General features: G+C 39.8%; 2 protein-coding genes and 1 long non-coding RNA gene across 4 annotated transcripts; all 3 read right to left on the minus strand.

Moving 5' to 3' along the window:
* Positions 1-11,479: 11,479 nt before the first annotated feature.
* On the minus strand, positions 11,480-13,119 carry LOC144708001 (uncharacterized). Its single transcript, XR_013582614.1, has 2 exons — positions 12,102-13,119; positions 11,480-11,965 (listed from the first exon to the last, which is right to left on the minus strand). It is a non-coding gene; the product is annotated as an uncharacterized LOC144708001 (long non-coding RNA).
* Positions 13,120-43,560: 30,441 nt separating this feature from the next.
* On the minus strand, positions 43,561-50,818 carry ELO1 (Paxneb protein-like protein). 2 transcript variants are annotated; one of them, XM_078581112.1, is made up of 8 exons: positions 50,649-50,818; positions 50,040-50,135; positions 49,632-49,757; positions 48,415-48,568; positions 44,445-44,520; positions 44,144-44,303; positions 43,964-44,055; positions 43,561-43,778 (listed from the first exon to the last, which is right to left on the minus strand). In XM_078581112.1, exons 1-8 carry the CDS (start codon positions 50,785-50,787, stop codon positions 43,611-43,613), a joined length of 1,011 nt encoding a protein of 336 aa, XP_078437238.1. In that variant the 5' UTR covers positions 50,788-50,818; the 3' UTR covers positions 43,561-43,610. The 2 variants fall into 2 exon arrangements, with proteins under 2 accessions (XP_078437238.1, XP_078437237.1); XM_078581111.1 differs by having other exon boundaries at positions 49,632-49,707; positions 49,912-50,135.
* Positions 50,819-64,434: 13,616 nt separating this feature from the next.
* Positions 64,435-69,550, minus strand: LOC144707990 (protein IN2-1 homolog B-like). The gene is made up of 10 exons (XM_078581280.1): positions 69,319-69,550; positions 69,142-69,216; positions 68,694-68,754; positions 68,530-68,616; positions 66,151-66,249; positions 65,945-66,053; positions 65,581-65,657; positions 64,922-65,029; positions 64,724-64,804; positions 64,435-64,654 (listed from the first exon to the last, which is right to left on the minus strand). Exons 1-10 carry the CDS (start codon positions 69,501-69,503, stop codon positions 64,646-64,648), a joined length of 891 nt encoding a protein of 296 aa, XP_078437406.1. The 5' UTR covers positions 69,504-69,550; the 3' UTR covers positions 64,435-64,645.
* Positions 69,551-72,089: the final 2,539 nt, after the last annotated feature.

Raw genomic sequence — 72,089 nt, forward strand, 5'->3', positions numbered from 1 at the left:
GGCATATTCTTCCTTCCTTCTCCTCTTCTCTCCTATATGAACCAGCAAGTTTGTATCAGAGATGAATGGTGGACAATTTTGGTCATGTCAGTATCCTGACTGTACATAATTTTCACCTTTAATGGTAGCAAGTTGGCCACCATTTAAGGGTGATCTTCCTTATTCTCTCAAAAAAACTCTCTAATCAATGGGTAAAAGTGATGACTAAAAGGCTTAAATATCAAACTTAAAATTTGATGGCAAGTCAAATAAATTAGAAATATACAAAATATTCTGAATTGAAATTTTTTACATGAGTAAATGACGGTAGAAAAAATACCTTTTCACTTGCGTCAAGAAAACTAAATTAGTGCAAATAAAGTTACATTTATATTGGAAATAATAAATAAATAATCAAAATATTTAAAACCCCTTTTGGAGAAGGTTCTTTTGGGGAGGCGATAGTTAGGAGGAATATAGGGGGGTGCCCCTAGTAGCATGGGAAGTAATATGTAGACCTGTGAAGTAAGGAGGACTGGGGATTCTTCATTTGGAATCCATGAACTTGGCCTTGTTGACCAAATGGGTGGAAAGGATTGTGTCATCAATAGTGGGACTAGTATTCAAGGTCCTGAGGGACAGGTATGGCTTCACAATAGATTGAGAGAGGCGATGGGCTAGAGTTAAAGGGGAGTCCCCCATCTGGAGCAGCCTACATCAAGCTATACCCCGCATCCACGAGTTTTTTTACCGTAGATTGAGGGACAGGGGCTGATTTGCATTTGTTGATCGATAACTGGTCCAATCAATGGACTATAAAGCTGAAATTTCCAAGACTCTTTGTCCTAGCAATGAACCCAAATCCCACGATTGATGACTAATGGAATGGGGCATGAGTCCCTAACCTGATAGGGGCATTATCAGATCTATGGTACGAGGAGCTATTGGGGATGAAAGAGATCCTTCTACCCCTCACCCGTTGACTCACTCACGGGGTGGTTGGGTGTGAAAGGGTCAGCTGTTCTCGGTGAAAGATGCATATTTGAATACTCGAGGCAAAATGGGGGGCAACTTGACAATTAACAAGGCATGCCACACGCTGATGAAGCTAAAAGTTCCCCTCAAAGTGTGGATCTTCAGCTGGATGTTGAGGCAAAGAAGGTCGGCCACAAGGGTTTTTCATAGGAGGTGGGCCCCAACAGACTCCATCAAATGTCCTATGTGTACAAGCAGCAACGGTGAAGACTGCTCCCACTTGTTTTTCATGTGTCAGTTTGCTTAGAGAGTATGGGCATCACAACAGGTCCCTGCGGTGGTTATATCCTCTAACTAGACATTTTAGGTCTTAGCCATGGTCAGGAGACCTAGGAGCTGGCTAGCATGGGGGAGGCTGCTAGAGATATTATGGGTGCTATGGCTGCACCAAAACGATGTGGTGTTCAAAGGGAGGACAGCATCGGCGGAGAATCTCATCCATGAGATTTAGGCATTGGTGTCCTTGTGGGTTGGAGGGGGCTGAAAGGCAAACTCGTTTAAGGACTCCACTACGTATTGACTGTACAAAAATTTCATTTTTATGGTATCAGGTAGACCATCGGCTTCAGGTGATCTTTCCTACTTTTTTTCAAAAAAAGTATATTAAAAACCCCTTGAACTTAATGTTGTTTCATTTTTTCCCTTTTTACTTCATCAAAATAGGCCAAAATTAAAGATTAAATATTTTCACACTCAAGCAAGACATTTAAAATAAATTATTAACTTTTAGTCAAGACCACAATCAAGTGCCTTAAAGGAGGACCTTTCTAATACAAGCATCAGTGCAGTTACTTTGTAAAATGCTGAAAATCCTTAAAACGAAGGGACCAGAAACTAAATTAAGATATTTTACATATCCAGAACAGGAAGCACATGTGAAATGAAAAATAAATAACATTACAAATATAAAGATAAAATAGAATTCAAAGAACAACTGACTACAAAACAGAAAATGTGATGAGGCAAAATGCAACTTTAAAAGAATCAAAAAAATAACTTTGACCATATTGATGATAAAAACCTCAATTCGGCGCAAAAAATAAAATGTTAACTACATGTTGTACAGAAAAAAATTCTGTCTTTACTCCTGTAAAATGACTAAATAAAATATTAAATATCTCATGATCAAGCAGAATACTCGAGATACTTTATTCCTATGAGTATAAAATTAACATAATACTTACTAATCAAAATGTGCTCCATTAGTAAAAACACCAATGCCTCACACAACCACCTTTCTAATATTGACACTCTTTCAGCTACATAATCAGAAACAATGAATTGTATAAAAAAATTGGTCCAGAAGAAGCTTTTAACATCTCTCATAAACAGAAATGAAACTACAAAAACAAGAACAAACAAATCATGCCCAAATTTAAAAGTAGAATGGAACATTAACATACAACTGAATTCATAAGAGGAAAATTAATAATATATACTCAGACTAAAATATTCAGAAAGAGAGTTTTAAATATATTCTGGAGGAAGGCTAAATTTGGCACGAGTAAAATAGAATTTTTTATAACATATTGCTTTTTAAATATTAAATAACGCCTGAAATGGATGATTCATATCTTAAAAATAAAGCAGAAGATTTAAAAAATTCATTCGGTTGAATTAAACTTTAACATAAGACTGATGAATAGGAATGTGCTGCATGGCTAAGACACGAGTGCCTTAAACAAAAATATTTCTATTACAAATATTAGTGCATTTACTTTACCAAACACTGTAAATTATTTAGACAAAATTAATCAGAAATAAAATTGAGACATTTTCCTTATACAGAACTGAACCCACATGGAGAACAACATATAACTAATATTACACATAAAAGATAAAATATTATTAAAAGAAGAATGCAATACCTAAGAGGATTAAAAGTTTATTAGACAAACTACCACTCTAAAAGAATCGCAAAAATTGCTTGATACCATATTAATGATCAAATCGCAATTTGGCACGAATGAATAAAAACGTAAACTACATCCTGTATAGAAACAATGTGTCTTTAAACCTGTTAAATTAATAAAATTAAATATTAAATATCTTTAAAAGATAAATTAAAATTTAGAGTAAAAAGGGAAACTTCTAAGATACACTAAAACTCCAAGAAAAAAAAGAATTCTTTTTGGGGATCAAAGAGTTAACTTGGCACAGCAAAAAAATGAGAACCATAGGAGAGCAAATACTGAATCTCTTGAGCAGAAACAAAGAAATGTTTATGTATTAAAAAACTAGCGAAATATTAATATTCAAAAAATATTTCACAGAACAGAACAACAGAATTTTGAAATACATTATTTAGACGAATGAGAATATAAAGTAAATTTCATATTTGAAGAGTATTTCACAACATCAACACCAGTACATAAACAAACAATTTACGTAGACAAACTGAAACTATGAAAACTAAATATTTTTAATATTAAATTAAATAAATAATCTGAAGTCTAAAGATTAATCCGTAAGACGAAAAGTTAGAAGATAAACTTAGACTCTTATAAAATAAGAGTAAAAGATTTGGATACAATTTTTTGAGCAAAATAATTAATTAGTCATCATTTTTTTATGGCCAAACATAACATTTGAATTTCTTTGAATTATGCTAAAAAAAGTTTCATTTAATGATGATTTTGGGATAGTTATTCAAGATATATTTATTTTAAAAATAAACACATAAGAGAGCACATAGTTCCTAGAAGAGGGATGACATTTATACTGTACAGAAACAAAAAAATTACATATTATAAAAATAATTAGACTACCACAATATTAAATGGTCTGAGATAAACTATTATTGAGAAGAAATAAGAAAAATAATTATTATAAATATACTACACATCTCATATATCAGCTAATGAGTTTAAAATATTTTCTAATAGTACTACTGTTTGAAAAACTATTATTTTACAAGTTAAAATAATTATGATAAGAGGAAAAAATATTATCACAACAATGTTTAGTAGATAATGTTTTGATTTATTGGACCTAGAAAGAGCTAAATATTTTTTAATTTAAAAAGCCTTCAAGACAAAGTAATTAGATATATTAAATTTCATAATTTATAAAAGTTACTATTAGGTCACATGCTGGAAATTTATAAAATAGATATTTCTAAAATGAAACCTTATGGAACTTCATGGTCCATACAATAGAAATAGGTGCAAGAGTAGAACTGGTTCCGATGTCAACAGGCTTCCCTTTCTCCACTTTATCTCAACCTTATTTTCAACGCCACCCGTGGTTTTTTTACTACCATGCGAGGACTATGGCAAGGTGATCCAATCTCACCCACTTTTTCCTATTCATGGAGGAGGTCTTTAGCGGATCACTCACATGAGTGATCGCCCGTGACCTCATTCAACCCTATTCTATGAAAAGAGGGTGCCCTATCTCGCATTCTCTATTTGTAGATAATGTCATCCTTTTCCTCAATCAATCTAAAAAATCTATTAAGGAGCTTATCAGTGTACTCACTGCGCAGGAGTGGTCTTCTGGTCAGCTCATCAATGCCTGGAAGAGTAGCTTTATGGTTGGTCCGTCTATCACTGTAAAGTGCTCTGAGATTATCCAACACTATACCTGATACTCACGAGGCTGCCTCCCTTTTGATTACCTCGGATGCCCTATCTTTCTCAGACCCACTCCACATCATTATTTTGATGCCTTTCTGGCCAAGCTAAGAAAAGAAACTAGATATATGGAAACTTCAGTTTCTATCCCCTTGTGGACGCATCTCGCTTATTGGACATGTCCTCATGAGCATCCGGCTGCATACCCTAGCGGTCCACTCACTATCGCTCACAATCTGCCGCTCTATGGAGCGATTATGTGCATGTTTCTTACGATCGAGTCACATGTAGGGAGAGAGAGAGTCGCTACCACTAGGTTTCTTGGGAGAAGGCTTGTCGGTCGAGGGACAAGGGGGGGGTCTAGGGATCAGACACCCTCAGGAAGTCCAATACATGCTTTAGAAGAAGCTCGTGTGGCGTATATGTACAACACACACTCACTATTAGGGAGTTTCATCTCGACAAAGTACGTCAAGTGGGTTCGTCGAGAGCTAGAGTAGATGGCAGACTTGGGAACAATACTGGCTGGAGATAGCCAATGTCACCTGTTGGCATGTCGACCATGGCGCGACAAGTGCTTGGTATGATCATCCCCACTTCACCCCTCATCGATTGCAATTGATCATGGCATAGTTCCTCACGAGCAATACGCGCCAGCTTTGGGAGCAGCATGGCCTCCCACTAGACGTTTTACCACATGCTTTGAGTACTACCATAAATACCTCACATGACCGACCTATTTGGATGCTCACCCTCGATCGGTCCTTCTCTTGTCGTTCCTCTTGATAGTAATTTTGAGAAAGATCCCCCTCAGCCATGGGATCACTGCATCTGGCATCCGGCGATCCTCACCTGCGTCTCCTTCTTCCTCTAGAGACTTATGCATTATGGACTCCCGATTGATGAGCTGGTGATCCGTATAGCACACTCTCTCAGTTCGTGTTGCCATTGCTGCCCAGCTTCCCCCCCCCCCTCCAGGCTGAGACTATGGAACACCTTTTCTTCCATAATAAGACTGCCCTAGACTGCTGGTGCCAAATCACACACCATTGGTGCCCACTACTATGTACCCCTTCTACTATGTACCATTGGCACAATTTTTCTCTCGCCAGCACGCTCTAAGCGGAGCCCATTCCTTTATGTCACCATAGTTTACTCAATATGGGAGATTTGGAAAGGGAAATTTTTTTCTCATTTTGCAAGGACCCCCATGCAAGCACTCGGTACCCTATGTCATGTCAAGCAATTGATAAAGTGTACCCACCATCTCATATTGCCCCTCGCCCGCAGCTTAGCCCTCACATGCGACCTCCTTCACACTTGGGGCACTTCCGTAACCCTCGCCTCCATCACCATTAAGCTACAAATTTTCTATTGGAATCCACCGCTAATCGGCATCCTCAAGCTGAATGTGGATGGTGCGGCCAAAGGGAACCCGAGGCCAGCCAAAGGGGGCAATATTCTATATGACCATACAAGGAGCATTATTTTTGCTTTTTTTGTCTTTTTATGTCATTCAAACTAATACAGTAGTTGAGGCGACGACGATACGTGATGGTTTATTCCTTTGCGAGGAACAAAACATTCACAATAGCAGAGCATAATCGGACTCACATGTGTTAATTGACATGCTTCATGCAGGTTTATGCTCTTAGTGATAGTTGTGTGGCGTATGGCATGACATCATGTGGTTCTGCCCTCGCCTATCTATTGTTTGTCACCAGCTACTCGAGGGGAACCAGACAGTGGATGCCCTTGCCAACCACGCGGTTTGCACACAAACTCCTTCCTCTCTTGGCAGGAACTCCCTTAGGCAGCTCGTGGGTGTTATCGTGTTGAGCACCTCCACTTGTCGTCTCTTCGTACGCATCGCATAGTGTTGATGGAGGCCCCCGCCAGACTGGCGTATTGCATGCAGCGTTGGAGGCGGTAGAGCTCACCCCTCGCCTAATAGGCCTACCTGCCGTGCACCACAAAGTTGACATCTGGGGGACTATGCATACTCCATGCATTATGACACTACGGGCTCCAGCACACTAATGATGACAAGAAACCTTCTCTTGGCTACTTATAGGTACCACTCATTTTTTTTCCTTTTCTGCACCAAGGGTGTGGACGAGTAGGGTCTGTGTGTAATTCGGACATGTACGCTCTATCCACGACTATATACGTTGTTAAACACTACATTTAATAAATAAAATATACCTGGGTGGCGTCCAGGGCATGGTTGGATCAGTCTATGGGCACAACCCTAGGCGTTGGTCATACCCGGCACCGTGTTTTTTGCCAATTTAAAAAAAAGTTACCCGTGGTCCCCACCTACAGAGGCATATCACACTTGAAGTTTCAAAAAAAATTCAGACACTCAAAAGAATGAGGCAAGTACAACCTCAAAATGTGGAGCACTTTCATTATAAACTTGAAAGAGACAACAATACATGGTAGATAGAATTGTTATGGTTCATCCTCCCTGTCGATCGAGAAAGATCATTTAAACTTGAAACATAAAAATAGAGAAAGCCTAAACTTAGGACGCATCATGGAGGGCACACCAGAACATTGCCCAAGAGTGAAACCCATCTTTGTGCTGAGAAGCTGCCCTTGGGCCTTCTCCCACATTCTTTTCCCATCATTCTCTCCCTCCTCTCCCCCTTGCTCTCTCCTTCCCTTCTTTACCTCCACTTCCCCCATTTTTTATTCCCCCCCTCGACCCTTCCACTCTTACTCTATTTTTTCACTCTATCATTCTCCACATCATTTACAATGACATACAGCATTTCAAAAGAAAATATTTTGGAAAGTAAGAGCTTTTGATATTGAATGATACCTCTCAATAGCTTCCATTTCTTCTCATTTTGCCCAATATCTGAGATTTTACTAGCTGAACTGCTGATGATGTCAGGTAACTTTATTCAGAAGAATATAAATACATGATATGCAAATAAATAGATAAAAAATAGAGGCAAATCATTTTTCAATGATATTCTATCATTAAAAGTTTCCTGACAGTGATAGGCTGCGGCTGAAAGATGATTTTGAGCTTCATGTTCGTTATTCAATATAAAAAAATCATGAGATAAATGTAATATTTAGTGTCTTTTTGGACCCCTCAGCTTAATCATTGCTATTCCCTTGCCAATGCCCTTGAATTTTCCTTGGATTGTCCACTTACCTTAGGAACCTAAATGCATGTCTATAAAGTATTAAACATTTACCAACTGCACCTCCAAGTATGAATATCCCCATGAGACACTAGAACACCCATGATCAACTCCCTTGAGGTTTTAGAAAGAGCTGTTGGTCATGAGGAGTGAAGCCTACTTCTCATAGGGTATGATATTGTAATCCAGGAGGTGATCAAACATTTCTCTCTCTCTAGGTCACTCTCTCACACATGGTGGCTAATTAGTGCATGGGGTTCCCAACTAACTGTCCCCATACCTGAAAGTAAATGATGGCCTTTTTTCTCCACTTTTTCAAGCACAAAATATCAAATGTGTATCAACAAAATAAGGTGGTGAGGATACCATAGTAGGTCCCCATGGTTAATGAGGGAAGATAAAGGTGGAATGGCACAAGAGAGGGGTAATAGGTGGATAACAAGAAATGACAGAAGAACAAAGGGCACATATTACTTAAGATATCCTACACCCAAGATAAAAGAACGAAAAGAAGAGGTGAAGGACGAGCTGAAGATGATATTGCATTATCAATGATGCAGAAATATTTTCAAAGTAAGCAATGAAGATGTGTGCAAGATCAGACAATGAAAGATGTTGATGGAAAAATCATGTTGATGTCGTTGCAGCAATAATTAAAACAAGCCCCCATGAACTTTTTCTTATGCTTCTCGGATTTTTCTTGCTGTTGAGGACTCCATATTTTATTTTTTTGGTTTTTTCTTATTACTATTTTTTTGCTTACCAGCTTGCTTGCTTTTTTTTCTTTTTTCCTTTTTTGCTTGCTTTTTCCTGCTTGCTTGCTTTTTTTGCGTTGTTGCCTTTTGCAATTTTTTTATTTTATAAAAAAGGGGTCAAATAAAAATTAAAAAACAATCCATCATCCTAAAACAACGTAAGCATCACACGAATAATATCCGTAACATGAAGGACATGTCTCACAAAATAACAAGGGATGATACATAACTGAAAAGTGATAGCAGCTCATCCCAAGTCAAAGTGATCATATCTGTTGATAAGTTGAGAAAAAAATGAATGATGAAGAATAATAGAAGAAAGAGGAAAAGAAGGAAAATAGACGGAGGAAAGAAAGATTTGGGAGTGTGGCATATCTCTTAGATAATAGGGAAATAGGTTCAAGATGGGTTCCTCTAAAATATATGATGGTACATGTGGGTAATCAGGGGTGATATGGAGATGCTAAGGATGTGTCTCAAATTTTAGAATTAGGTTGCTCAAGGACACGTGATTCTATGCTTAAGACTTGAAGAAATGACTTCCCTTACTCAAGTAAGATTCTACTTAATGGATATCCAAAACAACCAAGTAGGTTTGCTAACAGAAGGTGGTACGATGAGGTTTTTAACTCAACATTCAACCTAGGAAAATAGTACTTCAACCCTTTGATTTTCATGTCTGTTCCTCACCCTACCAGATATCTTCACCACTTTGAAGCTTAACATGTGAGCCTAGACCCATGGCTCATACCTTCCAAAAGTGCATATGATCCGCTGCAAGAGCTTAACTTCTATACACATGCTTCTAAGACGTAAAATAAATGAACTCTCCAAGGTGGGATTTGATTAAATTCATGAAGGAATTTAAAAAAAACAAAATACTGAAACAATTTTAAAAAAACAACTCATTCTGTGTTTCTATCTACATCTTAATATCTGTGACATATTCTTTCTATTTCTTTCTTAATCTATTTTACATGTCTCTCTATATTTATTTCTTTATTATGACTGATTTTTACTCCAAAATGATGGCAGCTGAAGGCATAGAAGGATAAATATTCATGCTAGTAAGAAAAAGCCATTTATTTGCTACTAATGAAAATCTCTTGGAATTTCAGTCAAGAATGTTTGTAGCTGAAAATTTGGATCAGTACGCAATTATGCAATAAACACTCATGGAATCTAGGCCTATAATGGGCCTGTACTACGCCTTGATTGGGGAATTATTTATTTATTTATATAGTTAATATTGGACCTTTTAGGCATTTATCTGACCTTTATTGGACCAAAGCGGGTCTGTAATTAGCAGATGCTAGGACTTAAAGTTCATTATTGTCGCGCTGCTAGTGGGTAAATACTGGACCTTTATTTAGTCGATACAACGGAAGATCTGACCAAAAAGGACTGCCGCTATCTGGTTGATACAATGTCTTTATTGTTTGATACTAGGCCTAAATTGGGTGGATATCCCCGGATACGTGGCTTTGACTGGTTGGTAAATTGGACTTGAGTGGTTTGTAAACTAGAGAGAGAACGAGAGACCGAGAGAGAGAGACATAGAGAGGAAGAAAGAGAACAATAGGGATAGAAAATGAAACAGAGACCAGGACAGTCAAAAGAACGATAGATAGAGAGAGAGAGGAAAAAATAGAATAAGAAGAATACAACTATGAAGAAAAACAATATGACAAATATGTAGAATAAAATGGTATAAAAAAAATAGAAGAATAAGAGTCTAAATATAAAGACCTTCAGATAAATCTACATGAATAAAAAGCACCACAGCCACATGATGAAAAAACAGGTCGGCCACATGACGACAAGGTTAATATGATCTTGTTTTTTTAACTCACATCTTCGTCCTTTTTTCCTGGTTTGTCATTGCTGATAATGTAGATTTTCACCATAACCCATGTCACTCTAACCTTGTCCTTTAATATGCATATGTGTCTCCATTTCTGTCGCCACCGGACACAATAAAGTTGTCATTATTGCCCCAACCCCTCCGCGGCTCAATATCGCATTCCCACCATCATCTCTGTCGTAGATACTGGTGATATTTCTTTTATTTGCTCCACTCCACTCACATCCACTGCCGAATCCCCAAGAATTCATCAAAATTCTCATCAAAATTTATTTAGAAATCTCATAATTCTCATCAAAATTCTCATCTATTTATTTAGAATTCATTTGTATTTCCAATTATAACTTCCCATCAAAATTCTCAATTTTATTTATAAAATATTAATTAATTATACTAAATATGAATGGTATTTTCTGACCTTCCTGACTTATTTTAAATTATGCTTCAACTAATAAATACAAGATCCAAAATAAAGTAAAATTTCATTTAAAACTTCACTTATTCAATACTTGCTCTCTATGGATTTGATCCTTGCTTTATGCTCGTAATGAAAAGTATAGATATTAATGTATAAACTAGAAGCCTTAAACAATATATTTAACCCCAGTTTCTGGTTTCTAAATGAGCTATTATTGGAACTGTATTAGATATGGAGAGAGCGAATGAGATAGAAAAAGATAAGCACAGCACAAAGCACCAAATTTATTTGCATTAAATGTAATGGAAATATGGATTTTATCAACAAAATAAAATATAGTCATTAATTTAAATTCAATCCAATATTGAAGGCAGAGAAAGTGCAAGCACCTTGTATAACAAGAGCAATCCAACAGAAAGGAACATACATTATAAAACAATTATAGGATGCGAATTGACATTCATATCACTATCATTGAACACAATATTTGGTAAATTTCAGGGAGCCTACTTGTGCATCAATGATGAGAGAGAAAGAACTCAGCATATTAGAATGATCCTACTTCAAAACACAATATCTGATGATACATACAAACTTTAAGACTGAAAATGTAAGGGTAGCCTCATCTCTATCATTTATCAATTCCTTTATGTACTCTATAAATGGACGCCTCTATCCATGTAAAACCAATGTCCAAATTTCTCATACATTGGTATAACAAGTGAAATAAAGTGATTAGGTATCAACAGATTTGCTTGTCGTTACCCATTCCTCAAAGTCATAATCCAAAAGAGAAGAAGACATCTATCTCTACAGCTGATACAAATAACCTTTAGTCTGGAAGAATATACGGATATTTAGTGAGTTCCTTCAACTTGCATTGTCATCTTCTTCTGAACACCAATCCATCGATATTGGTGTAAAACGGTAACACCAATCCAGGGAGAAAGGCAGTAAGAGAAAGGCACGTGTTACGTCACAGTAATCCTTCTGAACACCAGGATCGACGGCTCGTGTTACGTCACAGTAAGAGAAAGGCAGACCAACAACAAGCGATCCGGCTAGACTCCAAATGAACCCCGGAACCAGACCAACAAGCGAGTCGAGAGGGGCATATGATGGCCCAAGGGAGTTCGCCCTCGACGCACCAATCGAATCGTCAATCGCAAGGAAGTTCCCTAACACTCAACAGTAGGGGTGGGTAGCCTATTCAGACGTTTAAAATTAAGCGGTAGCGGAATACGATAGGGAGAGACAGTACCGGAGGAAATAATGATACTGTGAAGAGTAGGAAGAGGGGGACAGAGTAAGAACCTGGCAATAGTACTTCCTAGCAGTGGTAGTCCTGACGAGCGGTCGAAGAAATCCCGAGAGTAATGGGGCAGGCAGCAGCGACCCTGACAGCAGCGGCGCCCGGGGATAATACTCCGGCAGCAATACACCCGTTGATCAGTCGAGAGAGGTCCAGAGCTGGGGTGATTCAGCAGCAGCAGTCCTACCGGCCGCAAGCCTGGCGTGCAGTCGCAGGCAGCCTCAATTCAGAAAGAAGTAGCGACAAGAATCCTGGTAACAATAGCCTCCTGGGGAGTAAAGTCCACCAGCAACGAACGCACGGCAGAGTTGCAGGAGTATTGTCGGACACCCAAGAAGAGGGCTACCATCAATACCCCGGCCACGAGGGCCTACACACTGGAGGGGTCAGCGGTATTGAAGACAGGCGTCGCCAACCCAGTCAACGAGGCCAAGAGAAAGAGGCCGACGGAAGAACAGTCTGCAATTCTATGCGGAAGGGGGCTCGGTAGTGATTCTGACTGAGCTCCCGCGGCAGGGAAACTGCGGAGAAGATTTGCGCGGCGGCCGTCAGGGAAAAACGGTGAGTATCGCCCGCGACGAAACAGCGGCAGATAGGAATGGCTCGCGACGGTGAGAAGACAGCAGAGAATAGTCGGGGCGGTGCTCTGGAGATGCGGCAGCGGAGGAAACCGCGCCTGGGGGAGAAGACAACGGCCGAGGCGAGTTTTTCAAATCACTGGTGGCTGGGCATTCTCGCAAAACAAGGGGGAAACGGCCACGTAAGAACAAAGGAGCCCGGGTGGTCGGCCGGCGATCGCAACATAGCAGATCGGGAAGAGGCCGATGACGGGGAGCCCTGGTGTAGCTGAACGGGGTCGGCGGGGTCGTCCTTCAGCAAGCGATCGCAGCAATCTGCCGAACAATCTCCACCAGAAGACGAACGGGCGTGCTGGAGGAAGAAGACGACTACTTGCCGTATTTTGACTAAAAGAAAATTAAGGAAGCAGTGCAAAACAACAATTTGATTTCTTCTCAAAAGACTGGTCCTTGGCCCTTGGGCATGCCTTCCCCTTACATAGGGGGGGGGAAGGGTGCCAAGAGGCCCTCCGAGAGAGGAGGGGTCCGTCGCATGACGTGGCCCTCCTCTTTACACATAACGAGAGAGAATGAGACGTAAACTGAGCGGACGAGGCCTAACGCACGGCCGGATCCGAGTTTGTCACGAATAAGTAAATAAGAAAATAACAAAAGACTTACGAAGAGTACTTAAAGTCGGGGTCGTGTGCGTCGGCACTAGCGGCTCGGAGCGGTCGGGCGGGCCCCGTGGCGACGTCGTTGCGATGGTCCCCCATCAGATATCTTTCATCCTCATACATACACCCATCAATATCAATCTGTAGCATCTAATTCATATCACATGTCATTGTCATCCACCATCATCTCTTATTGAATGTCTTCTTCATTGGTATCAACAAATATTTATATACATGAATTATTAAATTTATCTATCTTTACTACCTTCTCATCATTAAATATTGCTTATCTCATTGAGTGTCACTTTTCATACCCTAATAAACATTTTAAACAGGAAATGATTCCATATTCATCATTTCATATAGAGACAACCCTTAGTCATCAACATCTAATCTTTTTTCTGAGACAAGGTATAAATTTTATTGACTAAATCAAAAATTGACTTCAAAAATTGACATCAAAAATTGACTTCGTCGGATACATTAAATGGGAATATGAGTTTAAGTAGAACAGCTCGAAAGTTCTCAACCCTTGAATCTGATTTTAAGGAACATTGGACTGAGATGTCTTATCAGCCTTTGGCCATGTTTTCATTTAGATTCCAAGTTTAACTATCAAATATCTTTACTGAACTTTCACCCTTTAATTTGATCTTAAAATTGGGTTTAATTTGAACCTTAGCCCTTTTGCCATGAGTTTTTGGCATTGTCTTTTGGTCTAGGTCATGAACTTTAGCCCCTTTTGGCATTGCATACACAATTTATATGTTCTTTCAATACACCCCAGATTTCAATAAAAATCCAATAAAATATGAGAGCTTATCAACTTGGCTCAAATGAGTCAAGTCGATTTCATCACAAAAATCAATAAAGCAGGAGTTGGTCTAAAGTAATGAATTCATAATATTTGAATTTTAGATATACTTATTGGGTAATGAATATGTGCAATTATCATTATTTATTAACTATGCAATTTAGAATGAGTTAGTATATGATCAAGTGTCAAATTCAAATTGGCCATCCTAACTAGTACTGATGCATTTTATAAAATATCAAAAAAACTATTGTTCTAAGTTTTCTACTTCCTCACCCAAGGATTTATCACAATGTCTTCCTTGAGCTTGTCTACTCTTATACCAAAGACAAATTTTATTAAACACAATCACATTCATGGACTTGTTTCTATATCCTAGATATTTTTATTAGAAATATCATGATTAGTAACTCGTAGATCATAACTAAAACACAACCAACCATTTACAATATGTAACTAGTGTCACATTTTTAAGGACCACTTACACAACTATAAATCAATCAATATGGTTGATATTTAGGTATAAAATAATTTAGGATTCATACATATCAATTCTGTGAATTTATTCTCCAAAGATCTCCAAGTATCTATCTGTAGGATCTCAACAAAAAGGGTTATGTCATTACCTTTCATCATCAAAGGACGAGTGAGAGATAGTCTTTATCCATTTGGATTTTTTGATGTCCTTATCTAGTATCTGTACATTATGTGTTTCTAAAGACAAGTAATTTCCTTAGTATGATGTCATCATAATGCAATTTTTATTGTACATATCATTGGAGTTTATAATGAGCACCACATGTAAAGAATAATAATGAATATAATTTGAACTCCTATATAGTTGGAGTCATTGGAGCAATGTCACTCTCCCCTTTTTGCTAGTAGTGTCGCTGGTAGGGTCCAATGCCACTGCCTATTTTTTGGATTAAAAGATGACATTTCAGCCCTCAACTTCTCCCTTTAAGAAGTCAAGAGAGGTCCTCTCGAACCCCTAAGGGAACAAGCTTGATCCAATTGCTCTCTCAGGTCCATTTGGATCATCCTGTGGTCCACTCGTCGGTGGTCTCCGCTGTGTGGTGGCCAGGGGTAAAGAAGGATGGAACCGCTCCCCAGCCATCCAATCCACCGTTTGAATGGTTTCAGCAGCTGCGATCAAATCGTATTCGTGGACCTATTCTTATAGTGTACCCCAGTCCTCGTCCCACCAGCACTTCGTCAGCTGCCCCATCAGCACTTTTCTCCTTCGTGGTTGGTTTATCGATGGGCTCTGCCATCTTTCTCAGCCATCATGGGTAATCAAAAGCCTGGAAAATAAATAGAAAAAAATTATTAGCTATTATGAGCAGATCTCACCATCCAATCTTCCCTGAGAAGATCAGACACAGATTTTAAACATATAATGGTTAATTGAATCCCATATTGGAAAACTATATGAAAGGTGATCTTATAAAAATTTTGCATGATATTATAGATTAAAATAAAAGATTTCCCCTCTAGTGTGCATGCTGATCTCTCTATGGGTCATCTGTGGGCCTTCTAATGGGCCTCTATGTGGACCTTATATGTGAGCCTCTATGCCTTCCTTTCTATGCTAGTGGTATGGCTCCTTGTGTAGTGGTGCTCACTGGTTGCATGCTAGCTTCAGCGCTCTACCCGTGCTAGCTGATGGCTGGCTTGAGTGCCATTGGTTCCTCCTTCAGCTGGCCACTTAACAAACCCCCCTTTTTTGTTGATCTTCTTTTATTCTCTCTTTTTTTTTATTTAAACCATTTAAATATTAATGCCAAAATAATTTCAAAATATTTTCTAAATGAGATAAAAAACCGCCTTCAAGCACTAGATAGAATTTTAGTGAGAAGAAATGGTCATGTTAAAGATTTTCAAGAAAATGCATGGAAGGGGAATTGGAAATAAAATAAAGATAAATTAATAGTATGATGATGCACAATATGATTCTAAGATGTGTATATTTTAATGCTAAAAATACCTTTATCACTAATATCACTCTCTAGATTGCCCTCCAAAAGATCCATACCTGGGTTACTTAAATATCAAGCAAGAACACAAACAACATGAGAAATATCTAGGCAGGAATATAGAGAAGCATTAACTTGTGCAGTGGAAGTCACCTTAGAATGCTTAAGATTGCTTGGGGGTACATTCCACGCATGTGCAGCCTCTGTGTTCTGCATGTGGCCTACCCTGATATGCAGCACATGCATGTTGGTGAGCATAAGCAACATATGGGCATTCACTTTTAAATATCAAGGACACGCATCACCACTCGAGATGCATGTAGTGTCCAAGTGACAAAATCAGCTTCCTATTCTGAGTCCAAGTATGTGGGCACACCCACGTAGCATGCATGCCTTTGTTGAGGAATGTCGACTACTTTTGGGCCTTACACGCCCCACCACCTGAAATTGTCGATGCCCTTGTTCACGCCTGCTGAGCTTTGTAGGCTCACAACAAGAGCTAGAAATGCCACAAGTCAGAGTCGCATTTCCATGTTATGCCCAATGTTGAATCACTATTCCTCTTCATTAGGCACTAGATCTTTTGGTTGCACCCATGACATCCTCCATGATCAATCTCCCTTATGTCCCAAACACCCTTCACGTGCTGAGTAGCATGATCTAGCACTTTGCGCACTTCCCCAATGCAGGCATGATGATCATGCACCAGTTAAAAGGCATAGGGAAATGAACATTCCCCTTTCTTTTCCCCACTTTCAAAAGGGTAAACTGATGCCTTCCTATTGCAATCTCAAACAATATATGTTTAGGGATGCAATTATTTCTCAACCATTTCATTTACACGCTCCATATGGTTACCTGTCTAGAGATGGAAGCTTGTCAATAACTTGATATTTAAATACATCTATTGAAAAACACCTCCCATAAACAACTGATGAATCTTATATCATGGATACTGATTAAGTCCAGTGGCATCCCCAGTGCTTTACCATGTGTGACATGAAGAATCAAACAACACTGTTAGCATGCACATGTGTGGTGCTGTGGATCAAAGTTCACACTTGGAGAAGCCTTCCACGTCTACCAAGATAGCTTCATATCCATCCAAATATGGGAGGCAAGTGATGAAGTCCATAGACATGGATTCACAAGGTCAGCTCGCCCTCAGGAGAGGTTCTAGCATCACAGCTTCCTTAGCCTTCTTGCTTATCTTTCCTACATACCAAGCATGAGCGAACATTAGCCTGCCCATCATGCTCCATTCCTGGATAGTGGTAACTACTCGACAAAAATGGTAATCTACGCAATTGTCCTAGGTGTGCAGCATGGGCACATCGTGTTCCTCGTAGAGGAGATTATCGTGCAACTCGACCACATGCAGCACATACAAACGGTTCCTGTGTTCTTAGATAATGTCCCATCAATCCATAACCACTTCGTCTTACCCCTAACGATGTGCGTCATCCAATCCATAACCAGCCGGTACTACTTCTGAAAATACTGCCATAAAGACATCCAGCTCTTTGCAACTGAGCATGTTGGCCACTTTGTTGGCTCAACCAAGCTTGTACTTGGAGGGGAAAAACAAACTCAACCAAGAAGCATTGTCATCATGCTTGCTTTGGGGTCAGCTTTTTGGTAGGATGTAGAGCAGTGCTTGTTCAACTTTCAGCTTCCGTACATCAATGAAAGCCCTTCTTACATTAAAATACATCTGAGAGTGAAGTCATCAGTGTGCACTGCATGCAGCTTGTTAAACTTGGACAGTCAGTTTCACTAGTGACTCCTCTCTCCAGACTATCAAAGAGTCGCGGGCACCACTCTATCCAGTGTCGTTTTGAATATTTTTCAGTAGATCTGTCATTGTTGAAGCTAACAAGGAGATGCACTAGACAAGCTTTTGATAGTAATCGGCTAATTCAAGGATAACACAATTGTGATACCCTTTTTGGCACTGCCCAGTCACGGATAACACACACATTAGAGGGATTCATGCGCACACGAACCCACACAACTAGGTGCATGAGGAATTCTATCTCCTCTAGAGAAAATTTACACTTCTGTAGGTTGAGATATAGCTTATTCTCCTTCAACTTGGCCAAAATTTTCCGCAAGTGCCTCACAAGTGACCAATCCTTTTTCTTTTTAAACATCACTATTGCACCGAATGGTGGCTTGGATGGACGGATCAGGGCCGACACAAATAGTTGCTCGAGTTGACAACTCTTCCAGGAAAGCTGGGGGTATCTTATACGGGTATACACAAGCGGATGGGTACCAGATAGTAATTCAATTGCATGGCATCAAGTATGCAAGGAGTTCCGCCTGCATCACCAGAACAAACTGTCGTAGTACGCCTGCAACTGCCCTAATGTCACTTGAGTTAGTGTTGTCTTCATGACCCCAACTGAGAGTCTCTAAATGGCCGGTGCACATCCCTATCGTACACTCTATCTCCCAGGCACCAGCCCTCCTATATAACAATGAAATTGTCTTCCCCATTTTAGTATATCGTTTTAGGTGTCTTATCAAGCTTAAAACTATTAAATCTATAGTGTACTTATATTGTGATTTTTCTGGATTTGTTTAGTATTTTAATGGATTTTTCAGACATCATACTTTTACAAAAAAAATGAGTAGGAATATATTTGTATAACTTTTTGGACATTATGTTCAGGAAGATATTACTTTTTTAAGTTGGAATTCATATGTTATATTATGTTAAGGTATCACATTGGGATGTTTTGACAGCCGATGATTGGGTGACACACCGTTTTTTTCAAATCCACAATATATCATTGACCAATGCCTTTTTTCTTAAATTTCAATAAATGTGTTCATGGAGACCAATACCATAATCATTATCTGGAATTTAAAAAGTCAAAAAACACAGCATGGTTATATGCTGTCTTATGAAGCAAAAAATAAAGAAACAGCATTAATGTGGAACCGTAATCCATGTCACCGTGTCATATTAAAATCATTGCACATTTTTTCTTCTAGGACACGATATGCGTCCCATGTCACAATAAATAACAAATATACTTTTGCATTTATATTCCATGTAGGACGGGCAGTGCTCTGAGCTGACGATCACGAAAGATACAGAGATCATGAAAAGCATTCAAGAGAATATATAGGTATTCTTGTATAAGAAATGAAATAAAAATAAGGGACAAGCCGCTCATGAGGATAGAGAAAAATGGACGCCTGTGATTTATCCAACTTCAGGGACAGGGCTACACCAATACAATTCCATGCCTTGTTGTCTACTTTAAATTGGACATAATCCAAGAGTATTCCTCAAAACTCCTCATCTAAGATAACTTTAGCATTGTTTCCTTGATTTCCTAGAGACCCTCGAGATGATGGACGAGATTATTCATTCTAATCTCTAGCGCTCCTTCGCCCATCCACATGTACTTTAAAGAAAAAAGGGTTTTTCATCCAACACAATTTCCCCTTCTATGCACCCATTATTTTGAATTGCCAAAGAAAGATTCATAAGATTACATTTCCTTCATCCTATAAAACTTTTAAGGAAGAGACTCTTCACCTTCTATGGATCAGAAAAGTCTTCCACAATTTTGTCAGATATCTGCCCCTTATCAAAGATGATTCCTCATCTCAAGTGCCTCATATTTAATGTTATCCCCAATTATTTTCCTTATACCCGTATTATCGGTGGCTCAATAAACATCAAAAGCAAATTCAATGAAAAGGTAATTACTTGAAGCACAATACAGCAAAGGTAGTCATCGGGATGATGGTACTGGATCAGTTCCTATTCAGCTGCCCTTGGAGATAGGCTTGGGCATTCCTATTGTCAATCTTTGTGCCATCTTCTCTTAACCCTCTTTATTGCTTAATTCTGCCCTCCATACTCTCAAATCTCCCTAAACCCTCATTGCTCGAGACATGTTTGCATCTTCAAGCTACAGCTCCATCTTCCTTTGCCTCACCTAAAGCCTTTTGCTAACGAGTTTCAATAGTTGGATGAACAAACTAAAACTAATTATACCTCCACATTTCATCTCCATTCTTCTTCTCTGTTTGATTCACAGGTCCAGAATCCAAATCACTTGACTTCCAAACTTGGATTTGATTTTTTTTGTAGACTCAGGTTTATTTTTTTTGTTTTCAAGAAAAATTCAGGTATATATAAAGCAATAAAGACATGTTTGAGAGTATGGAGGGCAGAATTAAGCAATAAAGAGGGTTAAGAGAAGATGGGATTGAATTTTATCTTACGGTTTGTATTAAAAACATGTTTAAGAATGTCAGTTTTTTTAGGGGTGCTTGGGGCAAGACTGGTGGATAATATCACAGTCACAAAGGAAACAAGTTTTTAAGGAGCTGAAATAATCTTTGGCATAATCCAATTGCCAAAAAGCTTGCTAGACTGGGATTGAATTTTATAAACATTGAGGGATATACAAAAAAAATTTCAAAAGACAAGGGATTATGCCAAAGATTATTTCAGCTCCTTAAAGACGTGGTTCCTTTGAGACTGTGATATTATCCACCAGTCTTGCCCCAAGCACCCCTCAGAAAAATGACATTCTTAAACATGTTTATAATACGAACCGTACTCTTCTCTGTTTAAAATACAGAATAATTCAGGTGGCCTTGAATAATCCAGTCTTCACCAAACAAATATTGAAGTGGATTGTTACCTAAGCGAGAATCCACAATGACCCAATTGCTCCTTGTGTTACTTCTTTAGGTGATCAACTCATGGAGATCTCCATGAAGGCTCTCCTAGAGACCCATGTAGTACTATTATGCGACACCTTGAGTGCATTTCACATCTTTTCTCCTACTTGAGGTTGTAGGTTCTGTGTGTGTTACAATATCAGCGTATTTTCCTCGATCTTCTTCTCCGTTCATCCTTGTATCAAACAAAATATCCATTAAACATTTTATCATGAGAAATAGGAATATTTTTCTTTAAAATTCTCAGTTGAATGATCATTAAATTCAAACTTGAAGCATTCTCTATTTCTCTGTGGGGTTAAAACCTTACTGTATTTTAAACTTCATGATTTTCTCCTTGTGAGGGTAGGGCATGTTTTTTACACAACACTATGACTCTCATTGATCAAGAGTATCCTTAGAAATCTTAATCTCACTTATGGACAAATGATCCTTGAGAATGGCTTCTTCCATGTGGAACGTCATCCTTAAAACATTCTTGTCTACAAAGGTTCCAAGGTAGTAAAAACTCTTTAAATGCTTCGTGTTATCCTCTAAAGCTGAATTTCCAGTGATTTTTGATTTTGTAAATCGAGTATTAGCATCTATAATAAGTTTTCGTCTCCTTGGTACCAATGAAATTTACAATTTTCTCATAAGAATTGGATATACTACACAAGCCATTAGCATTGAATTTTTTCTTGCTTCCACCACCCATGGAAACACCCCTTGTCTTTTCAAATATTTTTTTGTACATTCGTTTGGTATGAATGAATTGAACATGTCGAAGTAGATTAGACATTTTATGAGGGGATCATCTGCTCACCACAGCCCTTGCCTAAACCCCCCTCAATCTCCCACTGCTAACCGCTGTCATGGGAGTCATGTAAATGAAAAGACTAATGCATAAGGTTCTCAATGGTGATTGCCGAATGTGCATTTTCATAGCAGGGATGACTCAGTTTTCCCCCTATAGAGCTCCAAATTGAGCAGACTCAATTCATCGCACATCAAGGGAGTGGAGTAGTGGGGATAGAACATGATGATATCGGGGAACTGACCAACCTCCTCGCTCCATCGCCAAACCAAAGTCATCGAGTCCTCAAGGATAGTCCACCGGGCGCACCCTTGAAGGCAATGTGGCCAGTTGATAGTACATAAACATGGAAGAGCTCAACAGGCCCTATAAACCTATTTAGGTTGGGCCGCTTCTTATGCTCAATGGAGCCCCTTCAGCAATTCTAGCAGGCAAATGTGCAGTTGCCTCAACCTGAGTCAGACCACACTCCAATAATGTGACATTCACGGGATAGATCCCTATGATACAAACACTATACGATGGATAGATCTTGGCTCCAAGAGGAGGGCTTCGAGGAGATAGCAAGATGGTGGACAAATGATCTGCAAGAAGGGTTGGAAACGATAAGTCTGGCTAAAAAAATTGGAAATTCAGAAAATATATCATGAAGATGGACATAGAAAGACATTAATAGAGGAGGATGAGGTGGAGATGTATTAGCCTGTAGAGGTTCTCACAATTGTGGCTGGAGGGTGATGCGAATACAATAGTCTTTCATCATATGGAAAAGGAGGAAAACCAACCATATTTTAAGGATGCAAGCATGAAGTCAAGAGTATTTGGGAGCCTAGGCTGTTGGGAGAGTGCTAACATATTATTTTAAGAGCTTCTCATGGCAAGGTACTCGACATGAACGGAGGTGGAGTCTCAGAGGAGCAACTCGGCTAAGGTCAGTGATAGAAGTATATGTGGCTGGCAAGCCAATCACACATTCACATCTTGTTCCATTTTCATTCATAGAACATATTCATTATATTACACATGTGATGCTTATCATGAAGTCCATGAATACATGATCGAACTTAGTAAATTATTATGAGATTGTAATACGGAGATCACTAGTCTTTATGCATGTGTTCTAAAGATTCTTATTCGAAGGATATGCGATAAGGACATCGAAGTATCCGGATAGAATAGAACTATCTAGCCTCCCTCATATGATGAGTATGGCTGGTCCCATAGCAATTAGTGTGGAGACACTGAGGATAGATAAGGGTACTCTTTAGTGGAAAGAGTTCACTGAATTGATCTGTAGGAATCCCTTAATGGTATTATACCAAACTGTCGATCAGGTTGATTTACGTCATGGTTGTGTAAGTGTTCCTTAGACATGAGACACCAAAGACGTCTTATGGGTAGACGGTTGTACTTTGACTATGGCCAACGAGTCTCTAATCATGGGATTCTTCGTGGTCTTAGTTCGGGTGCATCAAACAGTTCACAAAGACAATTGAGTGGTCAACATGGGATCGTCCACCCTGGGTATAAGAGTTGACAACTCAAGGAAGATGATGTGATGCATTTTTTTGGTCATGGCGCACGCCATCAAAAGTCATCATCGACGTCATCCATGCCACGTGCCCTCGATGTTCAAGACCGGGTGAAGCTGCTTGAGTTATCCTTTTCATTTTCTCGCCTCTTTCTTTCTCGCGTGTTTTGTTTTTTCTTATTCTCGTCGTCATGTTTTGTCGCGTTTGATATGTGTTCGTTCGTCCACCGTTTTACCGTCAAGGGGAGGGACCTTCTGTTGACCCTTCCCCCTTGTCTTTCCCCATTCCCTCATCTCCCTTTGCTTTCATGTCGTTACCTCTGTTTGTAATGGGGGGAGCCCATTTATAAGGGCTCCCCTAATGGACTTCCCCTTTATGGCCCATGTTAGGGCATATCTCTTTCCCCTTTATAAGGGAAGAGAGGGCGCCCTAAGAACTCAGACCAAGAAGACAAAGAAGGGAAAATTGTGAATTTTTTTTGCCTCCCTTCCTCGATCAAGAGAAGACAACAGGGAAGGAAGACGAGAGTGCCGCAGAGAAGATAGGAAGGGAGTTGGGCAGACAAGGAGGAACCTTACCCTCCTCTCTGAGCGAATCAAACCTGCCGCCCCCTCTCTCCTGAGCGTACACCCAATCGGAGTGAATCTTTCCGTCCGGCCCGACAGAACCTCCAGAGTTTTCTGGTCCGGCCAGTACATTGGTCGTGGATTGAGACTCTAGCATCCCCATGTGTCAGGCGATGTGAAATCAGCCTCCCTCGGCGTCACCGATCTGATTAAGCCCTCCTTGTTGACCTTCAGGGCTCACGATCAACGCCGTGTGCGCGGGGATCTGAAATTCGCCGCCGTTGACCAGTGGTCCACCGAGCGACCAAGAACGCCTGGTGACGGGAGATCACCCCACTGCCATACAATGGCTTGATCGTCCCCCCCCTGCCAGCTACAAGGTTCTTGATCATTGCCGTATGCTTGGGCACCATCCGCCATTGACGACTAAGGGTCTACCGATCAAGCCAGAAAGTATGGCACCGCATGATATTAGTGACAATATTCCTCTTTGAACCTGCAGTGCACCACCTACAAGCCTCTGAGACCACCCACCATCACGCGCCTCAAGCGTTTGATCAGTGTCCTTCGGCGCCGCGACCGTCATTGATGCCCGGTATCCAGCACTGCTTCGACTGACCAATGTGAATCAACTTGCACCTTGCCGACACACTGAACGTTGCTGCTCGCAGCCCCGCCGTTCGACCCTGTTTGCGCTGCTCACCTAACAAGAACGCCCGGGCAGTCAACACTTGAGCCAGCCCTTTAAGCTCCCACACACTCTCTACCTCTAGCCTTACTTTTGCTCCAGCACCATCCGCTGCACGTCGAGCCACCGTGTCTACTCTGACGTCTCTCCATCCCACCCGCTCCAACACGCCACCGACGAAGATGAGATCCTGCACTACGAGCCACCATCAACGAGGTACGTCGTCCTCTCCCGTCACTCATTTAATTATTCTCTTGCAGTATTCTTTCATCTTGTCTCCACCATGCTCGGGCTAGGTAGATGAGAGAGGCTAAACGAGGGATAACTACGATTATGAGTGTCTTACCGGTACGGATGAGTATGTCCGTTACGTGCGAGCACAACAGATTGATTCAGTTCAGCCGTAGAGGTCCTCATCGCTCCGACGAGATTCGAGTGGCCACCGTTGCCGTCACCCGGTGACTCCTACCCCAGCTTGGAGCTCGGTGCCTCCCTCAAGTCGGAGCCTGCACGTACCACACGTAGGGCATTCAGCATCTCGTAGTTACATACTCGTTAGGGTAACTGTCGGACGACGACACCGCCGTAATACGATACATTATCCCTTACTGGCACCGAACAATCATATTTGGTGTCGATCAGACGACGTCCTAGATGACGTCTGACATCACTTGGCCAAGGTAGTAAAATATCGAAAAAGAGTTCTCCGATGGTTTCTGAATGCATCAGTACTAAATCGGATGACCAATTAGGGTTTGACAGTTGACCATACCCTAAGTTGGCCAAGGAATGTCAAGCAAATGAGGGATTATATGTACATGGTAATTGATGACGAACAGGTTCCATGAGTGAATCGATACACACTCCTTTGTATCTTCTAGAGCACGAGGTGTAGCTTGGCACCCCACGTGTTGGAGTCACAACCTATCGATTGGATTAAATTGATCCGACATTAATTAATCCATATGATGATATATTTAATTAATTTGGGAGGCCAATAAAGGTTAATAGGCCACTAGAATCATTAACTAGACTAATACATGGGCGTAGAGGGTCACATGTAGATGGTCTTTTGGACGTCATAAGGTATACTTAAATCTTGGGGTTTTTTAGAAAAGTACCCACTTAGTATAAATAGGGGAAAGCCCTGAAAAAAATTTACCCAGACCAGAATTGTTCAAGGGCCTTTACCCTTCTTCTCCCTTCTCAGTCAAGGCAGAATCCACCTTTCACTTGAACGCTTTTATATTTGTACTTTTCCATGCTGTCAAGATCTCTATTTCCAAAACAATCCCATCAAGGAGGATATTTGATCTGTCAAGGATCGAGTGGATATGTCTAGAGGCCACCGCTAGCTTCAGCAGCACATTTCCAAAATCTTGGCTTTGATGAGAAATCACTGAGTTGATCCATGTCAAAAATCCTCCACTAAAGAGAAATACTAGATATGTAGGATTTTATTCTTTCTTATCTGAAATTTCCTTACTGAAAATTTTAGGGAAATTACTTCAACAAGCTCTGCCTAATGTGCTGACTGTAGGGCCTGAATAGGAAAGAATCCCGGCATCCGAATGATTTTTCAATTTGTTTTTATCATAAATTTTGGGAGACGCGCAAGATTGAAGTAATTTCACAATTAGAAAGGCTTTTGCAAAATTTCAGATAAGAAAGAATAAAACCATGAAATGAAGTATCTTTGCATGGATTTTTGACATGTCCAACTCTACATATCTCATCAAAGCCAAGATTTTGGCAAACTGGCTAAAGGAAGCTAGCGGTGACCTGGTAGGACTATTACAATCCACATTATTCCAGGAAGACAGCTCCTTGATGGGATTGTTTTGGAAATAGAGATCTTGACAGCATGGAAAAGTACAAATATAAAAGCGTTCAAGTGAAAGGTGGATTCTGCCTTGACTGAGACTTCCTAAATAAATTCTTTTGAGATATCCAGTTCTACTTATATGAGGACCCACATTGGTTCATCAAGGAATTGACCATTTAATTAGGAGATGCGTACCTGAAGAACAACAGTGGAGTGCGCAAAATGTGCCATTCTTCCCTCTATGGAGGCCACTATGCAAGTAAGATTACTGCTTTTAAAGCTTTACAAAGTGGTTTATTTTAGCCAATTTTGTTCAAAGATGCCTTATAAATTCTATTCTACTTGCATACAGTGCCAAGCAGCAATTAATGTTAGGAACCATAACCGCATGCCACTTCAACCCATCATCGAGGTAGAGATGTTTGACTTATTGGGAACACATTTCATGGGACCTTTCCCAAATTAAGAGGGGTATGAATATATCTTAATGACAGTCGATTACATGTTTTATTGAATGATAACATGGTAGTCTGTAAGTTCATTCAACAAAACATTTTTTCTAGATTTGGGTGTCCTAGAGCCATCATTAGTGATGGGGGAACTCACTTTAATAATCACTGTTTTTGTTCCCTCTTGAAGAAGCATGGAGTTGACAATAGAATCACTACCCCTTATCATCCACTGATTAAACAACAAGTAGAAGTGCCCAATGGAGAAATAAAGAAAAGCATTAAGAAGATCATCAGGCCAGATGAGAAGGATTTGTCAAGAACACTATATGATGCACTTAGGACCTACAAGACAGCCTTGAAAACTCCCTTAGGAATGTCTCCCTATAGACAAATTCTTTGTAAAGCTTGTCATCTTCTCGTAGAAATCAAACATAAAGCTGATTGGGCTATTAAGCAGCTTAACCTTTCCTTATAAGATGCAGGGAAAACACGTTTATTGTAGATGCCCAAAATATTGGAACTCAGAAACAAAGTTTGCTTTTGTTATTTCAATTTGAGATATGCATTTCAAGAATTTCGCTGCCCAAGGCGTTCAAGAAGAAGTTCCAACTCTACCACTCCGCATCAAGCGCGACGTCACCCACTCTTTGCCCGTCTTACACAGCGAACATTTTTTTGTTTTGTTCTCTTTCCTTATGCTTTGAGTCCCACACATGTAAAGTTTTGGGGGAGTGCATTTCAATTTATGAGAATTTTTGGGGTTTAGTAGACATGTCTAAAAAACAATTTCAACTTCATGCTTACTCTTAGAAACCCATAAGCCTTCAGTATTTAGAGCCACAAATATTCAATGAAGAAGATGGCATTTGAGATCTTTTTCAGTGAAGGATGAAAGTTGAATTATTAATCTGAGCATATTAGGATCATGAGATTTAGAACCTCCACTGGAGAATTTAGTTGTTGACCTTCTCGAGGTAGGAGTCTAACAAGGAATCAAGGAAAATTGGGAAATCAATTGGTTGATATGTCATTACGATGATATGGAGTGACTAAGAAAGAAAAAAGAGTGACGAGTACCCTCTCTTCCCTGATGATAGCCAAACCTACCTAGTGGAGGGGTTCCTCATCGCTCAAATTCTTTGAAATAATGCATTGAGAATTTCATTGATTTATCTAACTTCATGTGATTGAGCCTTCCATTATCTCCATTATGTAGCAGCCATTTCCAGCCTGACAAATGATTCTAAGATCCCAGGTAATTTCATGCATTAATCCATTACTCCCTGATATACATTCATCTCGTCTATCCATCGCACTTACTCTCATAACATCACCATTTATCAGTGAGATTAGTTGCACATGAAAATTATTCATCATGTGGAAGGCATGTCCCTCCTTGAAAAGTCTCTATTTATGAGAAACTTATGTGCAAATGAGCCACTCCTCACTCTGAGCAGTTCTTCAAAAAGAAAGATTAAAAAAAACTAAGAAAAAAGCAACTACAAAAAAAAAGAAGAGAGAGAAGAAACATATACATTTCCACTCACCATCCAGATCATTCATTTTCATGAATGTATGTCACCATCTGCACCATCTATCATCTCAGCAACATCCAGTCTTGCGTGCATATTACCTGGGATAGTAGTTTTCATAAGTGGAACATTTCTTTGCTTATAGCTTATACATCTTTTGTGCCCAAAATTATAGCCTCTTCCACAGCCATTTATCATTTTTTTCATTGAGCCACCTTCTATGATGATCACACACATAGGAAACACTCTTGACAATGCGCTCTTAGAGGAAGATGAATTGGGGGGGTCTTTACACATTAGGAAATGTCCATTATTAGCAAAATGAACACTCATTATGTAGAGGGGGTAAGGATTCAAGTTTACTTGACGAAAGAGTGAGAATCATTTCATTCTCATAGAATCACACCCAAAGATGGGCCAACCTAAACAAAAATTGAAGTGTAGGCTTTGAGCATTAGCCATTGACAAAGTCCTAACATACTCTAAGAAGGTCAACCTAGCTATGGAGTTAGACTCTCAAGACCTCAAGTGGAACTACATTTAATGAATTGATATTTCATTCATTGTTCTCCAGGGAATTCGGTGATGACTCTAAAGATAATCTCTTGCACATTGCTAGGGGAGTAGCAATTCGTTAAGATGGGGATTATAGGATAACATGAAAATAAGCATGATGATTTCATACTTCAACAATGGATACTAGAGAATAATTAGGCTACTTTTATGCATGTTATCATGAATTTTCAGAATTCAGCCAAAATAAAATAAATTCATTAAATCATCATTCTTTACATTTAAATGATTGTATTTTGAGGTCATTTTGTTATTCTAATAGATCTCAATATTTTTGCCTAAGAAGAGCCATCGATCGAAAACCAATATAAATTTGATTTCTCAGAAATTCTATACAATATAAAAGGAGCCCATGTCCACCGGGCTTGCTTCGCACGGCCGTTAGACAGATATGCCTATGTGGCACACCAAAGAAGCATTGACTGGGCACACAGGTGGAATGGAAAAGCGCACCAGTGAATGTTTCAGAAAAGACATGTGGGGACATGTGTGCACATTTCCAAACATCAACTGATGGGTTCGTTTTTATAGATGCACTCAACCAAATTTAGTCCATATAGGACTGCAATTTTCACTTCGGTGGAGCACGACGTGGCACTATCCAGATCACATGATCAAGATTTTCAAAGAGGTGAACCTATAGTGCTGTTTGTTTGTCTTTTTTTGCAGGGAGAAAGCACAAGACAACGTGGCAAAATCTGATGCAATGAACTTGGTCATCATCACATCCGACAGACGATAATGCACACGTCAAGATTAAGGATGAACGAATGACTGCGAACGGTGCTGAGGGTGATCAAGTAGCCAAGAGAAGAATGAAAATGAGGAGGAAAGTCAAAGGAAAAGTGGGAGATTGGAAAGTCTACTGCAAACGACCGAGACCAAATAAAGAGTATTTTTTTCTTTAGAAGGGTTACTCTTGGACAACAAGATGGGAACATGAACAACCAAAGAGAGAGTAACAAGCTTTAGAGTTTTTCTTCTTCTTCCACATGAATTCTTTCCATTTCTTGATCAATATTCATGCCATTGCAACATGCCAAGCTCCGGTCGAAATGTTCGGGGTCATGAAAGAGATTAATGTTTAGGAGTGTCACTAAAGAAGGGGGTGAATCCTAAAAACCTAAGTAGGCTGTTTGATGGAGCAGGAGATACCACTCCATCACGCACGATGCTGAAGCCCATGCCGTCGCTGGCAACAGCCTCCGGCTCAAGCCCCGCCAGATCGGCACGCCAAGAGGAAGGCGAAGGCACTTCATCACTCCTACATTTTGGGCCATATTCACTCACACGGTCCTTCTCGAACCTTCGTTTTTAAATTTAGTAGTTGTGTTTTGGTTTTTAAGGGGACCCCCATGTGTATTGGGCCCCCCTTGTTGGACCCTTTTTAAGGGACCCCTTACCATCCCTATATAAGGGATGGATGGGTACACTAAAACTCATGTCAAGTTGATATTTTGGAAAAAATACCGATCGATAAGAAGAAGAGGGAGAAGAATAGAAGAGAGGAGGGAGAAGAGGAAGAGAGTAGGGAGAGGCGAGGGAGCTCGCTGCCACCACCCCGCCACTGTAGCCGCTGACATCGCCGCCGCCACTACCGCCGCAACCACCGTGGCCGCACCTACCAGCGCTTGACGCCACCGTCGTCACCGCTCGCCGTCGTTGCTCGCCATCGCCACTACCACCACCGCCACTGTCACCACTGCCATCGCCACCACCGCCGCCGTCGCTGCCGCCGCCACCGCCGCTCTCGCCCGACGCCACTGTCACCGGCGCATCGAGTCACCTGTGTGCTGCCCACCGTGCCGTTTCGTCCATGTTGTTCTGTCTGCGTCATCCGCGCGCTTTTGCCATGCCAAGCCGCGATGGTTAGCCTGCAGCCGCGCCACTGCACACTGCACCGAGTTGCTTGCGTGCCGCCTATCGCGCCAAGTCGCCCGCACGCTGCCTGTTGCAATGGGTTGCTCGTGTCGTCTGCATGCTCTCGCCAAGCCAAGCTGCCCATCTGGTGCCGCGCTACCGCCCGTCGTGCCGAGTCACGGGCCCCATCCATCACTGGCACGACTCCTCCAAACCTGCCCACACTGGCTACTGAACCGATGAATATTTCAACAACGGGACGACGTTACCAAAGAGGTACCTCGCTTCCCCAGCTCGCCGAGTTAATTTATCTTTTGTCGTATATCTTTTGATTATACCCCACGGACAAAATAGGTGAGAGGAAAAACAGACATGAAAGAACCTATCGAGTATTTTCCCTAGGTACGAGCTGGGCCCATCCGTTCCGTGAGAGCCCCCACGGACTCAGTCCATTCGGTGCCATAGACACAATCACCAATCCAACGAAGGTCATGAGGTCACTGTTACTGTAATCGGTTCCCCACACCAGAGTTCGGAGCTTGGCAAACTGGTGGCGATGACGTCAACGCACCATCTTCAGAAGCGCCGCCATCGTCATCCGAGAAGCCTCGCATGCTAACCCATCATCAATGTCAACTTAACAACCGCCATGATGACGATCACATCAATGAACCAACGACGGACGCGCCTCCACTTACGCAGGACATATCCCGCGTCATGACACATCGCCAACAACAACTGTAGAACCATTCGTGACGTGACGAATCGACACGTCGCCTCGTCCTTGACAGTTATTTTATTTCTTTTTTTCTCTTTCCTCCAAGGCCTACATGTAGGCCAATGTTGCAAAAGAACACTTAGCAAGTTTATTTCAAGAATTGAAGTTTTCTTCTTGGAAGTCTCGCCCCATCCTCCCCGTCCCGTTCCGGTCGTCGTCGCCACTGATCGCTGCCGTGCACTGTGCCCTTGGCCACCGCTCTGCACCCTGCCCGCCCGCGCCTAGTGCTCCAGCCTCTGCGCCCCTATTCCCTGGCCGCCTGTGCCCTTGGTTATTTCCCCACGCCCAGGCCGCCCCGTGCCCTAAGCCGCTGCCCCGCGCCACGCCACCCCGCACAAGCGCCGCCACACAGGCCACCTACCCGCACAGGTGTCCGCCCTGCGCATGCGCCCACCCCACGCATGCAACCGCCCGCATAGGCCGCTCGCCTGCATAGGAGTCCACCCCGCACAGGTGCCTGCCCACACAGACGTCCGCCCCGCGCAGGTGCCTACTGCGCCCCGTCCGCCTGTGCCCGTAGAGTCCACGGCCACCAGCCTGCGCCTGGCGTGCCCCCGGACGCCCTCGCAGCCACTGGTTGCCGCGCATACCGATTAGGTGTCCGGGCGCTGCCCCGCACCCCGCAAGGGGACCACTCCCCCCTTGACCCCTTAGCAACTGACCGCGTAGTTGGATTCGCGACACCCTGTCGAAGCACACATCATTTGTCTTGCCAATGACGTGTCGAGAATTCCCCGTAGCCTCTTCACGCACTATTGAGTGTCGAGGTACTTCTACACTATTTGGTTTCGTATTCTTCATCAGTATTCTTCAGGTGTTCATCCACCGCCTTCAGATTAGATTTGGATTTTGAATCTTCAAGCGAATAGATTGAATAGGCCTTTGAATCTTCTAGCGATCGCCTGTTCGAATTTATTGATCTTGGTGCTTTTCATCACTACGGTGGTAGTAAGACAGTACTCCCGCCCTCGACGAGGAGAGGGGCTGCACCATCAGTATTTTCACCGAATTTAGTTTTCGAACTCCATCGTGTGATTTGTGGTCTGTTTTATCCCGTCGTCCCTAGTCGTCCAGTATCCAGTTCCCGTAATCACCTAGCTCCGTCACATCTAGTCATCCTGCATCACAAACCCCACGAGTCAAGGCCTCCACGTACATCAGCCTTGGAGTCTTTGCATCACGTAGTCGCCTCTTCATAGATCCATACCCAACGGACGACGTCTTCGACAACGTCCGCTATCACCCCGGTATTCGAGCATCAACTCGCTACCCTTTGGATGACATCACCAACTTCGTATGGCATCACTGTTCTAATCATCTGCATTTTTTAAAATCGATCCCACTCTCTTACAAGCTATAATCTCTTATGGATAAGAAGTAAGAGCCCATGCATATAATTTAGTTGAATTAAGTTTTTGTATAAGCTTCTTTATCTTCGTTGTCACATTGTTGAAGTCAATCTACTTTCTTCATAGCTAATGTGCCTTAACAATTGATCATAAACCCCTCTTTGTGGTTTGACATCTGGCTCACCATTTGACTCCGTGATATGAGATCTCGAAGAACCTATTCAGGGCTCGCATGACTGAGTCATCTTCCATACAAACTCATGTACTAAAGATGACTGAGTGGATAGAAAGGTTGGCAGTGCTAGGAGTCAAACTACTAGTTGAGATGAGCACGGACCTTATTCTTGAATCCTTACCTGATTCATTCTCCTAGTTCATAGTTAACTTTAACATGAACAAAATTCAGACGACTTTTCTGGAGCTGTTTAACATGCTTCCTACTGCCGAGGGAAAGCTTCAAAAGGACAAGCCCCAAGTTCTCTTTTTTGGTAGGACTAACAAGAAGAGAAAGGCGATGTCAGCCTCAAGGCGAGCCAAAGGGAAGAAGCAAGTGAAAGCACCACCAGCAAAGAAGGACAACAGCGAAAAAGGCACGTGCTTCCATTGCGGAACAAAAGACCACTAGAAGAGGAACTGCAAGAAGTACCTCAATGAGATAGCTCAAAAGAAGCATGGCGATGCTTCAGGTGTCTATGTGATAGACACTTGTCTTATAGAGATTCATCATCTTGGATATTGGATAATGGATGTACTTCTCATATTTGCAATGACTTGCAGGTGGTGACAAGTACAAGAAAGCTGAGCAAAGGCGAGGTGGAGCGGAGAGTGGGGAATGGCACAAGAGTTATTGCTATCACTGTGGGGACAGTGAACCTCAACCTTCCATCCGGAGAATTCTTGTCTTTAGAAGACTGCTATTATGTTCCTAGCATAATAAGAACATCATGTCTGTTTCATGTTTGGATAGACTCGCGTACACCGTGACCATTATGAAAAAATATTCCGTTTATTTTCAGAATAAATTGGTTGCATCAGCACCATTGGTTAATGAGTTGTACTTGATGGATCTTTCTTCTTATAATCTCCAAATAGATGTTTCTCTTATGAAGATTAAACAATCAGTGGACACAGCCTATTTATGGCACTACCGGCTTGGGCATGTTGGAAATGGAAGACTGCTAAAGTATCATAAGGATGCATACTTGGGTTCACTTGATTTTGAATCATACGCAACCTATGAATCTTACATTATGGGTAAGTTACCCAAATCACAATTCTCAAGGAATGGTGAGCATGCCAAGGGCATCTTGAAACTCGTACATTCTGATGTATGTGGTCATATGCCTGTCCAAGCTAGAGGTGGTTGTTCTTATTTCATTACTTTCACCTATGATTTCTCTAGATACGGATGGGTATACTTAATGAAGTATAAATCCGAAGCTCTTGAGAAACTAAAGGAATTTAGGAATGAATCTGGAAACAGTAGTAAAACACTTCGATCCGATCGAGGTGGAGAATACTTAAGCACAGAGTTCACTCAATACATGAAGGATAATGGTATCCTGACTCAGCTGACTCCTCCATATATACCACAAATGAATGGGGTGTTGGAAAGGAGAAATCGAACCTTATTGGACATGGTAAGATCTATGATGAGCTTCTCAAAACTACCAGTGTTCCTCTGGGGATATACGCTTGAAACAACAGCACATATACTGAACATGTTACCTAGCAAGTTGGTAACTTCCACACCATATGAGATATGGAGAGGGAGAAGACCGAATTCGATGTGTGCTAGAGTATGGGGATGTCCTGCCCACGTGAAGAGGCATGACCAAGGAAAGCTGGAACCCAGAATTGAGCTATGTAGATTTGTGGGATATCCAAAAGATACACATGGATACTACTTTTACCCGCTCAAGGAACAAACCGTTTTTGTTTCAAAGAGGGTCGTCTTCCTAAAGGATGAATATCTTCTAAGATAAGATAGTGGGAGTAAATTAGTTTTAAAAGAAATTCCAAATCAAGACACAAATACTAGCTTATCAGATAAGCACGCAGTTCATGAACTTGTTCAGGAAAATACACTAGAGCCACGTAAGTCAAGAAGAGTAACGAGACAATCTGATCGCTATATCAAACATATTGCATCAGGTAAAGTCAAAACACTACATCTTAAGGATGATGATCCTCTGACATACGATGAGGCGCTTTGAGATTTTGACTCTCAGAGATGGAGAGAAGTGATGGATTCTGAAATCCAGTCCATGCACCAAAATCAAGTATGGTACTTGGTTGACCCTCCATAAGGTATACTACCTATCGGGTAAAAGTGGATCTTTAAAAAAAAGATCGGTGCAGATGGACAAGTTGACACATACAAGGCAAGACTTGTTGCAAAAGGTTATCGTAAAAGGCAAGGAGTTGACTATGATGAAACATTTTCACCAGTTGCCATGATAAAGTCAGTTAGAATTCCTCTCGCCATAGCTGCACACCACGACTATGAAATCTGGCAAATGAATGTCAACATCGCTTTCCTCAATGGAAACCTTGAGGAAGAGGTGTATATGATACAACCCGAGGGTTATGAATCCAAGGAATTTCCAGATAAGACGTGCAAGTTGCAAAGATCCATTTATGGATTAAAGAATGCTTCGAGGAGCCAGAATCTCAGATTTGATGAGGCTATCAGATCTTACGACTTCATTAAGAAGGAAGATGAACCATGTGTATACAAGAAAACCAGTGGGAGCTCAATCACTTTCGTGATTTTATATGTGGATGATATTCTACTCATTGGGAATGATGTATGAATGTTGTCATCAGTAAAGGCATGGTTATCCAAGAACTTTTCTATGAAAGATTTGGGAGAGGCAACATGCGTATTGGCAATACGTATCTATAGAGATAGATTGAGGAGGTTGCTAGGATTGTCCCAATCTATGTACATAGACACCATTATCAAAAGGTTTGGCATAGAGAACTCTAAGAGAGGTCTCATACCGATGAGACATGGAGTTCAAATATCTAGGGAGCACACACCTAAGACTCTTGAAGATAGAGCAATGATGTCTAAAGTTCCATATGCTTCGGCTATTGGATCTATCATATACGTGATGCTATGTGCTAGGCCTGATGTTGCTTTTGCTTCAAGTGTTACGAGCAGATTTCAGGAAGACCCAGGAGAGGAACATTGGTAGCAGTGAAATGCATCCTTAAGTACTTGAGAAGGACTAAGGATTTATTTCTGATTTATGGAGGAGAGGAGCTGAAGCTCTAGGGTTATACTAACTCAAGCTTCTAGTCAGATCCATACGATACTAGATCTACATCTGGATTCCTCTTCACACTGAACGGAGGCGTTATATCTCGGAAGAGTTCCAAGTAGAGTACTACCGCAGACTCGACAACGAAATCTGAATACATAGCAACAACCGAGGCCGCCAAGGAAGAATTTTCGTTGAAGAAATTCATCACGGAACTTGGCGTTGTTCCTTCCATCTCAGAACCTATTTCGTTGTTGTTTGACAACAATGGTGTAATAGTACAAGCAAAAGATCCACGGTCTCATCAGAAGTCAAAACACATTCTGAGGCGATTTCACATAACTAGGGAGATCATTGCACTAGGAGATATTGTGATGGAAAGGGTTCCATCAAGTGACAACATAACAGACCCACTAACTAAGCCACTAGCTCATGAAGTCTTTGAGCATCATAATCAAACAATGGGATTTTTGAACAAGGGTGATTGGCTTTAGTCCAAGTGGGAGATTGATGGATATTATGTGGTCGTGAGGCAAATTACACTACCATGTTTGTTTAAGTTCATTGAATAAAATACTTGCATTCATTATTATTCAGTGTGATGTTTCTAATGAAGTCCATGAATATATGCAATTACAAAGTGAATTATGATGAGATCATAATACAGTCATCACTACTCTTTAAACATGTATTCTAAATATTCCTAATCGATGGATAGTCGAGACGCACATCGAATTATCTAGATAGAATAGCACTAGCTGATCCTACTTATACGATTAGTATAGCTGATCCTATGGCTATTAGTGTGTCGACACTAAGGACAGATAGTGGGTGCTCTTTGGAGAAAGAGTTCACTGAACTAATCCGTATGAATCCCTGAATGGTATTATACCTAAACGTCAATCAGGTTGATTCAAGTCACGGTTGTATAAGTGATCCACTAACCTGAGACACCAAAGACATCTCATGAGTGGACGACTACATTTTGACTATGACTTACAAGCCTCTAATCAAGGGATTCAAATAAGTTATAGATCCGATGTAGTAAGAAGCTTACGGAGATGATTGAGTGGTCAAGATGGGATCATCCGCCCTCAGTATAAGAGGAGATTAACTCGAGGAAGACGATGCAGAAAAATCCCTGGCCATGGTAGTGAGGATATTGGAGAAGACGTTCTCCAATGATCCCCATTACACATCAGTACTAATCGAATGACAGATTAGGGTTTGATGATAAATCATACTCTAAGTCATTGAGAGTCTCTTGCAGATGATGGATTATACATATACGGTAACCGACGGCAGTAAAGGTCCCATGAGAGAGTTCCAGACAACTCGGTATCTTCTAGAGCATGAGGTGTAGCTTGGCACCCCACCAGCTGGAAACATAACCTATCAATTGGGTTAAATCGATCCTTATTTAATTAATCTTTATGCAGATATAGTTAATTAATAAGGTTGGTCAATAAATATTATTGGGTCATTCATATTATTAACTAGAACGATATATGGGCCTAGAGGGTCACACGCACAAGGTCATGAGGGCATTGGTGGATATATTCTACTTTGGAGAGTTTTTGAGAAAAACCTTAACTGAAATATAAAGAGGGAAAGGGACCTCATTTGAAGCACCCATGCAAGCCTAATTTGAGAGCCTCTCCCCTTCTCCACTCTCTTCTCCACTCATCCAAGGAAGAGTGTCTTCATGGTGAGGAGATCTTCTAGATTTTCAAGAAAAGTTGAAGAAGAAGACGTGGAGATCCAAGCACCGAGTGATCGCGTGGATACTTCTAGAGGCCGGACGCGTGAAGGGCTTCAAAATGATCTTGGAGCGGCAGAGTCAAGGGTGAAATGAGTTCCCCAAAAGGTACTTTCAATTTTCATTTTAAAGATTGATTGAGAATCGATCGACCACGCTTACGCATCCATGGAAACGTGATTTTCATGGACGAACCAAGGCATCGAACCCAACATACCTTTCAGTGCTTAGCCAGTTGGCAAGCATCACAAAGCGGAGTACTAAAATCAATTCCTTCAAAAAAAAATTGGAAAACATAGTTTGAATAACTCAAAAGAGGGATGGTTTGTCTGCCTATGCACTAGTAGGGCCCAGTCCACAGCCTTAGGAAGCTTAACGGAAGCGGGACAGTTGACTGGGGAGCCTTCGACAAATGAGCAAGCCACCTTCCCTTCTACATGAGAAAGTCCTCTTCTTGGTTACCTTGTCACAAAGAAAACACACATTATTATCAAGAACAAACCTCCATCTAGTGTCATCAACTAACTTCTGCAATAAAATCAGTCTCGCCCTAAGGCCACGTGCGTGTAATACCCTATTGAGTACACCAATATTGACGTTATACTTTCAATCCTAGCAACAACCAAAAGCCCTCCACTAGATCTGATTACCTTGTGTGCCTCACTGACTGGTAGATATAAAGAAAACTGATTCCGATCTGGGTCATATGATAAGTTGCCCCAATATCTAGAAACCAAGTGCTTTCACTAGGATTTAGAAAAGGAGTCACTCCCAAAAATGCCAAAGTTTTACCTGAATGAGGATGTAGAATCCAATAATCCTTTCAGGCAATTCACCTCTGCCTTCAGTGCATGAACATTTTCTTGTGTCTTGTAGTGCTTCATTCCCCCTGATTCTTCCAAAAAGGAGTCTCTCCCATTTCTTGAGTGTCGTAGTGGCTAGTTTCCAATAATTCTTTGTAGTGTGATTTCACTGCTTGCAATAAACACAAAAAGAGTGTCCCTAGAGTTTCATTTTTGCATTTGTTTCTCATTTGAGTTTCCCCCATACTGAGATATTCTAGTTGGATCTCCATGGATAGCCCTCGAAACACTTAATGGAGAACACTCCAGATGTGCCACCTGGTCCAGGTGCATCTAGAGTTAGCTTTAGTCTCTTCTATTCGTCTAAAAGCATTCCAACAGCCTCATCAAGGTCGAGAAACTTCTCACGATGAAGGATCTGACTTCAGACACTTGCATATTCTGGATTAAAACCCATGAGGAAGGTAAAGAGTCTCTGCTTGAGAGTGTATTTCCTTTCCTTAGACTGGGGACTCTCAACTGGCCACTAGTGATCAACTTCTCTCAGAATTCCCTTTAATCAGCTAATTTAAAACATAACGGTTGCTTCCCCTTGCTTTGCATGAATGGCATGTGCATTAAGTTCATGAATTCTCCAATCCATCCGCTGCTTAGAACAGCTCTTGATAATATCTTCCCACATCGGCTTAACAGATTCCACATAGAGACAATTGTCCACCATGTCAGAGGCTTTAGGTCCAAGAAGCCATTGATGGATAAGGGACTCCTCTGACTTCCAGAATTTATACCTTGGATCTCTAGAAGTTATAGGATCCTCCATAAGATGGTCTCCAAGGTACCTAGCCCCCAAAGATAATTCCACAAGCTTACACCCATTGAACCAGGCAGAATGGGTATGCAACTTACCAAACAGCAGTAGTGGCGCAAGTTAGAAGCGAAGATAAACATAGGCGCTTAGGAGCACGTTAACGAAATAAAGATGAATGTGTTACAAAGTAAATTCAGATTACGATTCTAAGAATTCAATTCAGATTTAGAAGAATGTAAATAAAAACTATAAAACTGTGGTACTTAAAGTCGTAGAAATTCAGATTCTAAGAAGTAAAGAATGAATATCGTGCCTAGGAGAGAGATGGCCCTCAGGGCGCACAATCGTGACCCTGTCTCTATCTATGAGAGCCATAGTGTTAGAGATTTTTTTCTGGTCTTCCATTCCAGATTTCGAAATGCATCTCCACACAACAATGAATCCTCCAGCAAGAGAGATAATAGCACAAAGTGGAAGGTTTCTACTGGAGAGAAGGGAGGCACAATGTGCTCACCAGGCTTGTTCTGATACCATGTCAAACTCGCATCAGCCCTCTCTTTCCTCTCGAGCTTCTCCCTGCCTTGAAGCTCTGTCGGCTAGGGTTTTGGCAACAACAACTTAACTCCGTTGAACGGGATAGGGCCTTAAACGCCATACAGAGTGAGATGGTGGGACCCACGTCACTTAAACTAAACGGGCCACACGTAACATACGGCCCATTAGTACATGAATAAGAAAAGAAAACAAAATAAAAGGAAAATAAAAGGACTGTCTAACATAGTCACTTTAAAACCAAGAAACTAATACATGAGGCACTTTAATTTATAAAGTAATAGATATTCCTGTCCCACTTTTTTCCTGTAAACCACCAAAAAAGGTAATGGAGACATGTTGGGAATTATATACTCTCTTCTTGAAGAGGACTTGTTTGGAGTTATTTATATCATTTTCCGAGACGTCATTTATTATAAATTGATGTTTAAGAGAAAGGATTGGTGATTATTCTACAAGTAATGAGCACCGCTAGATATCTCCTAAGCTAGAAAGAGCCCCCAAAAAGACATTACTATCCAGCCAAGAACATGATATTGAGACACTTAAATCTGCAAAAAAAGGTTCCGTATGATGTAGTTGCATGAATACCTAAAAATCAAGCAAGAGGTGAGAAGTGGGTTATATAAGTCTCCTCTAATAAGATAGACGAACAAGAAACCTCCACACCCTCATGTTTTGCATGAAAATAATGAACATAGGGATATGAAAAGCAGGATGTGTGGGCACAAATATCAGCAAAAAGAAGTCCCTCATGATCTGAGTCCTAAAAACTCATAAAGAACAAACAGAATACATACGATAACCTGATAAATTTCTCCCCTCACATGCTATAACAAAAACCAGAATTGTAATTCCAAAAGTAATTTGTCATAAAAAGACTTATCCTCACAATGACTTAGTAAAGTTTGAAAGAAAATATCCAAGGTCACTTGGCACCCAAATTTTTTCTTAGACAATCCAAGGATGTATTTTTTCTGAAACATTAGAATCAACAAGCAAAAAGAAACATTTAAACCTAAGGAAACACTCCCCACAAAAAATAACAAAAAACAAGAAACTCTATATGATGCAGGTTAGTTGAATCCACAATCCTTTCTCTAGTTAAAGCAAACGAATCCATAATCAACAGAACTAGCTTCTCAAAAACTTGAGCCCACAAGAGGGTTGTACTTTTATACACAAGCACTTAACACTCTCTAAAACAGAGAATAGTCAAAGGGGAAAAACAGGAGTTTCAACAAAACAATATACTTCAAAAATGATCTTTCAAGGGTACATGGGGGCATTATATAGGCCACAAAAGCTTCAGGTCATTCATATTGACAGTACCCATGAAAAGACAACTCAATCCATTGAGAAAAATAATTCTAACAATTAAAACAAAATTTCAGGAGCATGAAAGCCTTGAACATAGATATTATGTAGACTCTGGAGCCCGTAGAATATGTCCAATGATATTTTGTGGCTCAAAAATATCATAACAAGAGAAAACAGAAGAAATGCACCTTTGACTAGTTATAGCAGAAATATTCTGAAAAACCCTGGCGGAAGAAGAATATGTCAAAAGAATCTGTCAAAGAATAATATGTCAAAGGACTCCTGTTAGACAAAATCTGTGAGAGGATTTTTGTGGTCTCTAGGTACTTTTCTACATACGTTGTCAGCTTCTAGAACGATCTTTTTCTTGGGTCACCATTTGCTAATGTGCCTCAAGAAATGTACCATCCCATGCAAAAGATCGATTGTCATTTAAAGAGGTTTATCGCAAAGATTTGGCAATGCTTGTAGTCACAACGACTTTCATGAGATATCTCATCAGCTTAAAAGAGCCCCAAAAACACATCTCGACTAAAAACTCATCAATAGGTTACACAGGCGCCTGAAAAGCGGATTCTACCAAGTTTTAATTTTGTTAAGGGGATGAGTGGGAGACTGCATTCAAAACAAAGACATGACTGTATGAATAGTTGGTTATGACAGTCATTCCACATTTTTTGTTATTTATAGCTTTCCTACAGTGGTACCTTTGGACCTCATGTAATTACCTTTACTGGGAAGCAACATGGTTGACTTCATCCAGTCGGCCCACAACAACGTCCACGATGCACTTGCTTGAAGTTGCCAGAAATGACAGGAGGTGCTAAACAAGAAATGGCACAAGAAGGTTTTTGTCGAAGGTGATATGGTTATGCTCTTCTTGTGCAAAGAGATGAAAAATTATAGCCAAAGTAGTATGGTCCCTAAGAGATCATGAAGAATATAAATGACAACACCAATGTCATTGTACTTCCAGATGACATTGAGATTTACAAAACATATCAACAAAGTACTTAGGTGTAGAAGGAAATAAATCGAGGGCAAACTGTATTGAAGAGCGCTTGATGTAACCTAGAAGCCCAAAGGGAGATACTTCTGGAAACTGACAAAATATGCAAAAACTACCTAAGGAATCACAAAATCCTCTCACAATTATTTTCTAAGAGAATCCTCTAATATAATTTTCCTCTGCCAGAATTTATAAAATATATCTGCCACTTTTTCCGAGGAACAGATCTTTTGTTTTGTTGTGTCAGGACTTTCTTAAGCCACACGGTACGTTCTGAGAGATTCAACATTCCCGAGATTCTGTAGAAATCCCTTCTCTTGCCTGTCAACCTCAGTATTTTCTGTTTTATCTTATCACAGTTATCTTTCTCAATGTTTTGAGTTATCTTTACTGGGTATTGTCAATATGGACAAGCTCCACCTTAAACGGCCTATAAAAGGCCCCTCTGTACCCTTGAATGACTATTATTGAAGTATTTGTTTTGTTGAAATTCATGTGCATCTCCTCTGAGTGTTCTCTTTATTAAAAAGTGGTCTAGTGCTCGTGGACTCAAGCACAGCCCCCTTGGTAGTTCCTTGGATTCCGGACTTTGCTACTTTAAGCAGGGTAAGGCTTGTGGATTCAAGTAATGTCTGTATGTTGTCGTTATGTCAAGGTTCTGTTACCTTTGGTGCATTTCATGCATTTCAACCAAGATCAGTAATTAGTCAAGTGTCTTGCAGACCCTGTCCACAAACCAGGTCTTCTTCGACTGTGAGTTGGCCTGAAATATATCTAGTTCAATTTCTCAGACCCTTGTCCTAAAGCAAATGGCCTAGGAATAGTGGTAAAGATATGGTGAACATTTGATTGTGAAGCATAGTTCGTAGATCTATTATCTCTAGGAGGGAACTTATCTCTACATGGATATCTAACGCTCTAAATTTAAGGTTATATCCATATGGATGCTCATGTCCATAATGTTGTCCCATCATGGAAGTATAGCCATGCATAATACAATTATTATGCATGTCGATCTATCTATCTATCCATGCATCCATAACTATATATCTATATCTATTTGTCCGTGACTATTTATCCCTCTTTTCATCACTTTCTCTTTCATCAACCTATCTTTCACTCATCATTGAACTCTTATATTCCTCTTTCTCTCCCCCTTTCTCTATCGATCTATCTTTTAAATAGAAATCACTTTTTGCAAAACTCCAAAATTCTGGGAATATTAGTGGCAGCAATTAACAAGCTCTCCACAGACATAAAATAATATATAGATGAGATGGATATACAAAAAGAAAAGGTATTAAAAATCAATAGGTGATGTTTTTGAGGATCCATTACAACTTTCCAGTTCCTTGTTTCCACTTCGGTCTGATCCATCTACTGGTGCTTGGTTCAGTGGCTCTAAAACTAGTGACCTCCTGCGATGTAGCCTCAAAGAAAAGGTCCGAGCTTGTAAAACAGCAGGAACCTGACCAATAGACAACTTTACTCATTAAATATTTTAATACTAAAAAATAAGTGTTTGAAAAAGTCGACATGCTAAGTGAAACCCAAATTATTCAGTACAAGTGAAACCCAAATTAATAATATTTAGAGAATGTAAATGAATTTAAAATTTAAGTCAGGGAACCAGGGTAGTTAATGATGGGTCACCTGGCTACCAATCTGAGCCACTTTATGAACGTGAAGAAAGCCTAACATTTCCTGATAACCAGAAAGAAGCTGGGAAAGATCTTTGTCTTCATCTGAAGCGAAACCCCAAAAGATTAATGCATGAGAGCAACACGAAAGTCACTAGTCCATGTGACGAAGAAAGACGAAAAAGGAAATTACCAGGGATCGCACTAACGGAGAGAAGAGTGTCAGCCAAATGCTTCCATCGAACGGAGAAGGCCGGCGGAAGAACAGATGAAGGAAAAGTCAGGACAGCGACTCCATTGGAAGCCCGGAGAGCAGCTTTCAGGGACCTTATAAAGGAGATCATCTCCCAATGCTAAACAAAAAATGTAAGATTAGATTTCTACAAATTTAATATCAGGGGAGAGAAAAATATCAAACTAATTTAACAAAGAAAGCAAAATTACACAAAAGAAAAACTTTTGACATAAAGGTTAAGACACAAATATTGATGTACCAAGTCGGAGAAGAGACACTGCGGTGCACAAAGGGATTGTACGACAATACAAGGCCCCCTAATATTGGTATCGTTCCTGAATGCAAAATTTATTGGGAATAATTAGGTACTGAAAGATTAAGAAAACCAGCAATAACGTGTGTAAATTACTGAAAAGCAAACTACAGTCTTATTTTGCCCAACATTATTTACGTTTCCTTGGATAACATTGTTCATAGTTCCCCCCTTGGATGAGGATGAGGATGGTAATTATATTTTCCCTTTGTTAACCTCATTCAGATGATAAGGAATGATGATGGTTTCGTGATACTTTCCTTTACCGATAAGTGGGCCACGTGCAGGATCTCACGCATGGGAGCTCAGATACATAGATCCTATAAATAACCAGTGGCAGGAGAAAGGCAGGAGATCATCTTTTTTAAAGAATCTTGTAGACGTCTCCCCAGCCAATCTCTAGACAACAGGAGGGGAGAGGAAGAACCAACCGGGAGAACCAAGGACCAACAAACTATAGTTCATGTTTTTAGATCTGTTCCCATGTACCCCTCGTACAATGAAGTATGGGGATTACACAATGGCCAAAAGATAGAAACGCCAATGATGGAAAAACATGTAAAGAGAGTATAATAAGGTCCAAGAAACAAGACATGTAGAGAAAGTATAATAAGGAAAGCTTGCCAGCTAACAAATCTGTTTGTGAGACGGCAGTTATGGCTGAAGGATAATCTGGTCATTCTCATATGTTTCCCTTTTGAACCCTTCCCTTTTTCCCCTGACCCTGGCCACAACATTGAAGTCTCTCTCGATCCATCTACGCCGACATTGATGGATATCTGATTAGGTGAAACTCTGAGGTTAACGATACCTGTCAGTATCAACAGGTATCAGAGCAGATCAAATCCTCACTGTCGCGCTATGGATTGGTGATCAACAAATTTTCTTCACGCGGCTTGGGAGAAATCGGTAACAGCAGGCTTACCTGATGCGAATCTTGGAGAAAATCAATTCTCGAAATTGATTCATTTCAACTCGAACTTCAGACATCTGAAGGGGTAATTCTGAACTGAGCATTAGATCTGCAAACTGCACTCCTGCAGGTCACTGATTATTTCATACAATTCCATTTTCCCATACATGGAGGAATCTAACGCCAAAGGGAATACATCAGAAATTCTCTCAAACATTCAACGGCAACTCCAGGCAATTAATTTTAAAGTGGAAGAGTCACCAGCGACTTCCTCCAGACTGACTAATGAGCCTAATAGGAGGTATGCACGCATACCGGTCAACTAAGGACCAGCTCCAGAGGGCAAGCCTGAACTCAGAAAAAGAGACTTACCATATTTCAATGGAACCAGTGCTCAAAGCAGGCTGAATTGCATGGAAAGATTTTATGAGGTAAACTGACTACTAGATTCTGAAAAGCTTCATTGAGTTTCTCCTCATGGAGGGCTGCTCAAGGCTGGTTTATCTACACAGGAGAATTTTGGATTCAGACAACATTTTGGCCGCAGATATAAACTCTCATCTAAGTCATTAAGTGAAGAATTTCTGAATTTCTGAAAAACTGGTTGTCTCAGATTATAGATGAGTTTGAAGACCTAGCTGCATAGCTATCTCATCTACCCGCCAACGTACATCAGACTGCTTATCTCTGGGGATTAAAACACAACATCTGAGCTGAATTGAACAAGTATAAACTTCCAGAATTCAAGAAATCATGGATTATTCTATAGAAGCAGAGAGTCACCTCGAGCCTTTGGATAACTGATCTGCAGGAAGGTTTGTGATATGAGTTGCTTCTTTTCCAAGAATTACCAAAGAAGGAAAAGAAGACTTATCCAATAAGAAGACTCGGAAGATATAAATAAAGGGAGAGGCCAGAGGAAGGGCATCGAAGATTCAGTTCTCAAAAATCAGTTGCAGACTGCAACTGGAGGCTGGGGAGCAGGAGCCAGCCTGCGATCCAGGGAAGGGAGCTCATCTTCCAGATTTCTCGTCCTATCTCCTTGTCATCTCCATCGCATTTCTCATCTCATCTCTCCCTCTCTATCACACTGATACAAACCTGGATCTAGGTTCGTATCGGAAGGAGGGTAGAGGGTGAGGCAAGGTAGACGTTCCCGGTGTAGGAGAGGCTAAACGGGAATGATCCGAGAGGAGGCTGAGAAGAGGGGGTACGGATCGGCCGAGGAAGAGCCGCCTGAAGACGCGGTGATGTAGAAGCGATCACGAGGACGGGGATCGTAGAGGGAGATGGAGCATGAATATAAGAAGAGACGAGGGGGGAGGGAAGACCACAGTCACTTAAGAAAACAACTTCCAGTCTGTCCTCCTAGAAGGAGGGCTGTGCTATTTAAAGGAAACATGGGAGAAAAGGGGCCTAGATGCCCTTAATGATCAAAGGATGAGAATGCCCCCAACGAGGGTCGGGGATCCTATCACACACGCATTGTTCTCTCGTGACAGTACCCTGTACCGAGATTTGTTTGACAGCTTCTACTCATTTCCTCATGGAATGATATTGATCGTTCTTTAAGATCTACACACCTTTGTAAGCACTGTCAATCATTCCCAGAATTATATTCAACGGACAAATCCTCTTAAGTATGCAGGTGGACAACATATGAGTACAGATCCAAAAGCCAAATCGACAGCGCAAACTGACATGGAGGAACAGGCATCTAACCCAGGGAAGAAAAGTCTGACACTATCTCCAGAAGAGTTCTTGTAGAGGAAGGAGAAAGGGCTGTGCTACGGCTGTAATGAAATTTACACGCCAGGGCATAAATGTAAGAAAAAGGTGAACATCTACATGCTTCAGTAAGAAGGAGAAGAACAACAACAACAATAACCAATAAAAGTCGAGGATCTCATGCAATTAGATGAGGCCTACCCTTAAAACAGAGCCTTCTCGGGACTGAATATTGCTCCTAAGTCACCACCCTTACGATCACATGGCTCTCTGAAATTATGGGGGTCATTTATCAGCACAAGATTAAGGTATCAATCTATGAGGGGTGACTGACAACTTAATTTGCCAAAGGTTAGTCCTAATTGGTATTCCTATCTATTCCTACCACCACCTTGATATCATATCGGCAAATGGGTCTGGCATTTCGCCCAGGGATGAAAAGGTTGTCACGTCTATCACCAGAAGAGTGCTTACAGAGGAAAGAAAAAGGGTTGTGTTACAGCTATAACGAGGTGTACATGCCTGGGCATAAATGCGCAACAAAAAGGAGAGCATTTACATGCTCCAAGAAGATGAAGAAGAACAGCAGAAACAAATTTCAGACGGGACATCATGAAAGCATATGAGGATCCCTTGTATAAGGCAGCATTCATGGCTTTAAATCTCATTTTTAAGGCAGAATCTTTAAAATTATAGGGTTGGTTACGATTATGATTATTCATACACCAGCACATGCTTAACAAATTAATTGACAGAGGGGTGACTGACACATATTTGACATAAGCTAGTTCCACTTATTGTCCGGTCCTTCTTATTTGTTTCCCTTTCCAACCCTTGCTCGTATCCCCCGACTCTGGCTACGAAATTGAAGTTTCTCTTGATCCATCTACTCCGACATTGAACTCTAGATTGATGGAATTCCCTTTTTTTTTGAGAAATATAGATTGATGGAATTCTGAAGTTATAGATTGATGGGTGAAACTTGAAGTTAACGATACCTGTCAGTATCAAATCATCATCACAATTCATGTACAGCAAGATGAAAGATCACCATCGTCAGTCAATCTACGGATGACAATGATGATCTATGTTGTCATCATCAAACACAGTTATAAATCGTATTAAACCAAAATGAGATTATTTCAACGTCACGGGTCTCTGATAACAATTAGAATATAATTATGGCATTATAAAAGGAGGGTTCCAGAGGAATGATAATCCGTTATGAAAAAGCAATTTATTTAACTAGATATGCACATGATAGAGGAAACATACTTTGGTTGTCGAGATAGAAATGCAGAACAATGGTCAAAGAGAGATCCAAGATTTGGATGATCCTGAACTTTGGTTGTGCCAATATGCTCTCCCACGAGGAAGCGCTTGTCCAAAGACTTTCTCAAGTCAAATTCACAGGAGAAATCTTTGATGTCTGTCAAACGAGATCCCTTTAACCATAAATAACAGTAAAATTGAGAATGAAAAGATTTCATTTTCCTAAACATTATAGAAGTGTATGTAACAACAAAGATCAGTAAAAATACCAAGAATTTCAAGTTTCTCACGGCTATAAAGTCACAATTATTCAAGACTACTTACTATAAAACTGTTTTTCTCTTGGAGTATTGCAACACAATCCAATGAAAATAAACTACATGATGAAAAAACGAACAAAAATCGTGATAAAACAACTAGATGTATAAATGTCAGTGAATCTGTGATGGTACTAACATGTATAAGTGTCTTTCAAGATGTTCTTGAGAAAAACTGTTTAAGCATATCTTTCCAGTATCCCAGGAATATACACTTCTTGTAACTCTTTTCGAAGAAAGTTAAAAATTTGATCAACGGTCAGAAAACTTTGAGAAACATTTGGACCGAGATAAACAACATAATTTAATAGAAAAAAAGGAAAAAACGAAATATTTAGTCATAAACAGACTTCTTGAAAGCATGATTCATGTCAGGCAAGAAACAGAATTGACCTGATTCTTTGAAAAATCAAACTGGCTTGATTCTTTGAGACAGTATGAATCACATTAAACCTTAGTATTTCATGATGACTAATCTGATATGATAATCGGGAGACATAACAAATCATAAATCTGTTCAGCTTCTCTTCAATGTCTATCTTTCCATAATATAAGGGTTCGATAATTTATTAGTGATTTGCAAAAGAACCTGGAGCAACTTTCATGAATCCCACAAGATCCATTCAGTCCTTTGCCTCTGATAAATGACTACTACAAGAATTATCTTTTGAGTCTTGTAGGTGATAACAACTCAAGGAAATGGATGACAAAAAATTTCTGCACAGAAGAAAAAATAGAGAACATAGTCCTAGCTGTTCTTGGAACAAGGAATATAATGAATTAATTACACTGGGATACCACATTCCAGAACAACTAAGAGCTGCAAAATAAAAGCAGAAATGTCTCTGACAATCACAGTGGGGATTTTTCAAATTCTAGAATTATGATTAAAAATTCATGTACCTCCATTTGTCGGCTGTAGATCACCTTTTTCTCCACCAAAATACTTCCTGTACTGCCAAGCGATTCTCAGATCCCTCTGTAAACTCAGCGTCAGACCCAGAGAGGAGAATAGGAGAGGTCTTTTTCCTATAAACTTACGAAAACGTCATTCTCATCCAAAATTCATCCTCGTGATCGGCATCTACTCATTCCATCTCTTTTGATTTCTCTCCGTACGACGGACCCAAATCTCACAACGAAAAAATAGAAGCAGAAACAGAAACCGAAGGAAAAAATCCACCTGTGGTTGTAAATGTTCCTCCGCCGAGGACGGGGATGACATAGGGGCAGGCAAAGTGCCAAGAAAATCTCGAGGATCAACAGCGGCGCTGGCGAAAAGAAGCGGTTGGGAGTGGATTAGAGCCTGACCCATGAAGTTTCTGAGCAGAAGAAGATGATGGGGAGCCTCGGCGTCCTCTACAATCATCACCAGACTACCCACGTGAAGACCTCCGCCCAGAATCGCTGAGAACACCAACATTAGAAGCAGAAATCGCTAAGAATACCACCATTAGAAGCAGAAATCGCTGAGAACACCACCATTAGAAGCAGAAATCGCTGAGAATACCACCATTAGAAGCAGAAATCGCTGAGAACACCACCATTAGAAGCAGAAATCGCTGAGAACACCACCATTAGAAGCGGAAATCGCATAGACTACCACCGTTAGAAGCAAAAATCGCTGAGAACCCCACCATTAGAAGCAGAAATCGCTAAGAACATCACCGTTAGAAGCAGAAATCGCTAAGAATACCACCAATAGAAGCAGAAAACACTGAGAACACCACCATTACAAGCCGAAATCGCTAAGAATACCACCATTAGAGGCAGAAACCGCAAAAAATACCACCGTTAGAAGCAGAAATCGCTAAGAACACCACCATTAGAAGCAAAAACCGCTGAGAACACCACCATTAGAATCAGAAATCACTGAGAACATTCAATCTACCATAGTTTATACTCAATGCAGAAAGATACCGTCGAGCGTGGGTATGCCGGAGGAGATGAATAGAGCTCCGCTGGCTCCGCGTTTCAGGCCAGCGGCAGCAGTCGAAGAAGCGTCGCTCCTGCGGCGGAAGCTGCTGCCGGCGATGCCCACCTTCGCCATGGACTGCATCTCGATTTCTTCCTCTTGGACGAGACGAGATGACCGGAACGACCATTAAGTAGTAGGGATCGGCACGCGTCCTCGTAACGGATGACGGGACGATGACGATGACGGATTAGGGGTCCGAGACGGTTACGGTGACGGATGACGAAGTGGTCGTGACGGGGGTACCCAGGATGCGTGACCTGACGGAACGGCTGTCACGGATGACAGTCGAGACGGAATTTTTGAAAAGTTAAAACTGACAGAAAATACAGATAAAAACATTGTTTTTAAATCTTCCTGGCATTATAGGCTGAGATTTTGCCATGTAATGTGGCCATTTCGATTTCCTGGTGTTTTGAACAGAAGTCCCTGTTTCTTTTGCGCGCGCAAACCGACGCCGCCTATAAATAATTGGAGATATACCCCTCCGTTCAAGTAGGGTTTTATTCACGTCACCAGTGACAGTGACGCCGTCACCGTGACGGGGACGTGACGGGACACTTTGGAGGATGGTGACGATAACGTGACGGTTTTTTTTGCATATGCTGGGGCGCGTGACGGGACGGTGACGTGATCAAAGTTTTGTCATGTCACCATCCGTCACGTTTCATCATCCATTCCGTCACATCCCGGACGTAGCGTTCCCTACCATGAACTCTTCTGCAGGCCAAAAACCTCACTTAAACTATTTAACTGGATATGTTCACTTGGGAACAATTTAAAACCTAGACCAGAAGTTTGCTCTTTCTCCCATTAAGTAAACTGAACAGTTTCTATGTAGTGCACGATCGTCCAGGACGTGGACGAAGGATGGGGCGGGACGAAGATCGTCCCAGTCTACGTCCCAATTTTTAGAAGTTCGTCCGAATCGTCCCCTCCAGAGTTTGTCTCATCCCAAATCTTTTCGTCCACCTCCCGTTCCATCTGATAACCGGACTGATCCCGTCCCGTTCCGTCCCACGTCCCGTTCAGTCCAAGACATTCTCATCCCCTCCCACGTCTGGGATGAAACAGTGTGTTAGGCCACTCAGAATTGAATGTGGCACAACACGTGTCAATTTCCAGCTGGAGCTCTCGGACTGATACATGACTCCAGCAGGACGAAAACCATCCCGTCCTCCGTCCAAGGTCGCGGAGAGGATGGTTGTTTCGTCCATGGACGAAAAAATTGTCCCGTCCAGGGAGAGGCAGACGATTCTTCGTCCCGTCAATTGTCTGAACTCCTGGACAGGATGATTTTTTTGTGGACGGGACAAAATTACCGTCCAGACCGCGTCCCTGCACTATAAGTGTCTGTGTCAATTTTAGGAACTATTTAAGGGAATACTAGAAACTATGGTTAGTCAAATTACAAATATGATGCTCCCATTTATAGGGATTCTGCTGAAAGTTCACCAGAAGTGTGAATAATTTTTGGTGCTCTTCATAGTCAGATTATCCTTATAATGTAAATCATTTATTTTATACTGAAAGTGTAAATCATACTGCAAATTAAAGATCATAAAACTACATAATACCCAAGAATGCTTCCTCTTTACTCAACTCCGTTGATTCTAAGCAGGTTCTATTTCTCAACCTAAGTAAAAAGAATAGTGAGAGTGAGTGAGAAAGCGAAGAAGAAAGTAAGAGAGAAAGGAAGAGATAAGAGAAAATGCATGAGAGAGTGAGAGTGTGAAAATAGAGGGGGAGAGAGAGTGAAGTGAGCATGAAAGTGAAAATAGTGAGAGAGGGAGAGAATAAGAGTGTGTAAGAGAAAGAGTGAGAGAGAGGGAGAGAGTGCATGAATAAAAGAGTTGAGTGTAAGAGAGAGGGCGAGAATGAAAAAGTAGCCAGAGAGCTAGATAATGAAAGTTAGAATAATGCAAGGAATTCAAAGTAGGGAATGCTTGAGATCTAGAGAGAGATAGGGAGATATTTTAGAGGGATAAATAAACATTTTTAGAGAGATAAAATGTCGAAATGAAAGGATAGAGAGAGAAAATGAAGAGATCGAGAGAGAAAATGAAGAGATAGTGTAGAGAGAGTTTGAGAGGGAATTTGAAGGTGTAGACGGAGATTTTTTATGAAATTTTGAGGTGATGAAATGTAGATATGGATGAAGGTCTAGAGAGAGAAATAACAGATTATAGAGAGAGAAAGGGCTGAAATGAGGAGATAGAGAGAGAAAATGAAGAGAGAGTGTAGAAGGAGTTTGAGATAGAATTTTGATGTGCAAATGAAGAAGATTTTTTATGAAATTTTTAGGAGAGTAACTAAGGATATAGATGAAGGTCTAGTGAGAGAAAAAAACCTATTTTAGAGAAAAAAAAAAGTAGAGAAAATGAGTGTTTAGAGTGGGAAAGTGATGGATTTTTAGGGTAAATGGATGGGAAATGATGGAGAAAGTAGAAATCTAAGATCCTAAAGCCTCAATGCAAGTTTACTGAGCCCTCAATGCTTCCTCTCAAGTATGGATCCTTATATTTTTCCAGGACCAGGCATTTTTCAATGCAAACAAAAGACGAGATTAAGAGAAAACTTCAATAAACTTACATTAGTAGGTTGAACAACCTGGATTCTGAAAAATGCCTTGTCCTGCTGGCCAGCCACTTGCTAGAGCATGTCCATAATGAGGGAGAAAAAGTCTATTCATACATTGTGAGAATTACTCAAATACCCCTTCAGGCATCATCTATTATCTTTTCTTGCCATTTTGCCTCTTTTCTCCATTGGTTGAGAGCTTTGCCTTGTAATTTCCAGTTTGTTTCTTTTGTAAGGTGTTTGAAGGCCCAATAGGTAGGTCAGGTTGTGGCCCAATCCCCTCTGATCTCTCCTTTAAAAGCCCACAACACTGTTTCATCATTCGCAGCCCATTTTGATAGTCACTAAGCTCCCAAAAATCCTCCGATTTCCTAAGAATTTTTATCTTCTAATTCCTGTAAATTTCTGCACATTTGGAACTATAAAATACTCATCAGTAATCAAACTGATTGACTTCATAGAAGTCAATGAAGTTAATGAAAAATAACCATAATGTGCAAAAGTTGGAATTTCTAGCTAACGCATAAATATTTGGTTAATTCAAATAATAACATGATAAATTATAAATTAATAATACTAAAAGAATCTAAAATTTATGAAAATATATGTTCATTTATCATGTTATCACATAGTCGCATCTACGTAGTTTCACACTGACTGACCATGTCTTTGACGATGTCTGCATATCATCTCCTTTGGTATCTGAGCATTTCGGTACCCCCTCGGGACGACGTCAGCGACATCATCCCGCATCAACTTGGTATCAGAGCATCGTCTTGATACCTGTCCGAACGACGACACCATCATCGTCCAGCATCGTGATCTCAATAAGATCAAGGGGAATGAATTCCACCTTATCTCCAAAGCCATGAACATTATTTTATGTTACATGGATCCATAAGAGCATGATAATATTCCATCCCTTGCTCTGCTTAGGAGGTGTGGATAATCTGTATGTCATACAAGAAGGTAAATCTACAGTGAATAAAACTAGTCTCCCCATTCTCATCATTGAATTTCAATTACCTTCCAAAAAAATAGAGCATCCAATGAACAACTATCAAATAATCCAAGGATGACTTTGAGGTTTAAGGATTTCAGAGCTTCTCTATCATTTTACACTAGATACCCAAATAAACTACCCTATTTATCAAATCTTTCAGCTTAGGGAAATTACACACATTAAATATGTATCTCACAACACTGGGTGGGATACCTCTGGCATGATTATTGACTAGCCTAATGCGTATAAATTGAATGATTCCACCCAATCCTCTTATCCCATTTCATAGATAAGTGTACAGTAGATTAACTAACTACCTAGTTTATAAAAAGTATTTTTTAATAATCTATCTTGGACCCCCAACTTAGGTTATTCCTTATACATTTAAACCAACATAATATATATTATTGGTACTCTATTTGGGTTTATCAAATTGATTTGCTGATAGAGATAAGGAAACAATAAAGTCAAAATATAGGTATATAGATAACATTGGTGAGGGAACTAGGGATGGTATTATTTTATCACTCAGTCATGCTATGTGTTGATATCAAAATTAAATTAACAATAATGTATATTGGATAATATATATATCATTTCAATATTTTTCAGTATATAAGGTCAATTAAAAAGTGCATTAAACTTAGTGGAATTTGAATAATATTTAATGATTATTTAAAACCAATATAAATAAATTCTGGCCAATATGGAGAATGGCAATTCAGGAGTTAAATTTTCATTAATTAAAATAGAGTTACTTTTGTAGTTTTAGACTGTGTGATAATCCATTCCATTTTTCTCCTGAATATAATTGTATAATATGATAATGATATCATTATATAATATCATTTTCTGCTATGAAACAATATGACTGTCTTGTCTTACTGCCCATTCAAATAAACATTTCATGCAATAAAACTAAAACTTATCTAAAATGACATTTTTGCAGCTTCTTTTTCAGACTATCTCCAAAACTGCAACAGCATTACATGCAAAGCACAACTTTTCCATGTAGGGTAGGGTCCAAAGTTAAGAGAGGGAAAGGAAGAGAGAGAGAGAGAGAGAAATGAAAGATGTAGAGAGGAGAGAGAGATAGAGAGAGCAGAGAGAGAGAGAGAGAAAAATGAAAGATGTAGAGAGGAGAGAGAGAGAGAGAGCAGAGAGAGAGAGAGAGAAATGAAAGATGTAGAGAGGAGAGAGAGATAGAGAGAGCAGAGAGATGTGACAATTGAGCAACGATATATATAGAAAGGAGAGAGAGAGAGAGAGAGAGAGAATAAAGAGAAACGGTATTTAGAGAGGTGAGAGAGTGAGAGGAAAGATAAAAGGAGAAAGAAATTACATAGAGAGAGGAGAATGATACATAGAAGGGAGGGGAGAGAGAGAGGAAGAGTATACAGAGAGGAGAGAGAGGGAGAGGGAAAGATAAAAAGATAGAGAAATAATATATAGAGAGAGATTGAGGAATGGTACATAGAGAGTAGAGAGAGGGGGGATAAAGAGGTAGAGAAATGATATATCTATATGTAGAGAGCGAGAGATTCAGGAATGGTACATAGAGAGAGGAGAGAGACGGGGGAAGAGGAAATATACAGAGAGAAGAGAGAGAGAGGAAAGATACAGAGATGTGAGAGAGGAAAGATAAGAAAATAGAGAGAGAGAGAGAGAGAGATGGCCATAAATCAACAGAAAATCGGAAGAACGACATTGCAACGATCAGTATGCTTCCACTTCTTCAAACTGCGCCTCAGCTGCCTCTTGACGGTAGAGTGGGCACCGGTGACTGCAACGAATACACTCTTCTTCATTCTGTCCAGCCGTCGTCCAAACTTCGTTCGAAGGCGGCGGAGCCTCAGCCCGGACATGAACGACGGCCGTCTCCTCGCCAAAGCGTCTGCTTTCATTAACGTTTTGTAGATCAGAAATTGCGCTTGTAGATGCCGTCTTTCTTCTGGGTCCTCTTCCAATCTTTCATAGGAGCCCATTTCCCTTGATACTTTTCCTTCAGATGTAGCCGCACACCACTGGAACATTTTTCACAACGAAGTTCTATCTATCTTCAGAACTCAAAGAGAGAGAGTAAATGAGAACTGGGAGAGAGAAAAGAGAGACTATATAGAGAGCTGGCAAAGAGAAGAGAGAGAGCTGGTAGAGAATAGAGAGAGGTGAGGAGAGAAGACAGATGGTGAATAAGAGAGAAAAGAGAGCGTCAGTAGAGAGAGCGAGAAAAAAGAGATGAGAGAGAACAAGAAAGAAGGTAGAGAGAGCTGGCAGAGAGAGTGTTCGGATAGAGAAAATAAGAGAGAGAAAGAGAGAGCAGAGCGCTTCTGCATTGGCTGGAAAAATGCGGCGTCGTTTTTATAGGAACTCACCCAGCAGAAGATTCCTTTAGTTAATATTATATCGAGGATGATTGATGAATTATGAATGGAGACGAAGAGCACAGCACGCCTCTTCTAAGCTAATCACTTCGTAATTTTATATTGATTATTAACAGAGAAGACAAGCCTGGAGTGGCCATCAAGTGAAGGTCAAAGTTTGTCTTTATTCTGAATTGTGTCCATCGACAGAAGGGAATCAAGATAAACGCTGAACGTGTCACAAGCGCCTCCGGCCTCCCACTTCAGAGTCTGTCTGTGTGGACGAGAGATAGAGAGAAAAAGATATAGAGATGAAGAGAGAGAGAGAGAGAGAGAGAGATACAGAGATAGAGAGAAAGAGAGAGAGAGAGAGAGAGAGATAGCGAGAGATAGAGGTATAAAGCGAGAGAGAGAGAGAGAGAGAGAGAGAGAGAGAGAGAGATAGCGAGAGATAGAGGTATAAAGCGAGAGAGAGAGAGAGAGAGATAGCGAGAGATAGATGTATAAAGCGAGAGCGAGAGAGAGAGAGAGAGAGAGAGAGAGAGAGAGAGAGAGAGAGAGAGAGAGAGAGAGAGAGAGAGAGAGAGAGAGAGAGAGAGAGAGAGAGCGAGAGATAGATGTATAAAGCGAGAGCGAGAGAGAGAGAGAGAGAGAGAGAGAGAGAGAGAGAGAGAGAGAGAGAGATAGCGAGAGATAGAGGTATAAAGCGAGAGCGAGAGAGAGAGATATATATATATAGCGAGAGATAGAGGTATAAAGCGAGAGCGAGAGAGAGAGAAAGAGAGAGATATAAAGAGAGAGAGATAGAGAGAGAGGTATAGAGAGAGTGTGAGAGAGAGAGAGAGCTGTAGGTAGCAACTCGTGGCGTTCAAGTTCAGTCTCTGAAATACGACAACAACAGAGGTTCCCCAAAAAAGGAATGGTCATCAAGCATAATATCTGGGTTAATGAGTTGGAATTTCCTAATGAACAAAGTAATATGTAATACTCTTGATTATATCTCTAGGGTAATCTCTAATTAAGTGGTTGACTTATGAAAATTTGGGATTACTTAGTGTTTAGAGGCTGTCTATCCTGATTAAAATGATGGGATAAATTAGGGAACACTATCTAGGATTAATTTCCTCTTGTTGCTGCTCTATGAGCCCCCATAGGAAGTTCCTACCTGTTAGCTAAAAGGACATCCCCCACAATATCAACATTGCAATGGACTTAGTTATGTATTTTAAATCTGTAATGTGTGCTGTCGATGTCAGTCATCCATAAGAATTCAGCTCAAGAAGATCCTTTCAGTTTTCTATAATGCAATTTTTTTATTACATGGTTGAGGAAGGTTTTGCATTCGTGGTTGGAGAGCAATGCCTGGTTGGACTGCCTCTTTAGTGTCCAAAGCTTCTGTCTGGTTCTCAGCAAGTTGGGTGTAATAATGTATCATCTTGGGTTGAATTGAATAAACAAATGGAAGATACAGTATAGTGATTGAAGAGGAATAAGAGGAAGAGGATGCGAATAAGCTTGAACAAGTCTCCTTCTAAAGGATATTGTTTATGGATGAGAACCTAGTGTGAAGAATAAATAAGTTTCTTCGATTTGTTGGTATTTGAGCTTCGCGAAAGATTGAAAAACTATTTGAATATGCTGTGAGTTGACTAGAGACTTTCTGAAAGAAATATATTATGGTTAATATTGTGAATTTCTAAAGAAAGGATAACTTGAGAAAAGAGCCCAACTGGAGAAGTTTGACTTTTAGTCCGCGATCAATGTATATTTAAAGGGACCATGTATCTTTGGAAAGTTAAAGAATCTTAGGAAAAAACTTGGCTTGAGCTGAAAGTGACACGGGTTCAAAAACTATGGCAAATGATACATGGTTTGAGGTTGGATTCAGTTCTTTTGCTTTCTTATTCTATATTACAAAGTGAAGCGCATAAAATGTAGTTCATTCTCTCAATCCTATACATTACTCCCCAGTAAGAGTTTTCACCCATCTATCTATTAAAGCCGAAATCAAGAAAAAGAGACATACTGTTTAGGTAAATTTTAATCATATCCCAATCATTCGCTTGAAACTTAAATCATCAGTCGGAGGAAGATTGAAGAGCCAAAGGAGGAATAAAACCCCCTTACATTTCAAATCATGTTCATTTAACTTGATTAAAAAGGATTACTTTTGATCTACAAGCCACTGAGAGAGAATTTCACGTATACATCTGAATTGAATTGGACAGAGAAATACCATTTGTTTGAGAAAGGCTTGCGATAATGTGATGCGATTGGATTTTGAAACAGAGAGAAATCTTTGCGAAGAATTTGATCGAGCCCGGATGAAAACTTTGTAATTGCTCTAAACTGACTTTGGCGCCTAGAATAATACCGTTTGAGAGAATATAATCTTTATTATGCGTGAATTTATACTTGGAACGAAAATTGAAATGAGTTTTTTACTAAGAGGTACGGAAAGAGAGATATTAAATTCGGTGAAACAGATTAATCTAATTTGAGATGCATTATTGTTCGGTACAGTATAACGCAAACCTGGTTTTAGAGGTGTGGATTGAAATAAATAATTGATATTTGGAGGAGTTGGATAGGAATCGATATTTGGTTCTGGTAGTTATGGATCCCAATAGATATTTGAAATTTGGTTTACATGGACCTAAACAGATACTTAAGTTTTTTTACGTTGAGAGTGATATTGATTTTAAGTTATGTTGAATTTCAGTGAGATAGAAATATTACATATTAGACAGTATTGACTAGAAGAGTTTGAGATAAAATATTGAACATGATTGTATCGCACAGTAGCTAATATGAGATTTATGAGTTTTAAAAGGGAAGCTCCATGACCGGCTGTTGTGGCTGAGGAGACTTTCACTATGTTGTAGAAGCCCAGGAAGCTGGGGCAATGTGATGATGCTTTCCTTGTTAGGGAAGGTTAATTTTATCAGGTCATTATTATCTTTTCCTAAATCATAGGGTTAAGTCCTTATTGACCTAGACTATCTAAAGGGTACTATTGATGGCGGGAATCAGTGAAAAATATAGTCAGGACAATATTTGGGAATAGACTGAACCTAAGTTAAAAATCATTTCATTTATTTCCATCCAGCTTTCAATAACACTTATATTTAGTAGATAGTTCTATAATTAGACTATTTTTTTCCATAACATAATTGACACATTAAATTCAGGCATGCGGCCAATATCATTTTACAAGTGTTTTTATGAATATTTTAACTTTAAATGATTACTAGTTGGTACTAATTCATTGCTTTAGCATAAAAACTCATCATTTTTACTGCTCAATGTAATAGAATACGTCACATTTCCCATGTTAATGCTTGACCTTTTAGGTCAAGTTATTGAGGCTTTAATTGTTACGCTGACTTTTCTAAGAGGACGTATATTAAGAAAAAAAAATTGGACAAGTTAAAAATAAAATGATTGAAGCAACATCAAGCAGCCAACAGCGGGCCAAGCGCATCAGCCACAGCCACTGAAGCAGATATAGCCAGTTCTTGTATCACAAAAGACCACAAGACCATGTACCAAACTCAAGAGAGGTAGTCTGGCGTGCCAAGTGTTCCACATGCATGCATCTGAGAGAGAGATTTGAATGTTTTTGAATTAAAAAATAATGCAGCTTTGCTCATATATAGGATTTCTTATTTTTAATATTTTCCACATGTTATTAACTGCTTAGAGCTTTCAGTAAAAGGTGGGTGAGGCCGAGGGTCAATAGAAGAGACACTGATCACGGCCCATAGACTGCATCTCTAAGAAGGAGAAAGGAGATGATGGGCTCATTACAGACCTGGCTTGATGGCCATTTGTTATGTTTTAATTTTGACCGTTGATCTTCTTAAATAATATTGAGTGGCCAAGATTGATGCACATCCATGATTAACTCTTCCTTCTTTCATGTAGCAAATCAGTTATGGTGGGTGCTGACATTAATGAATCTGAAGGTGACTGCTGGTAGCAATGGCTGATGGGAAAATACTGACAAAGATCAAGGACCATAGTTAAAACTTCAGAGGTTACAGGACTGTGATTTAATCCCACCTATTGAACCCTCTTTAATGGAAATATGAAGGGAACTCCATTTCTAAACATATAAAGGCATAACCTTGCCTCCTGGATGCCAGAAACACTCTACTAGAGATTCCTGAGTGATATTAAATAATTATAAGTATTATTTAATCAGAGAAAAAGTACGGACCCAAATTTGCTCTATCACTAATTCTCTCCCCTCTTAAGTAATCCTTAGCCTATATAAACTAAACTACTTATATATAAACAAATAAAGATCCACCATATGATGGCGCTGATGATTCATTCTTCATCCTGATTCCTGAAAATATGTTCTGAATGTTTAATCAGTTTGGAATGAGATGATAACACTATGATAAGATTATATATTAGTGTATGTGGTTTCATGACAATATGTAGCGATGGAAAGCTGTGCATTGTATCAAGTAAGTTTAAATTTTCTTGAAACATAATAATGATTATTTATATTGCTAAAGTTCGATACCATCCTCTTGGATAGATCTGATGGTCTAAAATTAAACAAAGTATCAAATGGCCCAGAGTTTCAAACATAATGGTTAAGACAAATAGAATGTCAAAAGGTACTTAAGCTTAGACTTGACGAACCGCAAATTAGGGTAAGAAATATTTATAGTTTTCACTAACGTATTTATTGTTTTCCTTACAAGGATAGAGAAAGTAAAGGTCGAATCAATTGGAACCACGTATTGAACGATTGAATTTTAACATTATTTTTTATTTGTATAATTTTTATATTTATTTTAGGAATTAAATGTCATTTAATGAAATAAAATAGTGAAAATTAATTGAAATAATTATTGGAAGATCATTTTATATTAATCTTAGCCTAAAATGATTTGGGAATTTTATGGATATTTATAATTGAAAATAGTTACTAATTTAACTATTCTAATTAAAATACATTAGCCAGTTCTTTGGGAGCTCCGGGTGACAGTTGATGGCGGTGCATGAGTGGATTGGAATGTATGAGAAAATACCACCGTTGTTGCGATGGAGAAGGTGGTGGGGTGGATGCACACCAAGGAGAGGCATGAGGGGGTCAAGTGATGCAGATTTGTGTCGATGACAAGGAGATGCGGCGGATATGTGTCGATGAGTGGGGTAGTTTGCTGGATTCATGTGGGATGGTGAAAACCTAGGGTATTGGAAACGATAACCTAGGAAAACAATAAAGAAGTGATTTTTAGAAAAGTGAAGATCACACTGACCTAAACGTCATGTCCCCAATAGGCCAAGCATCCGGGACATCACTACTTCAATCCTTTGCTCCTGGAATGCAAGAACAGTCCCAGATGAGGTTCTAAATGAGAAAATCACGCTGATAATTGTAATTAGTAAAAAATCCAAGGTTATTTTTTTACAAAGATTGGGGGCTCTATTTACCCATTCGAATGGTAGATGAGGTAAAGATGGAACCTGTCTCAAAGTTTCAGCCCAAAAATATTTCTGTATTGTTAGATATCATTGTTTGAGTTTGGATCAATCTAATCCATCTGATATTTTCTCTCCTCCCATTTTCTCTCTCCCATCCATGTGGCAGATTGCCAGTGCATCACAAAGTTCTAGCATACGAGGAAATGTCAAGAACTTTATTCAAAATATTAAAATAAATTCAATTATATATTTTAGGACTTAAATTTAATGTTAAAATTTTCCTAAGAGTACCTGAACATCAGACCATCATTCTAAAATATAATTAGTCCCTAAAAATTAAATAAATCTGAATAAATAGGTATACGCTATTAAATTATTTTATTCATAAAATTAATGTCAAAAATTATGTTAAAATACCATAAAATCATGACAAATCAGAAATTCATTCTAAAGGGCAATAAATCAGTTTAATCTTTTATAACATGCATTTATGATCATTTCAATGAAAATAAACAAATAAATAATATGGAATTACTACTAAATATGTAATTAATTATGTAAATAATGAGGTTTAAGTATTTTCAAATATTTTAAGATTTTTTCTCTTCTTGGGTTTTTCAGGTACCATTAATAACTGTACAAAGAAACATTGGTGACAATTTTATGCATCGTTTAGGATATTTGCATAGTTCATTCTTATTTCATTTCGAATAGTTCAGATAAATTTGCTGAAACTAAATTAAGGTTCGAGATCTTATCCTAAACATAAATATTTGAGATATTTTCAAAAAAAATTAGGTCTCATCATGGTTTATGGTAACTTGACTGTCAAAAAACATTCTTAACCCCATGGTGAAAATTTGTTAGCTCTCTGAAACTAATCCACTGAGAATCAATGGTGGACATGCTTATCAAAAATGATCTGAACAAGATGAAGGGAGCCAAAAATTGAAATTTACATTCGATGTGTCTGGTAAATTACTTGATGAAATCAATCATGTGACATGTGGCAATCATCAATGGTGTTTGGTGGTCCAAGCCTCTAATTATTGGGATCAATTAATCTGGATATCACTTGTACATAGAAGGACATCACTGTATATTCTTGATAAAATATTTTATTTAGTAGTAGAATTTGTGCAATAATGTGGTGATTTTTCTTTTGACGATTTTCCAAATATGTTTTTTGCAATTCTGATTTTATCCGCACAATATGTGTTATTAGGGCTAATGCTTATTCCCAGAATTACCGGGTTGACATTACCCACGACCATAGACAAAAGCTAAAGGTAATAAAGGGGAAAAAGTTAAGCATGAGCTCAAGTCCATGCCATTTAAGGCAACCTCAAAAACAGATATGGACTCAATGAAATAAAAATTCGTCTAATCGAATATCAGCCAGGGGATTAAAAAAAGGGGTCTATGAGAAGAAAAGAAGAGATTCAGTCTAGAAATTCTTTCATGATGCCAATTCAAGAACTTATAACATTTAAATAAATCTAAGACCAATTATTTTGAGTATGAAGATTTTCAGTTAGGGAAGAAAAGAGGAACGTAGAAGTCTAGGAATTATCTCATGGGGCTAATTCAAGAACTTTGCACAGATCTGGTACGAACCTTGATCTAGGTTCGTATCGGGAGGCGGTTGGAAGACGAAGTAAGGTAGAAGTTCCCGGGGTAGAGAGGTGAAACAAGAATGGTAGAGGGCAGGCCGAGCAGAGGGGGTAGGGATCGGCCGGGGACGAGCCGCCAAGAGATGCGGTAAAGTGGAGACGATCGCGAGGACGGGGATTGTAGAAGGGGAGAGAGAAACCAGACCTAGACGAGGAGAGGGGCAGGACAAGAACACTTCTTCTAACTTCTTCTTTCTTGGCTGCCCTCCTAAAGGGACGGCATCCCTATTTAAAGGGAAATACATAATAGCAAACGACCACAACGCCCCTGTGGGCTAACATGACTAAACTACCCCTGGGATCCTATCAAGATCATATGGATGAAGCACTCTAACTGTCACAAATTCAGGAAACCCTAGTTTGAATTTCTCACTATATGAGTATAATTTAATTTCTGTTCATCTCATAAATTATCTCTACCTTTAAAGGGGGATTGAGCTGATTAAACAGGTTCATTCTTCCTGTTCTGAATTTTAAATGTTCTTGATGCATGTAAGGCTCCTTGAGAATCAAATACTGATCTCGATCGAAGGAGAAATGAGATTACATAGATTGGTAAGCAAAGTAATTAAATAGACAGACATGCAGAGATCTATGTATGAATGTGAAGAGCAGTTGGTGGGTGGATGGATAAAAAAAGGATCAATATCGATTTAAAAAAAGGAAATAAGAAAATAAAAGGATGGATTGACAGATGGATGGATAGATGACAGATAGAATATTTGCGTTTCTTCAATGAGAATGGATAACAGAACAAACTAACCATTGGAGAGATATAACCCATATACATGAGTCGTAAGAGAGAGAAAGATGTTGCCATTGGCTGTGGTGAGACCAAATATTTTTGATAATTAAACAATCGATCCCGTGAGCGCTCCTCAGACAATCTGCGAATAAACATTCTTGTAAATAAATGATCGGACTTTAGTAGAGATCTTAGAGTTGTATAAAATTACCCCTAATTTCTTCTTTAATGCAGCAAGAAGCTCTTGAGGGTCTCGTACAGTCTGCTTGTAGGAATCGAGTTTGTTCAACTCCTGCGTGGAATCAGGTTTCGGTGAAACACAATTAAAGTCTGAGTGAAAATAATTTAAAATATATTTAAAGGAAAAATAAATGTCAGAAATATTTAAGAGTTTCATGATTTAACCCACCTCGATCCACAACGCGAGCTTTGGCCTTCCTTTAGTGATGTCGTAGCCTCTTACTTCAGCAAAGAAAGGTTTGAACCGTTCAATGAATGGAGCGTACGCTATATCAACCTGCACGGTGGGCACTTTCTCAATAATATGAAAAATAAGATTAATAATTAAGGTGAAAATTTTAAGAGCAGTAAAACTATTAACTTAAAGTTATATTTTATTTTATTTAGAGAATAAAATAGTTGCCATTCTCCTTTCCAGTTAATATAAGTCTGTCTTGAGATGAATTTAAAAAGGGGTCCCCAAAAGAAACGAGTTGTAAATATTTCAAAATCAGTCTACGAAAAAGATTGGCTAACCAGATCATAATAGATGTAATCTCATAACTATGAGATTATGAGATTATAATAGATGTAAGTCTAGGAGATTTTTCGACCACATCAGGATTTAGATCATCGACCTTTAAGAAAAATGAACGACTTGCTGAAATTTATTCAGCCGTCCATTTGAACAAAAGTATTGATGAAGATAATTTTTTGTGACGAGTTTTTGCCAATGTTTTGCAAGTAAAATGCCCCAAAATACTATGCAGACGTCAAAAATATACTACAGTCGACCATATTCAAGTTCAATTGAAATAAAAACATATGTAAAGAAAACTTTTTTCTTACCAAACTGAACTGGCCGAGGAAAAAAGGACCATCATTAAATTTTGAAAGCGCTTCTTCGAGTTTGTCATAAAGAAGCCCTGATTGAGCAATAATGCAAGTCAGTATTGGGGTACACCGTGATCCTGATCAGAACAATACTGATCGGATTGAAAAAATTGGTTGATCAATCCTCCAAGAATGATCCATCAGTATAGGGCGAAAGAGAGGAAGATCGAGCTAGCCATCATATTGATCAATTTGATTTATAAAAATTAAAATGCTAAATGACGAGGCCAAAGATATCAAATAGCCCGAACCCTAGTTGGTATATCCACCATTATAACCAAAAACTTTGGGAGAGGGATTCGGTCATGAATTCTCTCACCAATATCCTTTTCTAGATCTCCACTAGAGGTGAAACTCTTGAAAGAGGACATATTAAACTCGTCACTGAAAGAGAGAAGGTCCTCTGCAAAGCGCTGCTTTTCCTGATCCTGCATATAGAAATTTTATCATAAAATTGTAAGACCAAAAATCCCAGAATGTGCCGAGCAGAATTTATAGCTGCTTTTTATTCATAAGGCTTCTTACGTCGGGGAACAGTGAAGGGCCATCGAAATTGGCATCAATATATTTAAGAAGATCAACACTTTCACCTCTGACTTCATTATTGTGTTCTAGAGATGGGACCTGAGAATAAAACGAGATGGCATATGAGAAACAAACTTAAAAATATCCACAACTTAAATAAAAAGATAAACTTGGAAAAGGAAACAAGATTGTACTTCTGTCATTTCACTGAAGGGAATCCAGAGGGGTATTTTTGTCATTTCACTGATGCAGGGTATTTTGATGAAGTCCCAACTAGGACTTACCATCTTAAGAAGAAGCGCAGAGGTGAAATCACATGCAAACTCACACGGGAGTGTTTAAATTGAATATAGAGGGGAAAGGTAGTGGTTATAAACAAGGAGGATGCATGCATGAAGAAGACACTCTGGTTTCTATGTCACCAAGAAAAGTCGGTTGGAGCTCTGGGGGAGATTCTCTCAATTCAGATCTAAGGGGAGCATTCTTCAAAAAAAAATATATCTAAGGGGAGCAGTTGATTCGGCATTTCTTCTGGGATTTCAATCCGAATTCCCTGGTTTGATCACAGCTATCCTTCTCTCATTTTTACATCTCTTGTCTCGAAATGTTGTAAGCGAAAACTTCTATTTTATTACAGTTCAGAACTCCGATTTGGTAAATTGTTCTTGGAAATTATTGGTGCATCCTCGGAATTCTAAACTTTTGGTACCAGAGCTCATCCTTTCCTCGGATTATGGCTGATCTGGAAGGACGCCTGGAGGCTTTATCGAACAAGATGGACAACAACCAAGTCTGAGTCACCAACATTTTAGAGCACGTGATGTCCCACCTCAGCGCTTCTTCTAAATATGGTAAGTCCTACTTGGAAACTTGATCATAATTTAATAATTGAACTTTAGTGAAGGTTCCCAATAAATATCTCCCAAATTCTCCATGTCCCTCTGGAATCATATCCCTGTTACCTGATCTTTGGCTGGCTCCCTCGGAACTGATCCCTTGCCCATCTATTGATAAATACCTCAATCTCTCCTTGGTTCTCTCTTTTCCTCTCTCATACCTCCTCTTTCCCAGTACAAAAGCAACAGAAACGTTTGTGGACGATGATGAGAAGTTGTCGTCATCATTTTCCCCAGCTTGACTGATGATGACAAGTTCATCATGGTCTTTGTCATCCTGGCAGCACCCAAATACAGAGGTGATGATGATTTAGTCATCGTTCATTATCATCTGAGTGAGGTTAACAGAGAGAGAATGATGAAAGGTGATGATGACACAAAATCATCATCATCGCCATCTGAATCTTACCTGCAGACAAGACAGACTCGGACAGGACTGGTCAACATGACCAGCAGAGTCAACCCCTCGACTCGACTATAAATATAGGGGGTTCAAAAAAGGGAGTGGGCATTTTTGAAAGTTGTTAAGAGAGCTTCGGGCTGGAGAGTGGGAGCTACTCAATCCAGAGGGCAGGGATGGTTGATCCGACTTTCCCTGAGAGTTTATCCACATTGCTTCTTCTCTGTTACGTTCCTTTCTGGACGTATCTTATTTGATGTAATTTTGACGATAAACAAGAGTTCCCGGGATGAAGAGGAGAACGGGAATAATCAAGGGAGAGGCTGAACGCAGTAGGGATCGACCATAGACAAAGCCTCCTGCAGACGCAGTGAAGAAGAGACGATCATGAGGATGGGGATTGTAGAGGGGAAGACAGAGCTTGGACGTAGAGGAGAGGAGGGACAGGAATGGCCAATAAGATAACTTTCAGTCTCCTCTTCTAAAGAGAGGGCTGGGCTATTTAAAGGAAACATGGGAGGGGAGGGGCATAGATGCCCTTAATGGTCAAAAGACAAGACTGCCCCCAAGAGGACCAGGGATTGTATCATTCTCCTATTCTTCCCCTACATCCTACATTGTATTCCAACTTTAACCCCTTGAATTACAATTTTTGGTAATTCTTGGAGCTCCCACATGAATAAGGGCCTGTTGAACTACTATTACCTGGAAGTAGACTCCGTTCTCGACTGGATTCGGTGAGGATTATCATCAGCGCTGGCAAACTCTACCTGATAGGGACCATAGTGGGCTTATTACTGTGGAGGCCCAATAAGGGCATGTTGTTTATTTAGGGTCATATGATAGAATGTACTAGTAAAGGAATAAGGTTGTCGAGGTGGCATGCTACAATTCAAGGTGCGCGCATTGGTCTGAAGTTGCCAATTCAGGCAGCAGAATTTCTTTATTTCCTACATTCACCTGTATTTTCTGATTCTCAAATGGGCACCTTATCAGAACCCTAGATTTCTATCAGAAGCCTGATGAACATAATAAACCATAAAAAGCGGAAAAAAACTGCAAAAACTGGGTGTAGTTCCTCACCTTGTTAGCAGGGTACACTTTCTCCTTGTACCAAGCAGGCCTGTTTTGTAGGTCAATGGGCACCAACCGTATCTTCTCCTGAAGCCCCTGAATTTGAGAAAATGGATGAAAATTATAACCCACCATTTTAAAGGACGAACTAGTTAGAAATATCAAAAACCTACTTTGTAATTCCTGGCAATCCAAGTGCGCTGTGCGTAGGGGCAGATGTAAGAAATGTATAGCCTTCAAAAAACATAGAACGAAAATCCGGTGAGCGATATTTCAATCATACATGGAGATAGGATAAGAAAAGACATGAAGCCCCATGAATGTGCCTAGAAAGAGAAAGCGTAGTTCTGAAGCGGATACAAATAGAGATTTAAGTCATGTTGACTGCAGAAATTACTCAAGATTTTACAGAAAACAATGAGAATGACTGCAGAATACCAAATTCTCATTGCGTTACTGCAGTATATGCTGCCCGATGTTCTAATTCTTAAAACTCGTGGCCTTCTTCAGAGCACGAAAGTTTAACTTGAGATTTTGCCAGCCAGATCTCATGCATAATCATCCAGAGATCAAGAAAAACAACAATCAAGATCAAGAAAAAAAAAAAGATGAATCAAATACCTTGACGTTCCATCGAACAGCGCAGGCGGCTCGGCAGTAGAATCCAGACTTGGAGGCAACACCTCGTTCACAGTTCTAGGACAACAGCGACATAAATTATAGAAAAGACGATGATCGACGACGAAATTAGTATAGCTGATTTCAAATATCGGATCTAATCAACGGATGTTGGCTTACTCTGCGGACGCAGCCATTGATATTACAGGATTTCTGAGGCCGAATGATGCGCGGTAGCGGGATGTCGGAGACGATCGAAGAGTTCGGAGAAACCGGACGGAAGAACGACGGGTGGAACTTTTCTCTCCTCGTGTTGATACAATAAACGGGGAGGTTACACCGGCCGTTCCCAAGTTTGCAGCCATGAACTCGCCAAGAAGGTTTCTCTCTCTAATACTTTATCTCTCTCTCTCTCTAACACTTTCTCTATCACACTCTGACACTTTCTCTATCTCTCTCTCTAACACTTTCTGTTTCTCTCTCTAACACTTTATCTCTCTCTCTCTCTCTCTCTAACACTTTCTCTATCACTCTCTGACACTTTCTCTATCTCTCTCTAACACTTACTGTTTCTCTCTCTAACACTTTCTCTATCTCTCTGCCACTTTTCTCTATCTCTCTCTAACACTTTTCACTATTTCTCTCTCTAACACTTTCTCTATCTCTCTCTGACACTTTTCTCTATCTCTCTCTAACACTTACTGTTTCTCTCTCTAACACTTTCTCTATCTCTCTGCCACTTTTCTCTATCTCTCTTTAACACTTTTCACTATTTCTCTCTCTAACACTTTCTCTATCTCTCTCTGACACTTTTCTCTATCTCTCTCTAACACTTTTCTCTATTTCTCTCTCTAACACTTTCACTATCTCTCTCTCTTCCCATTTCTCTCTCTTGATTTATCTCTCACTCTCTATTCCGATTTCTCTCCCTTAGTTTATCTCTAACTTTTCTCTCTTCCCATTTCTCTCTCTTAACTTCTCTCTAACTTTCTCTCTCTTAATATATCTCTCACTATCTCTCTCTTACTTTATCTCTCACTTTCCCTCTCCTCCCATTTCTCTCTCTTACTTTATCTCTCACTTTCCCTCTCCTCCCATTTCTCTCTCTTACTTTATCTCTCACTTTCCCTCTCCTCCCATTTCTCTCTCTTACTTTATCTCTCACTTTCCCTCTCCTCCCATTTCTCTCTCTTACTTTATCTCTCACTTTCCCTCTCTTCCCATTTCTCTCTCTTACTTTATCTCTCACTTTCCCTCTCTTCCCAATTCTCTCTCTTAATTTATCTCTCACTTTCTCTCTCTCTCTTCCAATTTCTCTCTTAATTTATCTCTCACTTTCTCCCTCTCTCTTCCCATTTCTCTCTCTTTATTTATCTCTCACTTCTCTCTCTCTCTTCCTATTTCTCTCTCTTAATTTATCTATCTTACATTTCTGTCTCTCACTTTCTCTCTCTCTTCCCATTTCTCTCTCTTAATTTATCTATCTTACATTTCTGTCTCTCACTTTCTCTCTCTCTTCCCATTTCTCTCTCTTAATTTATCTATCTTACATTTCTGTCTCTCACTTTATCTCTCTTTCTCTCTCTGCCCTCTCACTTTCTCTCTCTACGCCAGAAACGAAGACTCGCGATAAGATGAATCTGGACGGGAATATGACCAGATTACAAATCTGCGAAACCCGACAAATGACGTCGTTGCTAACGTCAGTCAAATATGATATATTATCCCTATCAATTTATTTTCTTTCAATTCGTATAAGTCACATCATAGTATATTTCCAAAAACATTCGTTTACTATTTTAATCTCACTCGCGGGCAGAAAATTTTGACAAATACATAGAGTATCGATTCCCTATTAAGGTGTAAAAATAACATATTGAAAGTCTGAATGATTGAGTTTATGAAGTTGGATAACTCTAAAAAGAAAATAGCTCAAAAATTACATTTAGAGTAATCAACACTTCTAGAGAATGAGAAGTATATTTTCATATAAAAAGTGGAATCCTAACCACTCTCTCATCATGTCATGCCTAAATTCAAATTTATCAAATTGAAATCAATCCAAAGATCCCTATACCATAATTTGGCAAACTAGGCTTCAAGAACATAACATATCCATTGTATTGTAATTTCACCCACCTAAAATGATTATTATTAACTAGTCATCTTTCTAATTAGGGTTTGGAAAAAATATTAGGGCTCGCAAACAAACACGAACTCCGGCAGAAAAAACAATAGCCAACAATAATCGTGAACCGTTTGTGAATGGTTCGTCTGTTTGCAAACATCTGGTCAAAAAAAATGGCTGGTTTTATTAGAAATCATCTCTACTCTGAGTTGTGGTCATTTTGTAAGAGTTGTGGTCACTCAGGACTTTGAAATGCTTCCACCGGGTCATTTAACAAACACTTCTGCTAGGTGGGTAACTTCTAGTATGTTTTTAATCCTTCAATCCAGTCCAGTTCTCTGACTTTAAAAAATCAAAAAAATGTAGATATTGTCTTTTGATAGACATAAGAACAATCCTAATTCAGTTAATATGTTTGGAATGTGTCAATTTATTGAGAATCGGTACATATCATGTCTGCCCTTATGATCCTACCAAATTTTAACATGGAATACCATCAAGTAATCAATTTCTTGATAGATACAAATCATGTGTTATCTGTACTTACTATGATATGAAAATTATCAAATGATTTGACCTCTAGGATTCATATTTTCAGATTGTGCAGAGATCCTTGAACATAAACCTCATGATGGATGGTTTTGTCAATAGTGAATCTCATACCTTATGGTTTCGTAGATAATGAATCTCTTACATCTTAGTTTTGTTTAGCATAGCTTAAAGTTGCAAATAAAGTGACAGGAGAATTGCCATGCTCACAGAAAGTTTTGGTCACAACATTCTCAAATTATCCTTGAAAGGAGTTTTCCAATCAAGTACTTTT

Source organism: Wolffia australiana, chromosome 9 (assembly GCF_029677425.1).
Source record: "Wolffia australiana isolate 7733 chromosome 9, ASM2967742v1".
NCBI lineage: Eukaryota > Viridiplantae > Streptophyta > Magnoliopsida > Alismatales > Araceae > Wolffia > Wolffia australiana.

Excerpts from the sequence above, each read along its gene's own strand:
- ELO1 (XM_078581111.1), bottom strand. The coding sequence starts at position 50,787 with ATGCAGTCCATGGCGAAGGTGGGCATCGCCGGCAGCAGCTTCCGCCGC. Across the intron at positions 50,136-50,648 it reads CGGCATACCCACGCTCGACG|CGATTCTGGGCGGAGGTCTT; the intron begins GTATCTTTCTGC and ends TGGTGTTCTCAG. Across the intron at positions 44,056-44,143 it reads CTCCGTTAGTGCGATCCCTG|ATGAAGACAAAGATCTTTCC; the intron begins GTAATTTCCTTT and ends GTTTCGCTTCAG.
- LOC144707990 (XM_078581280.1), bottom strand. The coding sequence starts at position 69,503 with ATGGCTGCAAACTTGGGAACGGCCGGTGTAACCTCCCCGTTTATTGTA. Across the intron at positions 66,250-68,529 it reads AAGTGTACCCTGCTAACAAG|GTCCCATCTCTAGAACACAA; the intron begins GTGAGGAACTAC and ends TTTTATTCTCAG. Across the intron at positions 65,030-65,580 it reads TCCTCGGCCAGTTCAGTTTG|GTTGATATAGCGTACGCTCC; the intron begins GTAAGAAAAAAG and ends CCCACCGTGCAG.